We start from the raw sequence: 72,089 nt of genomic DNA on the forward strand, positions 1-72,089 counted from the left end.
AAGTTGACAAAGCCCTCCGTCCCCGTGAACTTAGTAGGCCCACAAGTCAGCCTGCCACTATACTGGGTCCCAACTAACAGGGGGAGTATTCATTTTTTTGTGCGTAATAAGGAGGCACTTCCTTGTGTGCGAAGATATAGCTGGTGGGTCCGAGCTGTCAGCGGCGTTAACATTTTTTTCTTGAAATACAGAGGCCCTTTCGGTGGGTCCCTGATGTCAGGTGGAGGAATCATTATTTTGCGCGTAATAAGGAGGCATTTCCTTGCGTGCGGCCGTGGACCCAGTTGTCGGCCTCTCCACGTACAGTCCACTTTAGACGCATGTCGGTCGTTGACCATGTTGACCAGGCCGCGCCGAGAGCACCAAGGCGGTGGACGACGGCGAGGCCTAGGAACGGAACGACACAGAGGCAGGGAAGACTCGGCAATTTTTTCCCACACGGAGGGGAGTATGATTGTACGAGGGTTTACTGGTTCGTCTGCCGTCGCCGGAGAATAACAGCAAGTGTGGGTGAGTAGAGGGATGGCTAGGCCAGCGATGGGAGTACGGTGGGGCGGTGAGGCCTGTGCGGCAGCAGAGCCGGCCGCGGGGAGGAGGGAGCAGGCAGTCCCGCCGGCGCTTGTTTGAGCGGCTGGAGCAGGAAGAGCAGATATTGAAGAAGCACGACAGCCGTTGGATGGACCTCGTACGGTCACTGGAGCTAGAATTGTTCATATTGACTAAGTTGACAAAGCCCTCCGTCCCCGTCAACTTAGTAGGCCCATAAGTCAGCCTCCCACCATGGTGGGTCCCAGCTAGCAGGGGGTGTATTCATTTTTCTGTGCGTAACAAGGAGGCACTTTCGGTGGGTCCGAGCTGACAGTGGGGGGAACGTTTTTTCACGAAATACGATGGTCTGTCCGGTGGGTCCCAGCAGACAGGGACAAATGTTTTTTTCACGAAATACGGTGGCCCGTCCGGTGGGTCCCAGCAGTCAGGGGGGAAACGTTTTTTTCGCGAAATACTGGTGGCCCGTCTGGTGGGTCCCTGCTGTCAGGTGGAGGAATAATTATTTTGCGCGTAATAAGGAGGCACTTCCTTGCGGCTGCCGTGGACCCAGCTGTCAGCCTCTCCATGTACAGTACTCTTCCGATGGAAGTCGGTCGTTGACCACATGGACCATGCCGCGCCGAGAGCACCACGGCGGTGGACGACGGCGAGGCCTAGGAAGGGAACAACACAGAGGCAGGGAAGACTCGGCAATTGTTTCCCACGCGGAGGGGAGTATGATTGTACGAGGGTTTACTGGTTCGTCTGCCCTCGCCGGAGAATAACAGCAAGTGTGGGTGAGTAGAGGGATGGATAGGCCAGCGATGGGAGTACGGTGGGGCGGTGAGGCCTGTGCGGCAGTAGAGGCGGCCGCGGGGAGGAGGGAGCAGGCAGTCCCGCCGGCGCTTGTTTGAGCGGCTGGAGCAGGAAGAGCAGAGATTGAAGAAGCACGACGGCCGTTGGATGGACCTCGTATGGTCACTGGAGCTAGAATCGTTCATATTGACTAAGTTGACAAAGCCCTCCGTCCCCGTCAACTTAGTAGGCCCACAAGTCAGCCTCCCACCATGGTAGGTCCCAGCTAGCAGGGGGTGTATTCATTTTTCTGTGCGTAACAAGGAGGCACTTCCGGTGGGTCCGAGCTGACAGCGGGGGGAACATTTTTTCACGAAATACGGTGGTCCGTCCGGTGGGTCCCAGCAGACAGGGACAAACGTTTTTTCGCGAAATACGGTGGCCTGTCCGGTGGGTCCCAACAGTCAGGGGGGAAATGTTTTTTTCACGAAATACTGGTGGCCCGTCTGGTGGGTCCCTGCTGTCAGGTGGAGGAATAATTATTTTGCGCGTAATAAGGAGGCACTTCCTTGCGGCTGTCGTGGACCCAGCTGTCAGCCTCTCCACGTACAGTACTCTTCCAATGAAGTCGGTCGTTGACCACACTGACCATGCCGCGCCGAGAGCACCACGGCGGTGGACGACGGCGAGGCCTAGGAAGGGGACGACGCGGAGCTGGGGAAGATGCGGCAGTGGATGCCCATGCGGAGAGGAGTACGAGGGTTCACTAGTTCGGCTGCGGTGTGAGGCTGCCGTTGCCGCAGAATAATAGGGGGAGTGGGTGAGTGGAGGGATGGCCTGGCCAGCGGTGGGAGTAGTATGGGGACGGTGAGGCCTCCGCGGCAGCACAACCATCCACGGGAGGCAGGGCGCTGCTTTGGGCGGCTGGGGCAAGAAGACCAGAGGTTGAAGAAGCACTACGGCCGTTGGATGGACATCGTTGACCACGCCGCGCCGAGAGCACCAGGGCGGTGAACGATGGCGAGGCCTACGAAGGGAACGACACGGAGCCGGGGAAGACACGGCAGTGGCTGCCCATGCAGTGGAGAGTATGAGGGTTGACTGGTTCGGCTGCCGTCGCCGGAAAATAACAGGAGGTGTGGGTGAGTAGAGGGATAGACAGGCCAGGGATGCGAGTATGATGGGGCCGTGAGGCCTACCCGGCAGCACTGCCAACCACGGGAGGCGGGAGCAGGCTGTTCCGACGGCGCTGGTTTGGGCGGCTGGGGCAGGAAGATCAGAGACTGAAGAAGCACGATTGCCGTTAGATTGACATCTAATGGTCTGACGCTGGTAGAGTCGATTGTTGACTAAGTTTCTTTTTTGAGAAACCTTGTGTACGCATGAACTTAGTAGGCCCACAAGTTAGCCTCCAAATCCATGCCAGACAACATAAAGCCCATTTGCTATTTTTTATAATTTGCAGCCCATTTGCTAATTCTTAAGTAATTTATTGCAGCCCATTTTCTGCCCAGGACCACGGTCAAAAAGTTCAACCTTATTTTGCATATTTCGATGGAGTCCGAACTGTTGTAATCCCGAAATGATAAACAATTTTTAAGAACTTATTTATTTGCCAAAAAAATCGTTTTGTTTTTATAAGCAAATAAGACGTGGGACAATTGAGTTGGTTTAAGGGAAAACCAGTGGTAAAATATCAGCGCTGGGTGGGGAAAAACAACAAAAATAAGGATGTAAATATGAAAAGGGAATTTTATGTGTTTTCAATATAATGATACATGTATATGAACTAGTAAAACTATAGGTAGAGATTAGAAAACGGATGTAGGACATGCGTTTCGAGAGGAAAATAGAACTGGGCTGTGTGTTTGATTCATGAAAAAACTGCCTGCGGATGTTGTAAGACAAAATATAACTAACGCTGGCGGGCTAGAGGCCAGTAGATACCTGCTGGATCTTTGTGCCCCGTTGTCGTCATGGGCTGGGACTGTTAAAAACAAAACCAAACCTGGGCAGTCTACAGCCCAGTTGAAACTTGCTCGACCAGAAAAAACAATATACGTGCTCAATAAACGAGAGAATTCTGCAAGTACAGACTGATAACTGGGATGCAGCGCGGATATTGTTTTTTATTGTGATAATAAGTGCATGCACTTGTTTCAAAAAAATGGAGAACTGGGAATTCGAACGGCGGGTGCTTATGCTACCTGTCGGTGTCAAAATCGGCGGATCTCGGGTAGGGGGTCCCGAACTGTGCGTCAAGGCCGGATGGTAACAGGAGACAAGGGACACGATGTTTTTACCCAGGTTCGGGCCCTCTCGATGGAGGTAATACCCTACTCCTGCTTGATTAATATTGATGATATGGGTAGTACAAGAGTAGATCTACCACGAGATCAAGGAGCCTAACCCTAGAAGCTAGCCTATGGTATGATTGTTGTGTATGGAGTTGATTGTGCTACGGACTACAACCCTCCGGTTTATATAGACATCGGATAGGGTTAGGGTTACACGGAGTCGGTTACAATGGTAGGAGATCTTGAATATCCGCATCACCAAGCTTGCCTTCCACGCCTAGGAAAGTCCCATCCGGACACGGGACGAAGTCTTCAATCTTGTATCTTCATAGTCCAGGAGTCCGACGAAGGTATAGTCCGGCTACCCGAACACCCCCTAATCCAGGACTCCCTCAGTAGCCCCTGAACTAGGCTTCAATGACGACGAGTCCGACACGCAGATTGTCTTCGGCATTGCAAGGCGGGTTCCTCCTCCAAGTCCTTCATAGAAGATTGTAAACACCAAGAATAGTGTCTGGCTCTGCAAAACAGGTTTCCACATATTGCCATAGAGAGAATAATATTAACACAAATCAAATCTGCTGACGTATTCCCAGTGCGTCATCACACTACGGCCAAGTCTTTTACTTGAATCGTTTTTACTTTTCCACCTCAGCACATTTTGCGAGGCGGTTTCCTTGGCACGTCTTGTCAAAGCAGAGATCGTGTGCCCTTTTTACAGGATTCTCATCAATACGGACGTGGGTAACCCAATCGTGCCCGTTAGCACGTTTCCTCGATTAAAGGCGAGTGCCAAACGGTTACGGGGAAGGCTCTTGGTATTCGACCTCTTATAAAGAGACCAAGGCCTTACTCCTTTTTTCAATCTCAAGCGAGTTCGCCCGTCGCCTCGAGTTCCAACACCCTAGGCTCCAGATTCCAGGCGCTTCGGACCTTCGACAATGTCCGGTTCTGACTTTCAAGGCCGATGGACGCCGACGGAGGAGGACGTACTAAAGTTGAGGGAGGCTAAGTTCCTAACCGGCGAAATTTCGCATAGGTTGCCTGCTCAAGGGCAGGTCATTCCCAGTCCCCAGCCCGGTGAGAGCGTGGTGTTCATGTCTCACTTCCTTCGGGGATTGGGCTTCCCAATGGATCCCTTTGTGAGGGGACTGTTGTTTTATTACGGGCTGGAATTCCATGATTTAGCTCCGGAGTCCATCCTCCATATCTCCTCATTTATTGTCGTGTGTGAAGCGTTCCTCCGTGTTACCCCTCACTTCAGATTATGGCTCAAGACCTTCAAAGTGGAGCCGAAGATGATCAAGGGACGGCACGCAGAGTGCGGAGGCGCTGTTATAAGCAAAAATGCTGATGCTCCATGGCCCGAGGGCTCTTTTCAAGAGGAGCTAGGCTTGTGGCAACGAGAGTGGTTTTATATCACCGCTCCCCGGGGCACCAAGTGGGTGGCGCCTCCTGCCTTTCGCTCGGGTCCCCCACCACGGCTAGCGTCATGGGTCAACAGAGGGTTGGATTGGGGTTTGCCCAAAGACGTGCCCTTGTTGCAGGGCCGCATTAAGGATCTCTTGGAAGGAGACCTCAGCCTGGTCAAGGTGACGCAGGTCATGCCGATTCGCCGAATATTGCCCGGCAAACGTCGCTCCCTTCGCCTGTGGGAGTTTAATCCAGAGGGACCACGAGCTCTCCGGAATTTTATGGGCGCAACACCCGCGGAGATGTATAAACTGTTCTTCGGATCACAAGAGATGTGTCCGGATTTAACCGAGGACGCAGGCCTAAGCTGCAATCGCCTGGATACTCAAGTAAGTAACCTTGTGCTCGGACCTTCTATCCGTATAATTGTCATAAACTTGCCCCTAAAAGAGCTGTCCTTTTAAACAGGAGTGGATAGCGAAGGCAAAGCTAATCAGGTGTCCGGCTCCCCTTCTCGAAACCAGGCCGGATCCCATGCTAGTCAAGATGCTGGAGATAATGCCTATGGAGGGAAGCAAGGGGGAGGACAAAGAAACTGTGGCCTCCTCGAAGGAGGCCGCTCCGAAGGGAGAAACCGACAATTCCTCTCCTAAGGGGAAGAAGAAAGCCACCTCTGACGACCCGGAGACCGTGGCCTCGAAGCGTGGGAGAAAGTCCTCGTCAGAGGGTCCGACGCCGGGGAGTTCCTCAGCCGAACTATGCCCTCAAAGGGATCAGCCCTCCAGCGAGCCGTAAGTAAAGAGAGGTTTTCCTTTTGAGGGATGAGAGAAATCCTTGATTTTATATCTGAGAAGATTAACCGAATTTTTACCTTGTAGCTCGGACCTCAGCCCTTCTCAGCAGAGCTCGTCTTCAGGGGATCTTCTTCCAGAGATGGTGGAGAGCGGGATGCCTCCCCCTGTTGTGCCGCCTAGCGAGGCGGGCGGCCCTGAGGTGTCGTCGCGGAGGGTTCCTCCGAATCCGGCAGGGGCGGAAGATAGCTATGTGGCCCCCCAAGGTTCTCCGCGTCTGGCTTTTGAAAGAGGTCATAGGACAAGTCCGGCACCGTCTGGTGCTCGGCCGGAGGAGCTAAAGATTCTGCTGGGGCGAGCTTCTATCTCAGAGGAGCACCGTGCATTGATGGGCACGGTGATTGAAAGGATTTCATCCGCAGAGAGCGGATTGCATCAGGCCGTCAAAAGTTTACTGACAGGTTTTGAGGTACGTTAGATAATGTACACTTTTGTCAGTTGCGCATAAGTAAGATGCGCCCTGTGTAGATAGTAGCCCCTGAGACTCTGCGTGTCGTCAAGAAATGACGGCACGCAGAGGATCATAATCCCAGGTCTAAGATGTCGCCTTTGAATGTAGGCGGCAGGGTGTCCGGAATCAAGCCGAACTGATGATTTTGCCGAACTAAAGCGGCAACTGGACGTGGCAGATGCTGACATCGCGCTTGTCAACAAGCAGCTTGATGAGGCTCAAGGTATGTAATTCCTCGGGCGGCATTAGGTAAGAAGAGCTTTATGCCAGTGTCTTACGATGTGTGTGCTTGACGCAGATGGTGCGGCCGCCGTGGAGAGTCTTAGGGCAGAACTTGCCCGAGTTAAAGAACAAGCCAGAAAAGTGATGCGGCTGCCAAGAAAGCCCTTGAAGAGCTGAGAGCCGAACAGGCTGCTCATTGCAGAAGCAAGGAGGAGATGGCCAAGATGGCCGAAAAGTTAATGAGCGCTGCAGACCGTTGTAGACTTCTTGAGAAAGAAGACCAGGCGAAACAGACGGACCTAGAGAAGGCCATTGCCGATGCCAAGGACGCGCGCTCTGCAATGAGAGCTGTGAAGGAGGAGCTGCGTCAGGCCGAACAGATTGCGGCTGGAAAGCCCTTTATGCTGCGAAGGAAATTTTGTGACCCAAAGTTTGCTCCGTTGGACCGGATGTGGAGTGTGGAGGATACCTATCTGGATTTGGCAGTGAGTGCTGCTGATGCGACCGAACACTTTCGGGATCAAAAAGATCGTGAAGTGGAAAAGCTTTTCTAGTCGCAGTTTCACAATCCAGAGCGTCCACTTGCAGTGGACGATCATTTGGCTCAATGGGCCGAACTGAATAGGTTGTCCGGACTCGCCATGAAGTACGTCATGGGTCATATATGGCCGGGGAGATCGGAACCGAAGAGTTATTTCAGCTTGGTGCAGCAATTCCTTGACGCGGTGCCGCATATTAATGCAATGAAGAGATCAGCATGCATAGAGGGCGCAAGGATGGCTCTTGCCCATGTCAAGACATACTGGGCAGAGATGGAGACCACCGTTGTTGCGTCCCAAGATTCGGACAAAAGCCGAGTACCCTCCGAGCACTATTTTCAGGAAGTCCTTGAAGGCGCTCGTGTAATAGAGACGCAGTGCTCGAAAGATGCTATGTTATGATAGCATATGTATTTATAAAGTAATATTTTGATAAACTATAGTGGCCTTTTTATACTTGTGCCTTCAAGTATTGGGAACACCTCCTGTGCGGCCGTTTTAAGATATATATATATATATATACAAAATCTAAAAGATGGCAGTCGTTGGCTTCAGCCCCCACGCACATAGTGCGGGGGTGCTCGCAGAAGACACATGTTCACACTTAACCCAACGTCTTGGTCCTACAAAGGAGGTGATAGCGTAGCGGGCCAGGCAACCGGACTATAATGCTTTAACACTTTCACTTAGCCATAGGAGCTTGACAGTGGGCTATTTAGGTAGCCCCTTGGTGGCGACTGCGCTCGCCCGAGTTCGGGGCGCGTGTGTGCCTGACCGGGAAGCGACCCTTCATTAAAGCGGAGGAATTCGATAGATTCCGATAGGTCATCGAGTGGCTGACCAGTCTCACGCTACATCATGACAGTCAGTTTTCGGCTTTCTCTACTGAGGTGCTCGCCCGGCCGAACCGGGGCACAATCACAGTAGTTCTCCTGGTGCTACCTTAGCCGATAGAGCGGAATGTAAGGTAGCCGAACTCAGGAGCCGGGCAACCCAACATTTGACGAAAGACATGATTCGGAGCTGATGCATATAATGCCAAAACTCGCGACGTCGAACACTCCCTAAGGTGTTCGGTCTTTATGAGTTGTAAGTGCAACTATCCCTAGGAGGTTTTGGTAATTCATAACAACATATAGCTCATTGAGCTAATGCTATTCCAAGATGATTATTTCAGGAAAGCTCAATGATTGGCATGGCATGTATGTGAAAGTGGAACCCTCAAAATGCTAAGGACAAAGGATTGGCTCAAGCTCAAAAGCTCAAGACTCTTCATTTTATATTTTAGTGATCCAAGATCACATCGAGTCTTTAGGAAAAGCCAATACTATCAAGGAGGGATGAGGTGTTGCTTAATGAGCCTCTTGCTTCATGTGCTTAGTGATATGCTCCAAAACCCTCAACTACTTTTCCATATCCACATATGACCTAAACCCTAAGCCAAACTCGGTCCTACCGATTCTTCCTATCCGGCGCCACCGAGTTTCACTTGTCATAAGCCACTGCCAAACCCTAGCAATTCGGTTCTACTGATAGGGATCTCGGTCTCACCGAGATGGGATTGCAAACTCTGTTTCCCTTTCGTAACTTTTCGGTCTCACCGAAAGAGCGAATCGGTCCCACCGAGATTGCAATGTAAATTCAGTGTTTCCCCTTTGTAACGTTTTGGTCTCACCGAAAGAGCAAATCGGTCCCACCGAGTTTGCCTGACCAACTCTCTGGTTAGCTAATTACCAAATTCGGTCTCACCGAGTTTGTGTAATCGGTCTCACCGAGATTACGTTATGCCCAAACCCTAACCATATCGGTCCTACCGAGTTGCATGTCAGTCCCACCGAAAATCTCTAACGGTCACTAGGTTTACATTTTCGGTCCGACCGAGTTTGTTGATTCGGTCCCACCGAGATTGGAAAACTGTGTGTAACGGTTGGATTTTGTGTGGAGGCTATATATACCCCTCCACCTCCTCTTCATTTGAAGAGAGAGCCATCAGAACACATACACCATTCCAACTCATATGTTCTGAGAGAGAACCACCTACTCATGTGTTGGGACCAAGATATTCCATTCCTACCATATGAATCTTGATCTCTAGCCTCTCCAAGTTTCTTTCCACTCAAATCTTCTTTCCACAAAATCCAAATCCTATGAGAGAGAGTTGAGTGTTGGGGAGACTATCATTTGAAGCACAAGAGCAAGGAGTTCATTACCTACACACCATTTGTTACTTCTTGGAGAGTGGTGTCTCCTAGATTGGCTAGGTGTCACTTGGGAGCCTCCGACAAGATTGTGGAGTTGAACCAAGGAGTTTGTAAGGGCAAGGAGATCGCCTACTTCGTGAAGATCTACCGCTAGTGAGGCAAGTCCTGTGTGGGCGATGGCCATGGTGGGATAGACAAGGTTGCTTCTTCGTGGACCCTTTGTGGGTGGTTGCTTCTTCGTGGACCCTTCGTGGGTGGAGCCCTGTGTGGACTCGCGCAACCGTTACCCTTTGTGGGTGGAGCCCTGTGTGGACTCGTGCAACCGTTACCCTTTGTGGGTGGAGCCCTGTGTGGACTCTCGCAACCGTTACCCTTTGTGGGTTGAAGTCTCCATCAACGTGGATGTAGGATAGCACCACCTATCCGAACCACGGGAAAAACATCCGTGTATCCAATTGCGTTTGAATTCTCCAAACCCTTCCCTTTACATTCTTGCAAGTTGCATGCTTTACTTTCCGCCGCCAATATACTCTTTGCATGCTTGCTTGAATTGTGTGATGATTGCTTGACTTGTCCTAAAATAGCTAAAATCTGCCAAGAACTAAAATTGGGAAAAGGTTAAGTTTTTATTTGGTCAAGTAGTCTAATCACCCCCCCTCTAGACATACTTTCAACCCTACAAGTGGTATCAGAGCTTTAGTCTCCATTTGCTTTGATCTCCATAGCTTTTGGTGGTCATAGCCTTGGTTTCACAACCTAGGAGAGTATGGCGTCTAGCGAGGGAAATTATCACCGTAGAGGTCCCTACTTTGATGGTACTAATTTTGCTAGTTGGAAGCATAAAATGAAAATGCATATTCTTGGACATAACCCCACCGTTTGGGCTATTGTGTGTGTTGGTTTGCAAGGTGACTTCTTTGATGGGAGAGAACCAAACCGTGAAGCCACCGCGGATGAGTTGAAGATGTTGCAATACAATGCCCAAGCTTGTGATATTCTCTTCAACGGATTGTGCCCCGAAGAATTCAACAAAATCAGCCGTCTTGAGAATGCAAAGGAAATTTGGGACACTTTGATTGATATGCATGAAGGTACCGACTCCGTCAAGGAATCCAAGTTGGATGTGCTTCAAAGCCAACTTGACAAGTTCAAGATGAAGGATGGTGAAGGTGTCGCTGAAATGTACTCTAGGCTTGCTCTCATCACAAATGAGATTGCCGGCTTAGGAAGTGAAGAGATGACCGATAGATTCATCATCAAGAAGATTCTAAGAGCCTTGGATGGAAAATATGATACCGTGTGCACATTGATCCAAATGATGCCCAATTACAAAGATCTCAAGCCAATGGAGGTGATTGGAAGAATTGTTGCTCATGAGATGTCACTTAAGGATAAAGAGGAACTTCACAACAAATCAAGTGGTGCCTATAAAGCCTCTTGTGAAGCCCCTACATCATCAAGTAAGAAACAAGACTTCAATGAAGAATTGAGCTTAATGGTGAAGAACTTCAACAAGTTCTACAAGAGTAGAAGCAAAGATAGAAGCTTCAAGTCAAGGTCCTACAATGACAAAAGATCTTCTAGTCGAGAGCGAAACTGCTATAGTTGTGGAAGACCCGGACACTATTCCAATGAGTGTACAGCTCCCTACAAGAGAAGAGAAGATTCTCCAAAAAGAAGAAGCAAAGAATCACCACCAAGAGAGAGAAGGAGTAGAGATGATCGTTATGAACGAAGATACTCATGGAGAAGCAAGGATTCGAAAAGAAAGGAAAAATCATCAAGGAGCTACACAAGACGAAGACATCAAGCTCATGTTGGTGAATGGGTATCCGGCTCTGACTCCGACAGCCACTCTGAGAGAAGTTATCACTCCGACTCCGAAGATACTCAAGATTAAGGTGTTGCCGGTCTAGCACTTGTGTCAACCAACTCCTACGACATATTTGACTCACCAAATGAAGGAATTGGAAGATGCTTCATGGCCAAAGGTCCTAAGGTAACACACCCCGAGTATGTTGATTTCAATAGTGATGAAGATGACTTGTTAGGTGATGATTTGCTTGTTGACAACTCTAGTGATGAATACTATGATGAAACGTCAATTAAACATGCTAACCAAGATAAAACGAATGACAATGATAAGGAGAAGATTGAGGCCCTAACTAAAGAACTAAACACTCTTAAGTTAGCCCATGAAACTATCTTCGAAGATCATCGAGAACTTTTAAGAGCTCATGAGAAATTACGCTTTGAAAAGCTCAATCTTGAGCAAGAGCATGAGTTCTTAAAAGCAATCAATGATGATCTCCGCAAGAAAAGTTCTTCTCACATTGCCAAGCGTTTACTCTTATCCACTTACATGCCTCAAGTCAAGTCTAGTAACAAGAACAAGAAAGATTCTTCCTCTAGTAGTAACAATGATCATGCTAAATCCAATATTGTTGCTTCTAGTAGTTCTCTTGATTCCACTAATGATTCTCTTAGCCAAGTTACACTTGAGCAAGAAAATAGCTTACTGAAGGGAATTATAGAGAAAGGAGTGTACAAAAGCCTTGCCGGGAGTAAGCAATTCGAGGAAATTGTGCGCAAGAAAGGAATGCACCGGAAGAATCAAGGTGTTGGTTTTGAACGAAAGTTCAATGCCAATGGAGTTGAGTGGGAAGAAGATCAATACCCCAAGACACAGTTTGTTCCTCAACAAGAGAAGTATGATACTTCTTTCAAGGGGACACAAGCTCAAGATGATCTTCCACCACAAGACTACAAGCAAAAAGGCAAGGGCAAGCTTCAAGAGGAAATTGACGCGTTTGAAGAAGCTCCTAAGACCTTAGTCAAGTGGATTCCCAAGACTACTTCAAGTTCCACTTCATCAAGTACGACTACAACTCCAAGGATTCCCATCAAGATGGTGTGGATCCAAAAGAAGAAGAACTATAGAGTTCTTGAGGGTGACTCCGCCAACATACTTCACTCTTATCATTTTGGCAAGAACAAGTGCAATCAACTTCCACATCTTGCACTAGTTCAAGGAGTCACAAACCCTCTTGTTGGTAAGACAAGGGACAAGGTAACCTAAAAGTTTTCATGGACATCATCTTGTGTGTGCATCACTCTATGTCTATGGATATCCTTGTTTGTTCCTTGTGGGACTAACCCATGTAGGTATTGAAAGTGCAATTCATTCAAATGGATAGCTCCAAGTGATCTACATCAACATTGAGCATCCACATCTTCAACATCTACATGAAGTCATCATCGACAAAACCCAAGGTTAGTTCATCCCTCTTAGGGGGGATATCACATCTAGGGGGAGCTTTACTCTAAGACTTGAGCTAAAGCAACTCTAAAGATGTGAACACAACAATGCTTTATGTAAAAGTGGTAAACCCACTTGAGCTTAAACGATGAGTATGACCTATGATCAAGTGTTCTCACTTGACTCCTAAGTCAATATACTCATATATAGATGACCTAGTCATCGCAAATTGCTTGATAGATGCTAGAATTGGTTGTGCATGCCTTGTCACATATTTCACTTGCCATCTTATTGTGTGAGCATGCTGGTTGCATATTTTACTCATTCGAGGACATCCACTTGTTGTTTTGATTGTTTGGTTTTATTTTCTTTTGCCAAGTGGATGGACAAGAATGCCTAAGAACCTCCTCTAGCTATCTATGCTTTTCTCGTCTCAAACTCTATTCATGCTGCATCACAAAATTTGATCAAGTCAGATTTGAACCACTCTGTGTGAGGAGCGCTCGGAGTCCCCGATTCGTCATAGACTTAAACTTCCAAAACCTCTTTATGATTCTCGGTCTGACCGATACCCCACCTTCGGTCCTACCGAGATCACTAAGTTGATCTAGGTTTTCGATCTCGGTGCAACCGATTTGAACCTTTCGGTCACATCGAGTTTCAGTAACTGCTTGCAGTTATGAATCTCGGTGCCACCGAGTTGTTCCACTCGGTCACACCGACAGAGTCGGGCTATATATAATCACGGGCAAAATTTGGAAATTCTCCGAACCGCTTCGCCTGCGCGATAGCCTGCTCTGCCAACATGGTCTTCGGATCGTCTCCTCGCCGCCAGCCGCCTCCAGTCGCTGGTCTCCGTCGCCGTCAACGGGAATTCTGCCCCGCCGTTGCCGTCGTAGCGAGTCTCCGCCGAACTAGGGTATGGACTCGATCTTTGTGCTATTCCCCAATCCGATTCTTAGCACATTGTGATCATCATGATTCCTGCCACGATTGAAACACTCCTATCCAGTCAATACGCTCGTAGATTAGGTTATTTCGAAAATTTTAGGGTTAGGTTTCCGCCGAAACCATCTCGGACCCACCGAGTTGAAAAACTCGGTCCCACCGATTTGGCTTATGCCATTGCACAAGTGAGACTCGGTCTGACCGAGAATTACTTATCGGTGTGACCGATTTTGGAATTCTGTGAAACCCTAGCAGTCTCGGTGCCACCGAACTGTGCGTCGGTCCAATCGAGTTCACTAGTTTAGGTTCCACAACTGCTTCGGTATCACCGAGTTTGAAAATCGGTAGATCCGAGATGATTTCAGTGGGAAACTAAAACTAAGTTTTTGGATCATTCTTTTGCAAAAATCTCTGCATTTTGTGATGCTCATCCATTCTACCTCATCAATAAACTATTCACAGGGTCAGTAGTCAGAGTTTGCAGCATGTCTGATCAGAGTGATAGCCAAAACATGTCAGAAGAGCAAGTGCAGATGAGTGAGGGAACTAGCCCCTCCAGCTCTTCAGATGATGGCAGCAGAAGTACCCCAAGCAATCTGCCAAAAGCTGCCACCAGACAGAGGAAGAAGAGAACTTCAGACTCCGAAGATGAAGATTATGTGGCAGAAGAAGAGGCCACATCAAAGAGAGTTGAGCCAGCTCAAGGCACAAAGCCAGGTCTAAAGATCAAAAGGCCAGCAGGCAGGCAGCCTATGTCAAAGGCTAGAGCTTCAACTGAAAAGCCTGCACCCAAAGAGCCAGTTACTGCAGAAGGCAAGAAGAGGAAGGAAAGGGTCAAGAAGACTGTAGCCAGAGTGCTTGGAAAGGCTTCCATCATGGAAGAGGAAGAGGAAGAAGAGGTAGCTGCACCAGCACCTAAGGCACCCAAGCTGATGGGTGATGCCATAAGATCAGGGGCTACTGCATCTAAGCCCAAAGCTGCCTCCAAGCCAAAACCAAAGAGGAATACAAGGAGCATTCCTGCAGCTGAGAAGAACAAGGCCCCAGTGCCTGAGACTATTGCTGAAGAAGAGGATAAAGAGCAAGTTCTTAGAAAGCTCAACCCAAGATCCCAGACCACAACGATGCTCATCCTGTGGCTGAGGACATGAAGCTCAGGAGAGATTCAGGGCTGAGGAAGTGGAGAGAAGCAGACCCGTATGCTTCAAGGAGAAGGACTGCTATGGATTACAAATTTCACACCAAGGAACAGCATGACTTCTATGAGATAGTGCTGCTAGATAAGAAGCCCATTGTTTGTGACATGAGATGGGTCGACTGGACCTACATGAAGGAAAATGAGGAACACTACCCTGGAGTGTATGACAGCTTTAGTGCTTGTGGAGTTGCTGACTTTGTTGGGCAGAAGCTCACAAAGTGGAACGAGGAGCTCATCATGAAATTCTACTCCACGGCACACTTTTATCCAGATGGGAGGATCACATGGATGTCTGAGGGTACAAGGTACCAATCAACTGTTGAGGAATGGGCGAAGTTGATCAATGCCCCAGAGGAGCAAGCAGATGACTTGGATATCTATGCCAAGAAGAAATGGATCATAACTCAATGTCCAACATGTACAAGGAAATTCCCAATGAAGCTCTTGACACTTTCAAATTTGGCTTAGTGCATTATCTTCTGTCAGGGCTGCCAACCATCAATTGGATATTGAGGCACACCTTATTGCCCAAGTCTGGAGATCACAAGATGATAAGAGGCCATGCAATCAACTTGCTACATGTATTTGATGTGCCACAGAAATTCAAGGTCATGAGCCTCATAGTAGAGACTATCAAGAGGACTGCAGCAGATCAGAAGAGGAGCTGTGGTTATGCCCCTCAAATTCAGGAGCTCATCAACTCTAAGATGGGCACGGGCATATATTTATTGGACAAGGAACACCTGCCCATCCGTCCAGATTTTGAGGACAATCAAGTTGTAATGACTGAGAATGAGCCATCGTCTGCCCAAGCACAAGCAAAGAAGGATAAGGCAAGGAAGGAGAAAGCTGCCAAGATGCCAACTCAAGAGGAGGCATCTGAGTATTTCTTGAAAACCAAACAAGAGCAGCTTGGTTACCTGATTGCATCCACCCTGCGGATTGAGCAAGGACTAGCCACCCTAACTCAAAACCAGGCAAGCTTAGAGAGGATCATGGAACAAAAATTCTATGACTTGGATGTCAAGGTGACAGAGATTCAGACTGCAATGGAGCAGCTTCAGGATGACATGCAGGAGAGGAGAGGCAGGACTACCACTGATGCCTTTGCCAGAGTGCCACGAGGTCCGAGGTTGTCTGCCGTGCCAGTTGCTGCCACCAGAGCCACCACCTCAGCACCAGCTACAGCCTCAGTTCCACCAGCTCCAGCATCTACTTCAGCTCCAACTCCAGCATCTACTTCAGCATCTACAGAAGCCTTCGTCCTTGGAGTGATCCAGACTCCACCACCACCAGAAGATCAAGCCTGAGCGTCGATCTAGCACTATGCATTTTCTAGGAACTTTTTGGTAACTTGTTGCCAAAGGGGGAGAAGATGTATAGATCATAGGCTTCGAGAGAGAGAGAGAGTTTTTTCTCTCTTGCTTTATTTGGTGGTTTTTCGAACTTGTTTGCTTTTGAGTGCTTGAGATACTATGTCATTGCTTGTGAGGCATTGATGATCATGTGTTTGATCATAAGCTACACTTAATGCTTGCTTAATGCTATTATCTTATCTATCTTATGTGATCATTCACTATTCTTGGTGATGAGTGCATGTATTTCATTCTTATCATTTTAAGCGCTCCACCAAGATGTATGTGACATGGAAGAGTAACCCATGACTCTAACTCCTTGTGCATTTGCAGTCCAAAGCAAATTTTATATATATGCACAAACTTAGGGGGAGCTCTTACTTATCACATACTTCTCAAAGCGACGATATATTTCATGCTTATTATCATTTGTCGAAGCTTTGATCTATATGTTGTCATCAATTACCAAAAAGGGGGAGATTGTAAGTGCAACTATCCCTAGGTGGTTTTGGTAATTCATAACAACATATAGCTCATTGAGCTAATGCTATTCCAAGATGATTATTTCAGGAAAGCTCAATGATTGGCATGGCATGGATGTGAAAGTGGAACCCTCAAAATGCTAAGGACAAAGGATTGGCTCAAGCTCAAAAGCTCAAGACTCTTCATTTTATATTTTAGTGATCCAAGATCACATTGAGTCTTTAGGAAAAGCCAATACTATCAAGGAGGGATGAGGTGTTGCTTAATGAGCCTCTTGCTTCATGTGCTTAGTGATATGCTCCAAAACCCTCAACTACTTTTCCATATCCACATATGACCTAAACCCTAAGCCAAACTCGGTCCTACCGTTTCTTCCTATCCGGCGCCACCGAGTTTCACTTGTCATAAGCCACTGCCAAACCCTAGCAATTCGGTTCTACCGATAGGGATCTCGGTCTCACCAAGATGGGATTGCAAACTCTCTGTTTCCCTTTCATAACTTTTCGGTCTCACCGAAAGAGCGAATCGGTCCCACCGAGATTGCAATGTAAATTCAGTGTTTCCCCTTTGTAACTTTTTGGTCTCATCGAAAGAGCAAATCGGTCCCACCGAGTTTGCCTGACAACTCTCTGGTTAGCTAATTACCAAATTCGGTCTCACCGAGTTTGAGTAATCGGTCTCACCGAGATTACGTTATGCCCAAACCCTAACCATGTCGGTCCTACCGAGTTGCATGTCAGTCCCACCGAAAATCTCTAACGGTCACTAGGTTTACATTTTCGGTCCGACCGAGTTTGTTGGTTCGGTCCCACCGAGATTGGAAAACTGTGTGTAACGGTTGGATTTTGTGTGGAGGCTATATATACCCCTCCACCTCCTCTTCATTTGAAGAGAGAGCCATCAGAACACATACACCATTCCAACTCATATGTTCTAAGAGAGAACCACCTACTCATGTGTTGAGACCAAGATATTCCATTCCTACCATATGAATCTTGATCTCTAGCCTCTCCAAGTTGCTTTCCACTCAAATCTTCTTTCCACAAAATCCAAATCCTATGAGAGAGAGTTGAGTGTTGGGGAGACTATCATTTGAAGCACAAGAGCAAGGAGTTCATTACCTACACACCATTTGTTACTTCTTGGAGAGTGGTGTCTCCTAGATTGGCTAGGTGTCACTTGGGAGCCTCCGACAAGATTGTGGAGTTGAACCAAGGAGTTTGTAAGGGCAAGGAGATCGCCTACTTCATGAAGATCTATCGCTAGTGAGGCAAGTCCTGTGTGGGCGATGGCCATGGTGGGATAGACAAGGTTGCTTCTTCGTGGACCCTTTGTGGGTGGTTGCTTCTTCGTGGACCCTTCGTGGGTGGAGCCCTGTGTGGACTCGCGCAACCGTTACCCTTTGTGGGTGGAGCCCTGTGTGGACTCGCGCAACCGTTACCCTTTGTGGGTGGAGCCCTGTGTGGACTCTCGCAACCGTTACCCTTTGTGGGTTGAAGTCTCCATCAATGTGGATGTAGGATAGCACCACCTATCCGAACCACGGGAAAAACATCCGTGTCTCCAATTGCGTTTGAATTCTCCAAACCCTTCCCTTTACATTCTTGCAAGTTGCATGCTTTACTTTCCGCTGCCAATATACTCTTTGCATGCTTGCTTGAATTGTGTGATGATTGCTTGACTTGTCCTAAAATAGCTAAAATCTGCCAAGAACTAAAATTGGGAAAAGGTTAAGTTTTTATTTGGTCAAGTAGTCTAATCACCCCCCCTCTAGACATACTTTCGATCCTACATGAGTGCGGGCGAAACAACACTCTTTATTAAAAAGAAAGCCCCTAGTGTCCAGGTACGTGCAGAAATTCTGACGTGGCCACATGCCAATACGCCAGCCTCCTCCTTGGTTATATCGGAAAAAACCAGGGGATGTGTAGCAACAAGAGACAGTAAAAAAGGTTTATGCAGGGTCTTAATCTAAAAAGAATCCTTTAGGATGGGTCCCTACTGCACGTCTGCGCCTGTGTCTTCGTTGTGCCGTATCCTGGACGGGCGCCGCACGATGTTCATCTGTAAAAGAGAGGAACTGAGTTGAAAACGGGTCGTGCCGAACAAAAGTTTAAAATGGACAAAGTATAAAGTAAATTATATAAGATTGAGCTTTATTGTCTCTGCATGTAGCCCCTAGTGCGGGGGTATATGGCCACTAAGCCTGCATTAATGATGATTTTGTACTGAACTCGTCTATCCGCGTTCGTGGTCTTTAATGACCTATTTCGAAGTTTTTTTTGGCCGGTGAGGCCATTTTACTGTGGGGCTGTCAAAGCGGCCGCACAGTCCTCCGCTTGGGGGAGGCGCACTTTAGTGCTTCCCCTTTAAAGAGATGATGCCTCGTGGACTGGGCATTTTAAGCGTGAGGGATGCATAATGCGGTATCGCATTAAAGCGAGCGAAAGCTTTGCGTCCCAGTAGTGCTTGATAGCAACATGAGAACGGGACGATATGGAAGGTCAGCTTTTCACAGCGGAAGTTATCGGCAGAGCCGAATATAACTTCGAGCCAGAGAAAACCCATACAATGGGTGTCCGGACCAGGTGTTACCCCTTGAAAGGAGGTTTTGCTGCGGCGGATTCTTGCTGGGTTTATCCCCATGTGATGGATTGTATCCTGATATATCAGGTTTAATCCACTGCCGCCGTCCATAAGGACATATGAAAACTGGAGTCCGCCAATTATTGGATCGAGTATCAAGGCAGTCCAGCCTGCATTCTTGATATTTCTAGAATAATCTAGTTGATCGAAGATGATTGGTTTTGACAACCAGTGGCGGGACCCTTTGGGGATAGGTCGTGTGGTGCGTGCCTTTATGGGTGCCGCACGTTTTGTTATGTGAAGTAAGTTCACCATTTTTACTTCTTGTGGGAAGTTCTTTTGTTTCCTGGTGCTCTGCTTTTGAGGTTTGTCCTCGTCTTCGCTTGGTGTGTCGAGCCCCTTGTGTTCGGCATTGAGTCTGCCGGATTGTTTGAAAACCCAACAATCTCTCTGGGTATGGTTAGCAGGCTTCCCGGGAGTACTGTGTATCTGACATATCCTGTCCAGGATTTTATTTAAGTTGGATGGATCATCCCTGTTATCCTGGAGGGATGGTTTTGTCTGATTTTGTTGTGAGCCTTTGAATCCGGCATTAACTGCCGTGCTCTTCGGACTTTTTTCCTTAGTCCGGCGACGGTCCTTGTTGCGTCGCGGTTTTCCGTTTCCATCCCTAGTTTCGGATGTACTTGGGTCGTTGGGGCTGCACCTTGCCAACCAGCTGCCCTCTCCTGCGCAAAAGCGGGTCATGAGGCTTGTTAGTGCGGCCATTGTTCTTGGCTTTTCTTGGTCAAGGTGTCTGGTGAGCCATTCGTCTCGGACGTTATGCCTGAAAGCTGCTAAGGCTTCGGCGTCCGGACAATCGACTATCTAATTCTTTTTAGTGAGGAATCTATTCCAGAACTGCCGAGCTGATTCTCCGGGTTGTTGAGTTATGTGACTAAGATCGTCTGCATCCGGAGGGCGGACATAGGTCCCTTGAAAATTTGCTCGGAAAGCATCCTCGAGCTCTTCCCAACTTCCAATTGTGTTTTCAGGAAGGCTTTTAAGCCAATGCCGGGCTGGCCCTTTAAGCTTAAGGGGTAAATATTTGATGGCGTGGAGATCATCTCCTCTGGCCATATGTATGTGGAGGATATAGTCCTTGATCCAGACTCCAGGGTCTGTTGTTCCATCATGTGCCTCTATGTTGACAGGTTTGAATCCCTCTGGAAATTCATAGTCCAGAACCTCATCGGTGAAACATAGGGGGTGTGCGGCGCCCCTGTATTTGGGTGTGCCGGATTCTGATGATGGCTTTATTGGATTGCTTACGAGAGCTTGCTTCCTTGGCCCATAAATGGACCTAACTGGGCCATGATGCGAATCCTGAGGTGGTTCGCATGCCGTTTTAAGTGCGGCGCCGCTTGCCGCTTTATGGGGTCGTCTATTCGACCGTGTGGCTTTCTTATTTTTTGAATGCGAGGGCTCTAGGGCCTCTTCGTCGAATTCAGGCAGTAGCTTTCTTTTCGGATAGCTTTTAGTGCGGCGACCGTCGCCGTATTTATCTGCGGTATTGATTACTTTGCTCCATCTAATCCCGAGTGCATCTTCCGCTGTTTTTAGCTTCCGCTTCTGCTTTTTCAGGCTGCGTGCAGTTGCAACGAGCCTCTTGTGTAGACTCTTCTTCTCTATGGGTTTATCCGGCATAAGGTCGTACGGAATTCCATTTTCGCCGGGGGAGGGATGTTCGGTTTCTCTATCCGTGTTACCCTGTTCGGACGGCTGCTCTGAGGCCTGCTCGTCGTCTACCAGCTCGTCCTGCTCTATGGCTGAGTTTTTATCGAGGCGGGGCTTGGGTCGGCGTTTACGCCGACGCTTTGATTGCTTTCCGGGGGCTCGATCTCCCGTTCCATCCCCTTTTTCCTCATTGTCGCTTCCTTAGGGGTATCCACCATGTACACATCGTGAGATGGGGTGGTTGTCCAATGCCCTATGGGCGTTGGTTCATCGGTATCTCCTGCATCGTCATCCATGCTGTCGATGTCCGCGGAGTCAAAGTTGAGCACGTCGTTTAAATTGTCGACAGTGGCTACAAAGTGGGTGGTGGGTGGGCTTTGAATTTCTTCATCGTTCGTATCCCATCCTTGTTGACCGTAATCCGGCCAGGGCTCTCCTGATAAAGAGAGAGACTTAAGAGAATTCAGGATGTCGCCAAAAGGCGAGTGCTGAAAAATGTCCGCGACGGTGAACTCCATTATCGGCGCCCAATCGGATTCGATTGGCAGGGGCGCGGGGGGTTCAGAGTCCGGAGAGGAGTCCGGATCCTCGGAGTTATGTGTCACGCAGAGTGCGGGGTTGGCGTTCGGCTTGATCGCCTTTGAGATCGCAGCCCCCGAGGTGACGTCCAACCGCTCATCCTCGACCGGCGCAATAGGCTCCGAGTTAAGGGTCAGAACCGGTGCGGGTGCGGCCTCCAAGACACTGTTCGGAGGCAGAGCTAGATCATGCCCCTCGAGATAGTGCGGCGCGCTTGGCTGTGGCTCGAGTCCGTCGAAGATCAAATCTCCACGGATGTCTGCCGTGCAGTTTAGGCTTCTAAACCTGACCTGATGGCCAGGGGCGTAGCTTTCGATCTGCTCCAGGTGGCCAAGCGAATTGGCCCGCAGAGCGAAGCCGCCGAAGACGAAGATTTGTCCGGGGAGAAAAGTCTCACCCTGGACCTCATCGTTGCTGATGATCAAAGGAGCCATCGGGCCTAAAGGCGACGACACAGAGGAACTCTCAATGAAAGCACCAATGTCGGTGTCAAAACCGGCGGATCTCGGGTAGGGGTCCCAAACTGTGCGTCAAGGCCGGATGGTAACAGGAGACAAGGGACACGATGTTTTTACCCAGGTTCGGGCCCTCTCGATGAGGTAATACCCTACTCCTGCTTGATTAATATTGATGATATGGGTAGTACAATAGTAGATCTACCACGAGATCAAGGAGGCTAAACCCTAGAAGCTAGCCTATGGTATGATTGTTGTGTATGGAGTTGATTGTGCTACGAACTACAACCTTCCGGTTTATATAGACACCGGATAGGGTTAGGGTTACACAGAGTCGGTTACAATGGTAGGAGATCTTGAATATCGGCATCGCCAAGCTTGCCTTCCACGCCAAGGAAAGTCCCATCCGGACACGGGACGAAGTCTTCAATCTTGTATCTTCATAGTCCAGGAGTCCGGCGAAGGTATAGTCCGGCTACCCGAACACCCCCTAATCCAGGACTCCCTCACTACCCATCAAATAAAAATCAGGTGCCTGAAAATTCATTTCGAAACAAACGATTCAGCTTTATATCCATGTCGACCCTCGGCATGATGGTTGGAAGCAAATGCAAGTTCATACCAAAAGATCATTAACAACAATACCAACTTGCGGACGACAAGGTAGTACAACTACCAATACCAAACTAACTTATAATCTTTTTACTCCTGGCCCTAGTGTTCGTCCGGTAGAAAATCTTGCAGAGGACTAGCTCCCGCTCCTTCTCTTGCTCCAGGTCCCCGAGGTGGTACTGGTGCATCACCCAGTTGGTCCTCTGCTGGTCGAAGTTCTTGTTGGTGTGCAGCACCAGAACCATTTTTGCTGCCCGTCTGCCGGCCGTTGACCATCACCGGCAAGGTATTGCCGGTCTTGTGCCACATCGCATGCATGCCGCACTCTGACTGTATCTTGCGATGCGTCCACGTGCCCCTTTTGAACGCCCTGGAATTGCGCTGGAAGAAATGCTTCCTTAGGCCACTCAGTGTGATACCTGCAGTATTGTGGAATACAGGTTTTAGTGTACCTAGTTGGCATTTTCATAACATCTTTGGCATGTTGCAGTCACTTGTTTCACTTTTTATTAACTGTCAAATTGTAATTGCTTCACCAGGTCTGCGTCCAAAAAGAAAAATAGAGCTATAAACAAAGGAGTATGTTTGTGCAAGTAGACGGCCGATCGGTGTCTTACCTGGAAGTTTCTCAGGTTGGGTGTAGCATATGCCGTCCTCGCTATCGATGGTTGGTATGAAAAAATCGATGAGAGACTGAAATCTCGCGCTGTCAGCACTCACTTCGGCCTCAAGGTGCTCGATCAGCTCCTGATCCGTGGGATCGAACTTGACGCCAGCCGGCAGCACCGGCCAATCCTTCTTCGACTTGCATCGGTAATTCCAGTTATATGGTACTCAATGTATGATCAATCGACTGTTTTAAGTGAATGATGAAAGATTTCAACAGATAAGTGGTACTCCAAATCTGAAGTCCAGAATACCCGAACACACCGCCGGGATTCTTGTGTCACCTCACGCGCAACATGTTGTCACGTCAATTCAATGTGTGGACATGATGAATAATTTGACCGACGTATACTAGTACTGCTACTGTACTACTTACTAGTCGTATTTAGTGTCACAATTTATACATAGGTTTAACTAACAAGTACGCACTTGAATCCTAACTGATATATCTATATATATATGGCTTCTGCACAGCATCTCCATCATCATTATCAGTATATACTACGCAAGTGAGTTAGGATGCACTTGATCCCAGGAAGGTATCTATCCCTCAAACCAGAGGAGTGCTTCAAACTAACAACAATACATAATATCCAATAAAAGAGGGTCGTGCTATAGCAGCAGAATACATGGCTCAGTCTAGATATCAGCACGAATCAAGTTGTGCATATTTGCTGTTGGCATGAACCACATCGCCGCATGTCGGGTTTGCAAAAGCCATCCATCGCATGGAAGCTTGATGCCTTTCACACACTGAAGATTATCTGGCAACAAGCTGCGTCGATGAATCTCTGGATATGGTGATTCATGAAACCCATGGTATGATGTGTAAACACAGCCCCCCACACGAATGGAAGTTGCATAGCACATTAATTATCATCGGTGATATGATCAATGATTGATTGGATGATCAGATAATTGAGCCCGAGGAACAAGGAGTGGTTGCCGAGGCTGTAAACCCGCCTCCAGTTGAATACGCCTGGCCCAACGGAGCTAGGATCTTTCTCGAACACGAAGCAGCCATAGCCATCAATGTCACGAACGCCCACGCATTGTACTGCATGTGGTTTGATGTAATGGTTTGGTAAATTTGGTACGTGCGAATGAACATCAAATGACCGCCGTCAGCTGAACGAGCGATAAACCACCACCCATCGGCTGGTATGATTCCAGGTCCTGGAATCATGAAGGCCAGCGCATTTGCGTCTGCTGCAACAATTCAAATTGGAGACCAAAGGGACAAAAATAAACAATCATGTTCAGAGTATGTGTGGAATTTAGATTATTATAATAGTGACACATATGATAGATAGAGAGTTACAATGCCTTGGTCATAATCATACCCCAAGTTAAAAAAAAATAAGCCAATGGCTTTCATTTTCAAACATCATGTAACAATGAGAGGAAAACAGCTATGACAGCGCATACTCATATTCTACCATAGCACTTACTATTACTGTTCTCATATCAACTCTAAGCAATAACATGCGTTGTTATAAAAATCTTGTAAACGAGAGTAACATATAGCAATCATGATGTTATGCTCATAATATGTATTCTAACAACCATTAGATGCCAATTGTTCTCATATCAACTCTAACAATAACATGCGTGGTCATAAAAATCTAGGAAATGAGAGGAACATATAGCAATGATGTGGTTATAGACATGCTATGCATTCTAAATTTGTAACAAATGAATAGGCTGTCGTATTCATAAGGTAAATATGAGATGAGATAGAACAATTACAGGACGATAGATTCCACCAGTATATGCAGCCAATCTATGCGTCGACCGCGTAACTGATGCCATCGTGCACTATAGCATCAGACAGAAATGTTGCCTCAACAGGATTGATGATGAGCCATAACCATGTATGGCGATCGGATTCCAGATAGACTAATCCCATGTTGAACAAGGCAATGAGCTTGTAATCCATGTAGTCTTCTGATGGTGTGGGCACTTTGCAGATTACAACTTTCTGCAAACAGAGGTCGAGCCAAAAGCTTGACGCGTCTCGTGCGTAGTAGGCAGGAGTGTCCGGCGGGCTGCGAGGCTCGATGGCGGCGGTATCCAATGATGAAAGGGTGATGAGGGAGTCCTGGATTAGGGGGTGTTCGAGTAGCCGGACTATACCTTCAGCCGGACTCCAGGACTATGAAGATACAAGATTGAAGACTTCGTCCCGTGTCCGGATGGGGCTTTCCTTGGCGTGGAAGGAAAGCTTGGCGATGCGGATATTCAAGATCTCCTACCATTGTAACCGACTCTGTGTAACCCTAACCCTATCCGGTGTCTATATAAACCGGAGGGTTCTAGTCCGTAGGACAACTCCATCATACAACAATCATACCATAGGCTAGCTTCTAGGGTTTAGCCTCCTTGATCTCGTGGTAGATCTACTCTTGTACTACCCATATCATCAATATTAATCAAGCAGGAGTAGGGTTTACCTCCATCGAGAGGGTCCGAACCTGGGTAAAAACATCGTGTCCCTTGTCTCCTGTTACCATCCGGCCTAGACGCACAGTTCGGGACCCCCTACCCGAGATCTGCCGGTTTTGACACGGACATTGGTGCTTTCATTGAGAGTTCCTCTGTGTCGTCACTTTTAGGCCCGATGGATTCTTTGATCATCAACAATGATGCGGTCCAGGGTGAGACTTTTCTCCCCGGACAGATCTTCGTCTTCGGCGGCTTCGCACTGCGGGCAATTCGCTTGGCCACCTGGAGCAGATCGAAAGCTACGCCCCTGGCCATCAGGTCAGGTTTGGAAGCCTAAACTACACGGCAGACATCCGCGGAGATTTGATCTTCGACGGATTCGAGCCACAGCCAAGCGCGCCGCACTGTCTCGTGGGGTATGATCTAGCTCTGCCGCCGAACAGTGCCCTAGAGGCCGCAAACGCACCGGCTCTGATCCTTAATTCGGAGCCAGCTGCGCCAATCGAGGATGAGCGGTTGGACGTCACCTCGGGGGCTGCGATCTCAAAGACGATCGAGCCGAACGCCAGCCCCGCACTCTGCATGACCCGTGACTCCGAGGATCCGGACTCCTCTCCGGGCTCCGAACCCCCCGTGCCCCTGCCGATCGAATCCGATTGGGCGCCGATAATGGAGTTCACCGCCGCAGACATCTTTCAGCACTCGCCCTTCGGCGACATCCTGAATTCTCTAAAGTCTCTCTCTTTATCAGGAGAGCCCTGGACAGACTACGGTCAGTGAGGATGGGATACGGATGATGAAGAAATTCAAAGCCCAACCACCACCCACTTTGTAGCCACTGTCGACGATTTAACCGACATGCTTGACTTCGGCTCCGAAGACATCGACGATATGGACGACGATGCAGGAGACGAATAGGAACTAGCACCTGTAGGGCGCTGGAAGGTCAACTCGTCATATGACATATACATGGTGGATACTCCAAAAGATGGAGATGGCGATGGAACAGCGGGGGATGACACCTCCAAGAAACAGCCAAAGCGCCGGCGTCAGCGGTGCCGCTCTAAATCCCGCCAAAGCAAAAATGGTGATTCCGGCACGAGAGATAATACTACCCTGGATAGCGCCGAAGAACACCCCCTCCAGCAAGATTCGGCACAGGAAGATGGAGAAGCCAGCCCTCACGAGAGAGCGTCAGACCAAGAGGTTGAGGATGATAACTATATGCCTCCCTCCGAAGACGAGGCAAGCCTCGACGATGACGAATTGGTCGTACCATCAGACCCGGCCGAACAAGAGCGTTTTAAACGCAGGCTTTTAGCCACGGCAAGCAGCCTCAAGAAAAAGCAGCAACAGCTTAGAGCTGATCAAGACTTGCTAGCTGACAGATGGACTGAAGTCCTTGCGTCCGAAGAGTATGAACTCGAACGCCCCTCCAAGAGTTACCCAAAGCGCAGGCCGCTACCCCGATCAGAGGAGGAATCACCTACATCACCAATCACCAGCGCATGACATGGCCGACCGTCCACCTCGCGGCCGCAACAGAGAGGCCTCTCGGCCCTCCACCCAAGCCATGCCCCGACGCCGTTCAACTAAGGCATGGGAAAATGCGCCAGACCTGCGAGACATACTGGAGGATAAGGCAAGACAAACAAGATCGATCTACGGATCACGTAGGCGCCCAATGGCACGTGACGGCAATCTTCATTCCGGATACAACAAATCTGGCCTGGCCGAACACAACAGACATAGCTCCTCCGAGCTGCATCGTGATATAGCCCAGTATAGAGGCGCCGCACACCCACTATGCTTCATAGATGAAGTAATGGATCATAAAATCCCAGAGGGTTTCAAACCCGTAAACATCGAATCATACGATGACACAACAGATCCAGCGGTATGGATCGAGGATTATCTCCTTCATATCCACATGGCCCGCAGTGATGATCTACACGCCATCAAATACCTCCCGCTCAAACTTAAGGGACCGGCCCGGCATTGGCTTAACAGCTTGCCAGCAGACTCAATCGGTTCTTGGGAGGACCTGGAAGCCGCATTCCTCGACAACTTCCAGGGCACTTATGTGCAACCACCGGATGCCGATGACTTAAGCCACATAATTCAGCAGCCAGAAGAATCGGCCAAGCAATTCTGGACACAGTTCCTAACAAAGAAAAACCAGATAGTCGACTGTCCGGACGCAGAGGCCCTAGCAGCTTTCAAGCATAATATCCGCGATGAGTGGCTTGCCCGGCACCTGGGACAGGAAAAGCCGAAATCCATGGCAGCCCTCACGACACTCATGACCCGCTTTTGCGGGAGAAGACAACTGGCTAGCTCGCAGTAACAACTTAGCAAAGAACCCTGGTAATTCGGATACCAAGGACAAAAGTGGCAGGACACGTCGGAATAAGCAAAAGCGCCGCGTTAGCAGCGACAGCAACGAAGACACGGCAGTCAATGCCGGATTCAGAGGCTATAAATCCGGTCAGCGGAAAAAGCCATTCAAAAAGAATACCCAGGGCCCGTCCAGTTTGGACCGAATACTCGGCCGCTTGTGCCAGATACATGGCACCCCCGAAAGGCCAGCCAATCACACCAACAGGGATTGTTGGGTGTTCAAGCAGGCAGGCAAGCTAAGAGCCGAAAATAAAGACAAGGGGCTGCATAGCGATGACGAGGAGGAGCCCAGTCCGCCGAACAACAATGGACAGAAGGGTTTTCCCCCACAAGTGCGGACGGTGAACATGATATACGCAACCCACATTCCCAAGAGAGAGCGGAAGCGTGCGCTACGGGACGTATACGCGATGGAGCCAGTCGCCCCAAAGTTCAACCCATGGTCCTCCTGCCCGATCACTTTTGGTCGAAGGGACCACCCCACTAGTATCCGTCACGGCGGCTTCGCCGCATTGGTTCTCGACCCAATCATCGACAGATTTCATCTCACAAGAGTCCTCATGGACGGCGGAAGTAGCCTGAACCTGCTTTACCAGGATATAGTGCGGAAAATGGGCATAGATCCCTCGAGGATTAAGCCCACAAAGACGACCTTTAAAGGCGTTATACCAGGTGTAGAGGCCAACTGTACAGGCTCAGTAACACTTGAAGTGGTCTTCGGATCTCCGGACAATTTCCGAAGCGAAGAGTTAATCTTCGATATAGTCCCGTTTCGCAGTGGCTATCACGCCCTGCTCGGGCGAACCGCATTTGCAAAATTCAATGCGGTGCCGCACTACGGATACCTCAAGCTCAAGATGCCAGGCCCTCGAGGAGTAATTACGGTCAACGGAAACACCGAATGCTCCCTCCGAACAGAGGAGCACACGGCGGCTCTCGCAGCGGAGGTTCAAAGCAGCCTTCTTAGGCAATTCTCCGATCCGGTCGGTAAAAAGCCAGACACTGCCAAGCGCGCCCAGAGTAACCTACAACAAGACCGCCTGGCATGTTCTGAGCAGGCGTAGCAATGCGGCCCCAACCCCATCCCTCGCGACATAGCGAAACCAGTGCCTCGCGTACATAACTACGCTCTTGAAATACCATGGGCGCAGGGGAAGGGGCACAATAACGGCAAGCCCAAAATACGGCTTAAAACATACTAGGGGCTGCCGAATTCCTTTTTTTCTTCTTACTTTCAGGACTCCATACTTCGGACGACCTGTTCGGCAATTCGGCTGCCGCACAAACGATGCAAGATCCAGGGAGGCAGACAAGCCATGCCGCATTATGGAACTCCCAGGTGGTCTTTGTTACGAGCAGTATACCTGTTTTGAATACAATTCTGCGGCCCGCCCCTGGCCAGGACATGTTAAATAGTCCAATATCTTTTGCTTATCGCACTACTTGTATCGTTTGGCTTTGATAGCAGCCTTTCTATAAACAATGCATAGCTTTTTGTCTATCTTTTGCATTATCCTCTTTTCATATATATGTTTATTAAATGACATGCTGCACCCGTACACCATGGTACGGCAAACACACCAGGGGCTTCAGTACCCCTCAATATGGTGTGAGAAGCCCGTACACTTTCACAAGTGCGGCACCACGAACTTATAGCACTATATGCATCGGCTCCGAATCATGATTTGGGTCAATAGTTAGGTTTGCCCGGCTCCTATGTTTTGGTGCCTTACGTTCCGCTATATCGGCTAAGGTAGCACTAGGAGAACCACTGCGATTGTGCCCTGGTTGAGCTGGGTTAAGCACCTTAGTGGAGAAAGCTAAAACTGACTGTCATGATGAGGCGAGAGACCGGTCGCTGTTCGAGAGGTTTTTCGAGTCCCTAAAGACTTATGCCGCTTCGAGCGAGGAGCCGGCTTTGTCCGGCCAAGGCGTGGATAGCGCCCCAAACTCGGTCTTTCGAACTAGGGGCTTCGCTGAAATTTAAAATTATAGAGTTCTATGGCTAAGTGAGAGTGTTCAAGCATTATAGTGCGATTGCCTGGTTCGTTGTGCTGAGCGCCTCCCTCGAAGGACCCAACTATGGGAAAAAGAGCGCTCAGGTTTATCCCGAACACCCCAGCACTAGTGGCATGGGGGCAGAAGCCGACGACTGGCCATCTCTCAATTTTTTGATAAACGGCCGCACAGAAAGTAATATTTTAAATTCAACAAGCATTGCTTAGTGCATATGAACAAGTTTTCAGCGCACATGATAAACACGAGCGAGTTCATTCAAAAATTACATCCTTGGTACATTCATCCGCCACAAGGCGGGCACCCGCAAGAACATCCTTATAGTAGTTCTCGGGCTTGCGATGCTCCTTCCACGACGGCGGCCCGTCCCTCACAAGCTTCTCACCGTCCAGCTTACCCCAGTGCACCTTTGCACGGGCAAGGGCCCTACGGGCACCTTCGATGCAGACAGAGCGCTTGATGACCTCGAGCCTTGGACAGGCCTCCAACAGCTGCCGCACCAACCCGAAGTAGCTCCCAGGCAGGGCCTCTCCGGGCCACAGCCGAACTATGAAGCCCTTCATGGCCTGTTCGGCCGCCTTGTGGAGCTCGACCAGCTGTTTCAGCTAGTCGCTCAAGGGCACAGGGTGTCCGGCCTCAGCATACTGAGACCAGAACACCTTCTCCATCGAGCCACCCTCTTCGGCTCGGTAGAATGCGGCGGCGTCGGATACGCTGCGGGGAAGATCTGCGAATGCCCCTGGAGAGCTCCGGATTCGGGTAAGTAACAAGTAGTTTACTTTTATATTTCTGCTTTTCATAAAGAATGCCTTACCCGCTGCTATCTTTTTCATCTCCTCCAACTCCTGGAGGGCCTTTTGGGCTTCGGCCTTGGCAGACTTGGCAGTCTCAAGGGCCGCCGCGAGCTCGGACGCTTGTGTCTTTGACTCAAGCTCCAAACTCTGATGTTTTTTCATGAGAGCCTGAAGCTCTTGCTGCACCTCACCGACCTGGGCCTCAAGTTTCTCTCGCTCGGTGCGCTCCGCGGCCGCTTTCTTTTCGGCCTCGGACAGCGCCTGCTTGAGGGTCGCCACCTCAGTCGTGGCCCCTACAATAAGCAGTACAATCCTGTTATTTTTTGCAATCACGTCTTTTTATAGGCACTTTTTCTGTAAGGTATTTCTTACCTTCTTTCTCCTCGAGCTGCCGCTTGGCAAGGCCGAGCTCTTTCTCGGTCCGCTCAAGGCCCTGTTTCAGGGCACCCACCTCCGCAGTCAGTGCGGCGGTGGATAGCAGCGAAGCCTGCATACGCATATTGACTCTTTTTTGTTAGACTCCTGCGAATTTTAATAGATCCTCTATTTGGCTTTTCTTTCCGAACGCCAAACAGAGCATCATGGGCTACTGTCTATGCGGTAATATTTTTACTTACCTCGAAGCCTGTTAGAAGGCTAGCGCAAGCTTCAGTCAGTCCGCTCTTGGCGGACTGAACCTTCTGGATCACCGTACTCATAATAGTACGGTGCTCCTCGTAGATGGAGGTGCCTTCAAGCACCTCCAGCAGATTGTGCGGCACCTCCGGTTGGACGGAGGCCGCCGGCTCAGAAGGCTTGCTCCTCTTGGAAGGAGTTCGCCTACCGCGGTCCGGAACTGTTGAAGATTCCGGCGCAGTGTCCGGATCAAAGCCGGACTTGGAGCCCTGGGGGGTCTTGTCCCCTTTACTCCTAGAGTCCGGGAGGTCGCCTTGCGGCTCCTCCAGGACCACCTCCTCCTGCCCCGGAGCTTGTCGCGACGCCACTTCGGCGTCATCCGCAATGCGGGGGGAGACAGCGGGCAGAACCGAGTTCACGTCCGATGAATCCAGGGAGCCGCTCGACGACTCGTCGAGTCCGGTCCGGGGCGGGCTGCATAATTATGTTCGACATTAGGGAAAGCTGTGCAACAAAGGAACATCATGAGTTACTCTGATATGCGAACTTACGATTTCGCCGGACGCTTGGCCCTGTCTAGCCACTCCTCTTCGTCCTCTTCGGCGTCAGGGGAGTAGTCCGGCGGAGGGGTCTTCCTCTTCCTAGACACTTCGGCCTCCCCCGTTGGGGCGGCCTTCCTATTCTTTCCTCCCCCCGCTGGAGGGGGAGAGGTTTCTTCTTCATCCTCCTCGTTTTCACGGGAGGAGAGCGTCTCGGACTCGTCGGATGACGAGTCCGACACCACCATATTACGGGCACTCTTTCGAGTCCCCGTGGCCTTCTTCTTCTTGGCCTTCTTCTCCGGCACCACATAAGGCGCCGGAACCAGCAGCTTCACTAGGAGAGCAGGGGCTGGGTCTTCGAGCAAGGGAGCCGGACAGTTGATCGGTCCGGACTTCGCCTGCCAAGCCTGGCAAAGGTAAGGGAGTTTAGATCCCGCATAGAGTCAAACTATGAACAAGCTTAACATCCTGTAAAAGGTGAAAATAACTTACCTCGCTAGCATGACGCTGCGAGTTGTATCCGCCGTCCTCGGAAGCGGATGCGGGAGCCTCGATGCCTTTGGTTAGCACCTTCCAGACGTCTTCGTATGTCGTGTCGAAGAGCCTGTTAAGGGTTCGGTGCTGCGCCAGGTCGAACTCCCACAGATTGAAGTCCCGTTGTTGACACGGGAGGATCCGGCGGACGAGCATAACCTGGACTACATTAACAAGCTTGATTGGCTTGTTCACCAGGGACTGGATGCATGACTGTAGTCCGGTCACCTCTTTTTCGTCACCCCATGACAGGCCCGTCTCTTTCTAGGACATAAGCCGCGTGGGGGGTCCAGATCGGAACTCGGGGGCTGCGATCCATTTCGGATCGCGTGGCTCGGTGATATAAAACCACCCGGATTGCCACCCCTTCAGGGTCTCCACAAAGGAGCCCTCGAGCCATAGGACGTTGGCCATCTTGCCCGCCATGGCGCCTCCGCACTCCGCCTGGCTGCCGCGCACCACCTTGGGCTTGACGTTGAAGGTCTTGAGCCAGAGGCCGAACTGGGGGCGGACGCGGAGGAAAGCCTCGCACATGACGATAAACACCGAGATGTTGAGGATGAAGTTCGGGGCCAGATCGTGGAAATCCAGGCCGTAGTAGAACATGAGCCCCCGGACAAATGGGTGGAGTGGAAAACCCAGTCCGCGGAGGAAGTGGGGAAGGAACACTACCCTCTCATGGGGCCTTGGGGTGGGGAGAAGCTGCCCCTCCTCGGGAAGCCGGTGCGTGATGTCTTTGGACAAGTATCCGGCCTTCCTTAGCTTTTTGACATGGCCCTCTGTCGCGACCGGTTTTCTGGGTATTAATTTCCAGAAAATGGCCGTTGTGCTCACCAGCCCCAGGATTACTGTTAGCTGATGAGGCACCAACTTGATACAGAAATTCCAAGCAAAAATACAAAATGTGTAGTACAAGACCATTGTGGCCTATGAGTACATCAAATGGTTTCTAGTGGTTGAGGGCGGAAGCGGTTTGTGGATCACCACGGTCTATGGGACTCCATTTCCCACAGGAACAGCTGACCAGGTTAACTCCTATCTTCGCGAGGCTGCTATCACCGTTGCTTAGGTCCCGAGGCTGTCATCACCACGCTCCTCTCCAAGCAAGCAATCTGGCCAAGACAATAGCCAGGGACAAGCCAGTGAGTACTTTGAATGTACTCGAAAACATTAAGAACACAGGTATAATATAATTGATCAACATACACTGAAATATTCTATGATCACATCGTCAGTCATAAATAAAATCTTGATGCATGCAAGCAGGTTATTTATATGCAACCGGAATATGCAATGACAGAATAGAAATAAAATGCACCGATCGGATGTCTGAAGCGATGTCTCGAAAGGATAGTAAAAGTGAGCATGCCTCAGTCGGGCGTCTTAGCGACACCACGTAAGGGGCTTATAAAGTAAATAGAATAACAAGCATGCCACAGTCAGGCGTCTGAGCGACACCACATAAAGGGCTTATGAAGTAAATAAAATAACAAGCATGCCACAGTCGGGCGTCTAAGCGACACCGCATAAAGGGCTTATGAAGTAAATAAAATAACAAGCATGCCACAGTCGGGCGTCTGGGCGACACCACATAAAGGGCTTGTAAGTAAATGAAATATCGAACCTGCCACAGTCGGGCATCTGAGCGACGCCACGTAAAGGGCTTATATATATATATAAACATAATCATAGTGAATATCCAGGGGGTGGTACCGTCCCAGGGATATTCATTATTTCAAACAATGCAAACGGTTAGTCCATAATGATAATAATTATAACCATCATATATCACAAGTCATAATCAATATTCGGGTTTAGTACTTTCTTCTCCGAAGACCGACACTAAGACCGACACTTGACCCATCCCAGACTGTAGTCCTTAACCATGGACACGGCTATTCGAATAGGTTTAATATCTCTGCAGAGAGTGTACTCTTTACCCACGAGTAATGGATTCCTTTAGTCCATCGGACTAATTCCGTCTACGGTCTTTTAATTGAAACACACCTGACTTGCACACACCAGCTTAACTTTACTCGTGTCTGGAAGCACCCATGACACCTGTTAAGTAAAACTCTAAGTGGGGAGGCTACAACCTCGCGTAGCATGGGATCAAATTTCTATCGCGCGCTCTAAGGGGTGCCCCCCTCTCGGTCCCAACCGGATACACCCATGCCCCCGGACCAAGTGGCATGCCTACCGGCTACAACCGGTATCTTCCACCATGGCCTCTCTGTACGGTGTGTGCCAAGACAAGGGTTAACAACTTACTGAACCATACCCCACCTATGGTAGGGACCAGTGGCAGTACGAAACAAGTATGGGGGTTACCGGAACAAGACTCGATCTATGGCCGACTCAGGAGGCTTATGAGTTCCCTGCATGACATGTATATCAAATATATTTCAACCGACGAAATCACCACCCATTATACCTTACTATGCCATACCGGACATAACCGTCCCAACGGGGACCGGCGACAAGCTCACTCCTACCCAAGGCAGAGGCTTTCCCGGATTCCTTTCCGGCATGCATGCAAGGCACATGAGGATGCTTACCATCACAAGTATATTCATTTCCAATAGCGAGGAAATCACTAATATGCATTCATGCAAATGATCACATCATCACATAAAATAAGGAGTTCTCCGAAATAAGGTGGTGTTATAATCGTGTCAACCAACACATCAAAAATATTATGCCAGGGTTCAAGATGCTTGCCTTCAAGGTGTGGAGGGGTGGGGGTGCTCTCCAAAACTTTTGAAAGTTTTCTTCCTCTCTCCAAAATCCTATTTTCAATAAATTTGAATTAACAAACAATTTCAAAACAGCACAAAAGAAGTGGTTTGAATTTTTTTCAAATAAATATGATAAAAAACTAGACAAAAATTTAAAGAGGACAGAAAAAGAATCAATCAAAAATCATTTTCTGTTTAAAAGTTATAAGAGTTTTAATCTAGGGACTCATCTGTAATGAAACAGAAAGTTCCCAGGGGCTAACTTATAAAAACAGAAAACGATTCGATTGAAAATACGCCGAACCAGAGGGGTGACGTACTTTAGCAGAAGACGCCTTTAGAAAACAGTTCGTTTAAAAGAACTGAGAGGCTGACGGGCGGGTCCCACCCGTCAGGTTTGAAGTTTCAAACGGGGGACGGAGCTCGTCGGCGCCCGAGAGCCGCGGTGGTCGCCGGCGGCGATCCACGATGAGGCAGGGAGATCGGAGAGTACCTCCATGCTCAGGGCACCATTCCGCATCTGTGGGACGTGGTCGTGGTCGCCGGCGAGTACCACGTCGGCGGCGGCCCTTGCTCCGGCGGACGGCGGTTCGGGCAGTCGTGGATCTCGCCGGAGGGAGCAAAGAAAATGTTGCCGGAGCCCGAGGCGGACGGAGGTGGCCGGAGTCGAAGAAGAAAGGCCCCTCGAGGCTCTCCCAGTGGCTAGGCGGGGTCTAGTGAGGTGGTGGAGTTATGCGGGGGCGAGAGCAAGCTCGGGGGTGCTATTTATAGCCGGCCCGAGGCGGTTGCCGTGAACAGATAAGTCCGGCGGGTGATTACGGCGGCGCTGTGGCGGGATGGTCGGCTTAGGAGCTTGAGCATCGCCTAGGTGGAGCAGTGGTGCCATTACAGGGTCCAACTCAGCACGGGAGGGAGGGTTACGGCCTGCCCTCGACGGAACGACAGCACGGCCGTTGGCGGCAGAGAACGCGCTCTGCGCGTGCCAGGCCACGGCGACGGTGCTGCATGCGTGCGCTGGCAAGGAGATGGCCACACGGAGCTACATGGAGGATTGGGCAGCGCCGAACGGCGTTGAGCCGCCGTTCTGCTCCCTGTCGGCCGTTACGGTGGTTCGGCCGCCGCAAGACACGCCGGCGCAGGCGGGCCAGGGTGCCACCGACGCCAGGAAGGCGCCAAGCGCGCGTGTGGAGCTCCGGACAAGCAGGTCAGGCGGTGAGCAACGTGCCAAGGGCACTGTGGACAGGTGACCGATCACTGACGAAGAAACGACACTGCATCTCTGAACTTTCTGAATTTTTCTGAAAATGCAAAGTAACAGTGCTGGCCAGGTGTTCGACAAAATGATTCTAGCCTCTAGGGATTTTTCCTTGAGCTGATTTTTGGTGGAGTGGTCTCTCATTGCAACTAGAGGTTGTCTGAATTTTGGTGGAATTTTTGGGGAAGTGTAGATATGAATTTCACTAAATTTGGCAAATCTGGTCCAAACATGCAGAGGCTGAAATTTGAAAAATTTGAAAAGAAGAAGAGTGGATCTTGATGGTTCTAGGTTGTGGGTGCTAAGGACTATCCAGAGGAGTTGGTTTGAGATCAAAACTCAAAGGAAATTAGGTACTTGCTTTGCAAATCACCTAGGCTTAAAATAATTGACAGAATTGTTTTGGGGAATAGAATAAATGAAATAAAATCCAAAAATGGGTTGGACTTGTTGGAACAGAATGAAAATGAGGTTGATTCACTCAAAAACTTCAAATAACATCATTGGGTTTTTGCATAAAGTTGAATCATAAGCTACTACCAACATCCCATAATTTTGGTGGAGGCTAGAAAGAAATATTTAAATGGGTTGTAGTGCAAAATTGCACTCTAGACCAGAGAAGAAAAATTGATGCAGAGCTCAAAATATTACATGAATAAAAGATATTTTTGTATAAAAGTGATTTAAAGACATCACATGACATCTCCAAATTTTGGTTGGAATTTTAAGTGAATTTATCAAATGGTTGTAGTTCAATTATGGCCATATAACCTTGCAAAACCATTTCTAAGGAAAATAAAAATCAAGCAAATTAATTATGTAATTAGTTCTACTAATAAAAGAAGAGTTTTTCTTGAGAGGTTAAACAAGTCCAATAACATATTTGAAAAGTTTTCACTTTGCGGGAAAAACTCCATAATAACAAGAGAGAAAAAGGTTCAAAAATAAAAAGGGAGCCCAGAAAATAAAAGTTTTAATTTCCTGGGAAAATTTTTAATTAATAAAACAAGGTCAAAATTTTTGGGGTGTTACAACACTACCCCCCTTAAGAAAAAATCTCGTCCTCGAGATTTGATAAGGGTTGTTTTTTGAAAATATCTTTCCTGTTAGTTGGAAACAAAAAGCTTACTCATAGCACAAACTTGTGTGGCCGGGGTTGGTTTTTGGTACGCTCGAAGTAAAATGCAACCGTTCACCGACGTACACAAGCATGAAAAAAAATCGAGGCGCTCAAGCAAACATCATTCAATCATGGCGACACACAAATATAGGGCGTGGCCGTACTAAGGCTCGGTACTAATCAAGTAAATTAGTCTACCTCGTTCATATCCAAGCGGGCGTGCCTTGCGGATGTCGAGGCTTCTCCACGGGTCTCACCGTCGGAATTAGCTGGAGTGGGTTGAGGCTAGCATGCCCTTTTATAGAAAAGGGGATGGAGTCTTCCTTCGCACGCTTGCGAAAAGACTATTCAGGATTCGGTCACTGGCGCATGAGCGACATGTTAGGCTAATAGGTTGGGCACCGACTGCCAAAAAGTGTCGGGTCACTGTGTGGCTATCCTGCATGAGAAGCTTGGTTGGGGTTTGGTTATGGCCTGGTGGGTTGGTTTACCTAGGTTTTTCGACCCGGCTAAGATAGGATTAGCCAATGGTCAGCCTGGCTCTGATACCAAGTCTGTCGCGACCGGTTTTCCGGGTATTAATTTCCAGAAAATGGCCGTTGTGTTCACCAGCCCCAGGATTACTGTTAGTTGATGAGGCACCAACTTGATACAGAAATTCCAAGAAAAAATACAAAATGTGTAGTACAAGACCATTGTGGCCTATGAGTACATCAAATGGTTTCTAGTGGTTGAGGGCGGAAGCCGTTTGTGGATCACCACGGTCTATGGGACTCCATTTCCCACAGGAACAGCTAACCAGGTTAACTCCTATCTTCGCGAGGCTGCTATCACCGTTGCTTAGGTCCCGAGGCTGTCATCGCCATGCTCCTCTCCAAGCAAGCAATCTGGCCAAGACAATAGCCAGGGACAAGCCAGTGAGTACTTTGAATGTACTCGCAAACATTAAGAACACAGGTATAATATAATTGATCAACATACACTGAAATATTCTATGATCACATCGTCAGTCATAAATAAAATCTTGATGCATGCAAGCAGGTTATTTATATGCAACCGGAATATGCAATGACAGAATAGAAATAAAATGCACCGATCGGATGTCTGAAGCGACGTCTCGAAAGGATAGTAAAAGTGAGCATGCCTCAGTCGGGCGTCTTAGCGACACCACGTAAGGGGCTTATAAAGTAAATAAAATAACAAGCATGCCACAGTTGGGCGTCTGAGCGACACCACATAAAGGGCTTATAAAGTAAATAAAATAACAAGCATGCCACAGTCGGGCGTCTGAGCGACACCGCATAAAGGGCTTATGAAGTAAATAAAATAACAAGCATGCCACAGTCGGGCGTCTGGGCGACACCACATAAAGGGCTTGTAAGTAAATGAAATATCGAACCTGCCACAGTCGGGCGTCTGAGCGACGCCACGTAAAGGGCTTATATATATATATAAACATAATCATAGTGAATATCCAGGGGGTGGTACCGTCCCAGGGATATTCATTATTTCAAACAATGCAAACGGTTAGTCCATAATGATAATAATTATAACCATCATATATCACAAGTCATAATCAATATTCGGGTTTAGTAGTTTCTTCTCCGAAGACCGACACTAAGACCGACACTTGACCCATCCCAGACTGTAGTCCTTAACCATGGACACGGCTATTCGAATAGGTTTAATATCTCTGCAGAGAGTGTACTCTTTACCCACGAGTAATGGATTCCTTTAGTCCATCAGACTAATTCTGTCTACGGTCTTTTAATTGAAACACACCTAACTTGCACACACCAGCTTAACTTTACTCGTGTCTGGAATCACCCATGACACCTGTTAAGCAAAACTCTAAGTGGGGACGCTACAACCTCGCGTAGCATGGGATCAAATTTCTATCGCGCGCTCTAAGGGGTGCCCCCCTCTCGGTCCCAACCGGATAGACCCATGCCCCCGGAGCAGGTAGCATGCCTACCGGCTACAACAGGTATCTTCCACCATGGCCTCTCTGTACGGTGTGTGCCAAGACAAGGGTTAACAACTTACTGAACCATACCCCACCTACGGTAGGGACCAGTGGCAGTACGAAACAAGTATGGGGGTTACCGGAACAAGACTCAATCTATGGCCGACTCAGGAGGCTTATGAGTTCCCTGCATGACATGTATATCAAATATATTTCAACCGACGAAATCACCACCCATTATACCTTACTATGCCATACCAGACATAACCGTCCCGACGGGAACCGGCGACAAGCTCACTCCTACCCAAGGCAGAGGCTTTCCCGGATTCCTTTCCGGCATGCATGCAAGGCACATGAGGATGCTTACCATCACAAGTATATTCATTTCCAACAGCGAGGAAATCACTAATATGCATTCATGCAAATGATCGCATCATCACATAAAATAACGAGTTCTCCGAAATAAGGTGGTGTTATAATCGTGTCAACCAACACATCAAAAATATTATGCCAGAGTTCAAGATGCTTGCCTTCAAGGTGTGGAGGGGTGGGGGTGCTCTCCAAAACTTTTGAAAGTTTTCTTCCTCTCTCCAAAATCCTATTTTCAATAAATTTGAATTAACACACAATTTCAAAACAGCACAAAAAACGTCGTTTGAATTTTTTTCAAATAAATATGATAAAAAACTAGACAAAAATTTAAAGAGGACAGAAAAAGAATCAATCAAAAATCATTTTCTGTTTAAAAGTTATAAGAGTTTTAATCTAGGGACTCATCTGTAATGAAACAGAAAGTTCCTAGGGGCTAACTTATAAAAACAGAAAAATGATTCGATTGAAAATACGCCGGCCCAGAGGGGTGACGTACTTTAGGAGAAGACGCCTTCAGAAAACGGTTCGTTTAAAAAGAAATGAGAGGCTGACGGGCGGGTCCCACCCGTCAGGTTTGAATTTTCAAACGAGGGACGAAACTCGTCGGCGCCCGAGAGCCACGGTGGTCGCCGGCGGCGATCCACGGCGAGGCAGGGAGATCGGAGAGTACCTCCGTGTTCAGGGCGCCATTCCGCGTCTATGGGAGGTGGTCGTGGTCGCCGGCGAGTACCACGTCGGCGGCGGCCCTTGCTCCGGCGGACGGCGGTTCGGGCAGTCGTGGATCTCGCTGGAGGGAGCAAAGAGAATGTTGCCGGAGCCCGAGGCGGACGGAGGTGGCCGAAGTCGAAGAAGAAAGGCCCCTCGAGGCTCTCCCAGTGGCTAGGCGGGGTCTAGTGAGGTGGTGGAGTTGTGCGGGGGCGAGAGCAAGCTCGGGGGTGCTATTTATAGCCGGCCCGAGGCGGTTGCCGTGAACGGATATGTCCGGCGGGTGATTACGGCGGTGCTGTGGCGGGACGGTCGGCTTAGGAGCTTGAGCATCGCCTAGGTGGAGCAGTGGTGCCATTACAGGGTCCAACTCAGCACGGGAGGGAGGGTTACGGCCTGCCCTCGACGGAACGACAACACGACCCGTTGGCGGCAGAGAACGCGCTCTGCGCGTGCCAGGCCACGGCGACTATGCTGCATGCGTGCGCTGGCAAGGAGATGGCCACGCGGAGCTACCAGGAGGATTGGGCGGCGCCGAACGGCGTTGAGCCGCCGTTCTGCTCCCTGTCGGCCGTTATGGTGGTTCGGCCGCCGCAAGACACGCCGGCGCAGGCGGGCCAGGGTGCCACCGACGCCAGGAAGGCGCCAAGCCCGCGTGTGGAGCTCCGGACAAGCAGGCCAGGCAGCGAGCAATGTGCCAAGGGCACTGTGGACAGGTGACCGATCACTGACGAAGAAACGACACCGCATCTCTGAACTTTCTGAATTTTTCTGAAAATGCAAAGTAACAGTGCTGGCCAGGTGTTCGACAGAATGATTCTGGCCTCTAGGGATTTTTCCTTGAGCTGATTTTTGGTGGAGTGGTCTCTCATTGCAACTAGAGGTTGTCTGAATTTTGGTGGAATTTTTGGGGAAGTGTAGATATGAATTTCACCAAATTTGGCAAATCTGGTCCAAACTTGCAGAGGCTGAAATTTGAAAAATTTGAAAAGAAGAAGAGTGGATCTTGATGGTTCTAGGTTGTGGGTGCTCAGGACTATCCAGAGGAGTTGGTTTGAGATCAAAACTCAAAGGAAATTAGGTACTTGCTTTGCAAATCACCTAGGCTTAAAATAATTGACAGAATTGTTTTGGGGAATAGAATAAATGAAATAAAATCCAAAAATGGGTTGGACTTGTTGGAACAGAATGAAAATGAGGTTCATTCACTCAAAAACTTCAAATAACATCATTGGGTTTTTGCATAAAGTTGAATCATAAGCTACTACCAACATCCCATAATTTTGGTGGAGGCTAGAAAGAAATATTTAAATGGGTTGTAGTGCAAAATTGCACTCTAGACCAGAGAAGAAAAATTGATGCAGAGCTCAAAATATTACATGAATAAAAGATATTTTTGTATAAAAGTGATTTAAAGACATCACATGACATCTCCAAATTTTGGTTGGAATTTTAAGTGAATTTATCAAATGGTTGTAGTTCAATTATGGCCATATAACCTTGCAAAACCATTTCTAAGGAAAATAAAAATCAAGCAAATTAATTATGTAATTAGTTCTACTAATAAAAGAAGAGTTTTTCTTGAGAGGTTAAACAAGTCCAATAACATATTTGAAAAGTTTTCACTTTGCGGGAAAAACTCCATAATAACAAGAGAGAAAAAGGTTCAAAAATAAAAAGGGAGCCCAGAAAATAAAAGTTTTAATTTCCTGGCAAAAATTTTAATTAATAAAACAAGGTCAAATTTTTTGGGGTGTTACACCCTCCGTGACGGAGGAGATCATGCACTTGCCTCCCGCTCCGGACATTGCTGGAGAAGGTTGAGGTGGGAAGTGCGTGCTTGGGCGCTGGTGCTCGAGTGCGCAGGAGATGGATAGGCAAAGGAGGAAGAAGGCGTAGTTTAAAAGGTGGATCCTTATCCCCTTATATGGGCGGATGCGGTTGTGCGTCCCCACCAGCCTAGTAAAACTCGCTTGCCTTCCAGGCGCCGTGATAAATGGCGCGGTTGGGTTACCCACGTCCGTATTGATGAGAATCCCGTAAAAGGGGGGACACGATCTCTGCTTTGACAAGACGTGCCAAGGAAACCGCCTCGCAAAATGCGCTGAGGTGGAAAAGTAAAAACGATTCGAGTAAAAGACTTGGCCGTAGTGTGATGACACACTGCGGAATACGCCAGCAGATTTGATTTGTGTTAATATTATTCTCTCTCTGGCACTATGTGGAAACTTATTTTGCAGAGCTGGACACTATCCTTGGTGTTTAAAATCTTCTTGAAGAAATTGGAGGAGGAACCCGCCTTGCAATGCCGAAGACAATCTGCGCGCCGGACTCATCGTCATTGAAGCCTGGTTTAGGGGCTACTGAGGGAGTCCTGGATTAGGGGGTGTTCGGGTAGCCGGACTATACCTTCAGCCGGACTCCAGGACTATGAAGATACAAGATTGAAGACTTCGTCCTGTGTCCGGATGGGACTTTCCCTGGCGTGGAAGGCAAGCTTGGCGATGCGGATATTCAAGATCTCCTACCATTGTAACCGACTCTGTGTAACCCTAACCCTATCCGGTGTCTATATAAACCGGAGGGTTCTAGTCCATAGGATAACTCTATCATACAACAATCATACCATAGGCTAGCTTCTAGGGTTTAGCCTCCTTGATCTCGTGGTAGATCTACTCTTGTACTACCCATATCATCAATATTAATCAAGCAGGAGTAGGGTTTTACCTCCATCGAGAGGGCCTGAACCTGGGTAAAAACATCGTGTCCCTTGTCTCCTATTACCATCCGGCCTAGACGCACAGTTCGGGACCCCCTACCCGAGATCCGCCGGTTTTGACACCGACAGGTGATCTCTCGCTAGGTGTAGATATCCATGAGACGCCACGGACTACCAGTGTGGTGGATGAGGACGATCCAGTTGGCCTTCATGCCCGCCCAGTAGTGGCCGTGCATGAAGGACAGGTGGACGGGTAGTGGTAGCATGTCGAGGGGCACCACGACAACCTCCATAGGATCGTCAAGTCGGTGTCTGGGCCACCTACGAGGATCGGGCATCAGCAAGCAGGGTGTCTTGAAAAGAGCCGGCAGGTTGCAGATGAGTAGACGATACAAAGACATCGAGCATGCGGCTAGATGGACGGTGCTGAGTAGGTCCATACGACTACAGATCTGCTCCAAGAGAACATCGGGGAGGGAATTCCAATGCGGCTCTGCATGTCAGTCGGTTCTGCCATTGGGGTTTTCGGTGCCTGTGAGCCAGCGGGGAAGTGGATTTGGGTGGGCGAGCGAAGAAGCTTCTCCTCGTTTGACCGAGCAGTGAGCGGGGGGATATGGTACGCGCGAGCTACCAACGAAGATGGCCCGGGTGGGCGAGCAGTGAGCGGGGGTAAATGGTGTGCGGCCGACGATGGGGAAGAGAGGAGGAAGAAGAAGAGAGGAGGAAGAAGAAGAGAGGAGGAAGAAGAGTGGAAGACGGGGAAGAAAGTGCATTCAATCTGAATTCTACTTGTACTACTACCAGGATATACCGTCCTTCGAAGTGTAAATAGTTACACCGATGACATGTGGGTCTACCACAACAGGGCCCATATGTCAGTTAATGGAGAACAGAGGTGCGTAGGCGTATTTGCGGAAGCGTGCTCTAATGGAAAACATGATGGAAGTACTAGGTAAGGCTTATTTAGTAACACCAACACGCTGGTTCAGCTTATTAATTACGTGTCCCATCTGCTGCAACGTGTATTGTCACTTCACTTCGAAGACTAGTTGAATAGTTCTCTCTGACCGAGAGGGGGAATAATGGATCGCGAGGACTTCCTTTCTACAATATCCCTATGCCTATACGCTCACTTCACTCATTTTGCTCCGTACCTAGTCACTTGTTGAAATCTGTAGAAAGACAAATACTCCGTATTTGGGAACAGAGGGAGGCTTTTACTTCGTACTATTTGGGAACAGAGGGAGTATCACCATATGGAGGGAACAAAGGAAGCTTGAAATATGAACATGTCAATGGGAGGGAGTAAGCCCCATGCATGCATGCATGCAACATGCAACACTCACACATACACATGGACGCACGCAACACTCATGCACCCATGCGACACACAGCACACGAGCAACACACACGCTCACACTCAAGTGCTCAACCTACTCCCTACATCCGTGAAAGACTGTACATTTAGAGATTTACACATTGACCAGGGCATAATTAACGCCCAAAAGTAGCAGACTTATGTGTGCATGCGACCATTGAGATAAGAAGATTAAATGAAGGCCGTTGCATGCTGTAATTAAGGATGGACATGTAGCCTATACCTACAGCACAAGTTGGTGCATTAGTCAATCAATATCGATTTAGATTAAAGGCTAAATGCATTGTAAGTGTAGATGTACATCATGTACTACACTCTTTGTTTTATAGCCGATGTACACTCTTTGTTGGAAGACCGAGGGAGGACACGTGCATGCACTCACATACACAGCCAGGGCGGTTTGCGCGCAAGGGTTGGACTCGTGTCGCGCCTGCGTAAAGTTTTGTTTAACTGATTTCTTTGCTCTGCCAACTGACAGGTGGGACCCAGAAACCAGGTGACAATTTAACCAGTCAACAAAGTGCCACGTCGACTATGTGGCCGGTCAGTAGGGTGCAATACGGTGCTCTACGATGAGCTAGTGATCGTATAATCGCCGCAAAACTATATATAGTGACCGTAAAGAGCGTATTGTTACATACGTTGACCGCCAGTGTATTTTTCTCGTTTCAAATTAATCCATATTAATCGGAAAGGACGCAGTATGGACTACTACTACTAGTACTAGTACTGCTTTGATGTGTCCCGTCAACTCGCCGAACAAGGAGAAGCTTGCTTACTACGCCTCTCCCTCGCCCACGTGCGCGGTGGTTCGCAGGACGAGGAGAGGGTTTTGACTACAGCGCCCTCTCCATCTCCCTCGCCCTCGCGGTGGACGTGCAACAGTTCAATCGGTGTCAGATTGCCAAAAGCATATTGTACTGTAGTATCATCATTGCTGGACCTTCCGAAGAGGCAAAGAGCCAAGTGCAAGGTTCACACGAGTACGAACTGTTGAACCTCCCGAAGAGGCAAAGAGCCAAGCACAAGGTTTTATAGGAGTTGTCGTCCTAGTAGGAGTGTACTACAACTATAGCGAACGATGCTACTGTATGATGCTACCGTTCACAATTACCGTACTCCACTTACACGTTATAGGTGGGCTACATGTCCTCCTCTACGTTCCAGTCCCAGGTGTTCTTCATGGATGGCACGATCCATAGCGGAGGGCAATGGGAATCATTGTCGCAACTTTCTAGTCCGGTTCCACACGATGGAGACTCATCCAAGCTGAAGCGGCATAAATCAGGGATAGCGTGTCCGAGCATGTCGTTCATCCGGTGGTGCGCACTGAAGACACAACCATGCTTCATGAACGGCAGGCCTTCCATGTCATGCACGGAAGGTGGCATCCGCTTCACCATGTGGTAGCTGTCCCGGATGAAAAGCGAGTAATCTCCAAGAGTGTTCCTCGGCACCCACGTAGCATCACGGGGGTCAAACTCGGCGCCGTTCATCTGGTACACGCAACATCCCAGATCTGGACACATGGTGACGTACATAGTCAAGGTCCATGCATAATAATGTTGTGCTCAAATATGGCGGTCAGTAATACTATGCAGCAAATAGTACTACTCCGGTATAGAGGAAGTAAAATAACCGGGGCTTATTATATATAGCCACTCTTGGCTACATGGATGAGATAGTAAGACATGGAAAAACAAAAATGGTGGCAGCTAGTGGGTTCAAGTCTTCAAGGGCCTAGCTAGCTATACGCGTCCTCCAAGGTAAAAAGTATTCCTACTAGTACTACAAAGTATACTACTAGTACAACAATGAAAGAGAAGGCGAGAGGGTTAAAAAATGGAATACCTGGGTAGATGGTGATGGTCCGATCGTGGTAGATTGTGTGACCATGTTGCACATCAGTGGTACCATGGGTAACGACTGCTAAGGTAGTTGATCCCAATATGCCAAAGTCAGCTACAAGGTTCCAGGTTAGACCGAATCGCAGATGCAAATGCACATCCAAGATCAGCGATCTTATTTTGATCGGGGTATGACTGGTCCCTGCAAAATAATGGAGTACTGTTAGGGATGCAAATGATGGTTTGTGCATTCCGTTTGTAATCTCTCGTACCGTAGGATGGCAACCAGATGAAACAAGTCCCCTGGCTTGTCACCGCGAAGATGCGGCCTAGATGGTGCACGTCGTCTTCGAACGTGTAGGGGTACAAATCTGCCGCCGCCAACATGCGCCATCCTCTGCTGTTACTGCCTCTTGCATTGATGGCAATCCTTATGTCAAACACCGCGATGAGATAGTAATCTTCGTAGCCGCGTCGCTTTGTCGGAGGGTCCGCAATTGCCATCTTCTTCAATCTCATGTAGGCATCATCATACGTATTCTTGCCCAGCCAGTCCGGAAGGACGATCCCAATGGTGGAGAAGGGGTCTACCGGAACGGCCGAACTGCTGTGGATGTTGTGCAAAATCATGGTGGTATCCGGCTGGAGGTATGCAAGCCAATCTTCGTTGGCACCGACCCATACCTATATATAAGACGGTGGGCAGCGGAGAAATTACAGGATGGAAATGGAATAACTAAGTACTACATGATCAAACTCCATTACTGACCTGCTCATCGACAAAATCCGACTACCTCTCAACATCGGCAACTCTAGCGGAGTCAACGTGCAACCATGGCCAGGGAGCGGTGGACTGTTCGAAGGATTGTCCCATAGAAGAACCTTCTCCTCGAGGACGCATGGAAGACCAACAAGCATGGCCTTTTCCCAAGCCTATTTAAGCAGCATCTTGAAAAAGTTGGTGCAGGAAGCACCGAGTCTTGTGGCGGTGAGGGTGTCGAAGTAGCGTGCGATTTCTCCCAGAGGATCGTCGTCCAAGGTCTCCCAGCCCCGACGAGGAGGAGAACCGCCTGGCGAATTCATGGGAGCAGCGACGAACTGCCTTCTCTTCGGGGGGAGGGGAACTGGCGAGGAGGAAATAAGAGCGTAGTAACCGCAGGGCCTCATCCCTTCCAACTGTAGATCGTTCCTCAGCGAAGGGGTGAGGCTATTATTTACTACTAGCACTAGCATTATGGAACGTTATGGGATTGCATTATACTGTAAATAATAGCACTAGTAAGAAATTTTTGGCACTAGGTAGTGGTTTTTGGCGTGGATTAAGAAATTTTGGGTATGTTTTTGCCATTTTTTGTACATGCCAACTAGTGTCAAAAAACATCTTACATTATGTGACGGAGGAGTACGTACTCGTACTGCAGCAGTACTAGTACTACTTTTCTCAACTAGTAGTGCGATGTACTGTACTTCTAGTCTAGTCTAGTATAGTGCACCAGTTTTGAACTCTTGAATCTCAGGGCCAAGGAGCTACAGTTGGAAGTGGAGGGTACTACTGTTCTCTAGAATCATCGCTGTACTATCAATGCAGGGGAAGTACACCTGCGTAGTGGCCTAGTGGGTACTCTCGGTGCTCTATTCAGCTGCTCCACTCACGTAGCTGGCCTACTCAGCCGCTCCTCTCACGCACACACTAGCAGCCTGTTTATCAGCGATGGTTACTGCGGGGGCAGAACATTTGAGTTATTTGATACAACGAGACTAGGCTTTTCGCTTCCATTTGTGGAGGTGTAATGGATCTCGTCGAACTTTGTTAGTAGTTCCTTCTTTATGAATGAGATGAAGCAAAGCTTTTGCCTCCGTTTAAAAAAACACGTCAAGAGGAATTTCTTTTATAGTAGAGTCAATAACGGAGTGAAGTCCATGCGTGCAACGCCACAAGCTACATAGTAGTAGTAGAGCACTTTACGTACAGAGCCATATTGCATAGTTCCCAATGCCCCGCCAGGCTTTTCCGGCTCCTCGGGCTTAATTGGGAGGTGCTAGTTTAAATATGCTACTAGCTGATGAGGAAGCTGCAAGCGAGGTGCGGCTAGGGCGAGCACGCGAGCCACGGGATGCTGGGAAGGAAAACCCGTTCACGTGGCTAGGCTGTCCAGTGCACCCAGATTGTGGGGCCGCACGTCCGTTTGACTTCAAAACTCAAACTACCTGTGTAAAATATTGGCTCACAGCGAAGTGTAGTAGTACTATTAAAAAAAAGGCCGCCGTGCGTTCGGCCGGGATCGAACCCACAAAACGAGGTATACACTCCCGCGACCACTAGTAGTACTCGTTGGAGTACAACACAACCTAGAATCGCCTTTTGTCGCTAGTAGTACGTACATTGTTCCTTACAAGAAACCCCTAAGAGCATGGTTAATAGTATAGCCAGCTGCTGGCTATAAGCCAGTGCCATGTCATCTACAGCCCATCTTATAGCCAACATGTACAATAATAGATCAAAAGAGTGTACTACTTTTTTATTATGTGGCCCACTTCTCATTCTCACAAAGTGCCTAGGAGCATGTGCTAGAGCTGGCTCTTCACGAAGAGCCCGCTTACCTTCTCTCTCTTCTTCTCCTTCCTCCAACTAAGCAAAAATATACTAGTTTATTTCTTATAGCCCGCTGACTCAGCTCTATTGTACTTGCTCTAATAATGCAAGAAACCACTAAAGTGCCAAGAAACTACTACCACTTGCATACGTGGCAAACTTAAGATAAGACTACCTTATCAACCATTGTACATGCTCTTACCAACAAAAATCCTCGAGTGACCTCCTACCTCCGGCCCGTCCACCTAGTCATCCTCGGCCATGGGACGCAGCTACCGCCGCCGGCAGAAGGCAAGGTGAAAACCGTCGGCGGTGCGGAGCCCATGTTGCGACAGCCCGGATGCTAGCTTCGTCCGGCGCTCGTGGCCGCTAGCTAGCCAAGATAGCTCCGTCCAACCGCTTGTCTGCAAGGTTTGCTAGCTAGATTGGCACGGCAGCGCGGCGGCTTGCTCGCGCGCGCCGCACTGAGGCCAGCCATCTGGCTCGAGCGAAGGCCAGCGCGGCGGCTTGCTCGCTCGTGTGTCACGCTCGGGCCAGCCTGCTAACCCGTGCGGAGGCGAGCGCGGCGTCCGGCCCGTCCGGCGGAGCGGTGGCCAACTCGCTCATCACCGGCGCCACCGACGAACACGCATCAGTACTGTTAGAAGTAATGTTCAAGAAAAATAATGATTTGAGGGGGAATAACATGATATAAGGTCAGATGTGGGTCCCTCGTGTCAACGGTCAAACAAAATGTGTTGGTTTAAGCTGCCTCATCAGCATGAACGTGTGGGACAACCCTGTCATAAATGGGTTTAAACGAACCTAATCGGTAGGAGTACTTGGTAGTTTTTTGGCGTGGATTAAGAAATTTTGGGTATGTTTTTGCTATTTTTTGTACAATAGATTCTTCCTGGGGCTGGCTGAAAGTGGTAGTTTTTTGTTAAATACTCTACATATTGTAAGTAGGAGTGAAAGTTAAGCTTTGGAAGCCAATAAGCAAGGCTAGTTACATAGTGCATATGTGTACATGATTGAAAGTAAATATCAACCAGAGTGACTAATATCTTGATGGAAAACTCAAAACTATGGAATACTAGGAAAAAAATGCATGGTTGGAAATACTAGCAATGTTCATGTCCGTTGCAACGAATCATAATTAGAATAACACTTATTCACAAACTTGGTACAAAACACTCTAATTTTGATATACATATGTCACTAGAGATATATTATGTTTCAATTAGAATATATTCCTTGGGCTGTTTTGGTGAGGTCAGGGAGGGATGTGGTTGGTTTTAAGATACTAATTATGGGTTTTTTTGCAAATTGGTAGACAAGTGGGATGTTGGTGAGAAAAGGCAACAACTTACCTCACAATCGTTAGATGTAGATCTAATGGTCAGAAACGATGGATGGCAGACACACCAGCATCACCAACTTAGTCTTGTGTAGGAGTACTAGCAAGATCCGTGCATTGCACGGAACATCAAGATGCATTTTTTTTATAAAACACTTGTTGTGATTGACCCTTGCGGGAGTAATCCCATATGTAAAAACTAATGATATCTCGAGAAATATGAGATAAGGTGAAGAGGAGTGGGGTGTAGTGGTGGTTGGTGGTCGGACTGAGCGGAGGCATGGGGATTGACAACGCCGGCAGCGGCCACCAGGCCAGTTTGTTCCAGAGGCTTCCTTTCTTAATTGCTCAACAATGAGGTTTGTTGGAGATAAGGATGAACGAGGGAAGGCCTTGTCTGCAAATGTGGAGAGGGGTGCGGGTATCTTTTAGTTTAATTTCCATCCGTCAGATATAGATCGGACGGTCTATATTGCAAGATGGCACACGTACCATCATCACCAACTCGGTTTTTTATAAGAGAAGAAATATAAGTATGGAGATACAAACGTATTATCGATACTTGCATCCGTAAACTAGCATCTACATTCTATTCAACGCCTTGGCATGTGGGGCCTTAGCACAATGACTTCTCGACTGTGTAAAACAAAGATTTTCCCATCGCCGACAAGGAGGGGGTGACGGCGGCGCACTTTTTGGCCTGCTCTAGTCCTAGTAGTCATACTAGGTGGTCTAAGCACGTGTAGATTTATTCTTTTTCACGTCTAGTGTTCGCTGTACTACCACGACTATTGATGAATAGATGGTAAGTTATTCACGGGGAAACCCTTGTTGAGCGTGTTTGCGAGAGAGAGAGAGAGAGACAGTGTGCGTGTGCGATATGTTAGAGACTGAGGCAATGATAACAGATTCTTTGTGTCTATGTGTGTGGAGGATAGAGAGATACATGTACATGGGGCTTTGTGTTGTGTAATGTGGAGACACATATACATAATTAGAGAGTGAGTGTGTGAGATACACATGCGGACATGAGGAGAGATGAGGATCCAGATAAATGGGTGTTTGTGCGTGTCTGTGTGTGTTCGTGCACACGTTTGTGTGTGAGAGGGAGAGAGTGTATGTGGAGTAGAGAGACACTGATGATGTAAACCTAGTATAAGGGAAGGGGGAATGGTGTGACATGTGTAGTAGCGAGATAGCACGGGTGCGGGCGGGGGGATCAGACTATTTGGAAGAGATATCGAGTGTGTGTGTGGGATAGGGGTATGAGAGCGAGAGAAAGAGAGAGCTAGCAACGGAGAGAGAGAGAGAGAGAGAGAGGAAGAGAGGGGGCGAGAGGGGTCGTTTGTGTCCATAAATGGCGTATATATAGGGAGACAATGTTGATGTTGTCCGAAATTGGCCTATGAACGGAGACGCAAGGGAAGCAAGCCATCGTGTGTGTGATAGGGACTTCACGAGAGATCTAGAATAGATGGTGTAGAGAACAATGTGCGGAATCAAGAACGATTATACATTAGGGAGCTATGCAAAGAGTCACGACATATATGTATACAAGGAAGGAGCTGGGGCGGGTCCGCATGTGGGAGAGATAGAAAGAGGAGAGTGGTGCACAAGGAGACAAAGTGTGCTTGTTTGCAGTGGGGGTGGTGTGTGAGGTGAGTGCTAGAGAACCACATAACTAGGGAGATAGACATTGGGGGTGACGTTTTGTGTGTATGGGAAATATACACTCTACATAGTGTGTGTGCTTGGGGTAAGAGAGATAGCGGGAGACCTAGAGAGTGAGGGAAGAGATGTGTGCATGCCCGAGAGACCAAGTGATAGAGACCTATGTTGGGGTCCAGACTTTACAAGAGAGAGGGGTGTTAATGTGCTCGTGTGTTGGTGTTTGGGGGAGAGAACGACTTCTCTATGTGTGTGTGTGTGTGGTGGTGGTGGGGAGGGGGTTGACTTCAGATAAAGAGTGAGGTGTCTATATTTGAGGGACTTTAGCGTAATTGAGATATTGTGCACTCATGGTTGATCAATTTGTTTCACAGTTTGTACTATGAGATAACGATACTTTTGAACATGCATGATATACCTTGATGTACCAGAATTACAAACCTAAGATTGGAATTTTGGAATTCGACTCCATCATTAGCTTTTGTAATTCATTTAAACAGAGGTACATTTTTTAAGCCGGGATTTCGTGATTTCAAATTCATATATCAAACCTAGAGATATACACATACGGGCATGTTCAAACTTTATAATCATCCACTTTATTCATACACATACACATTTTTGCTTTTGTCATCATATTTAGGATAAACACATTTGGAATTTCATTTGAATTGGACCGTATGAAGGTATTTGCTTGTAGTAGCTCAATGATCCATATTTGAATTGAATGGACAATCTAAGTTTCGAGTTGGAGACATTGATTTTCAAAACTTGCACATTTTTTCGCGTGCAAAACAAACAAATTGTCGGCCATGATATCATAGTCGGCTGTACGAGAGCAGAATACTTATAATTTTAGGCGCCAAAAGCTTTCAAACTTCCCGCTCACATTGAAATATCACGTGCCCGAAAGTTTAGCCCTGCGATATTCCTGTTTTACCCCTGCCACATGAACGGAAAAGGGCTGCTTTGGTAACTCCATTGTTTTCCCCTCTTTGCCCCCAACATTCTTCCCGAGAGCCCCTCCCCTTCCCCTCCCCGACCCCCCAACCACGGAAAGCCACCGAATCTAGTCCTCCACCACAGCGGTGGACCTCACACCCCACCGGATCTACCTTCCGCACCTTGGAACCCCCAACTGCCAACTCACCACTTCACCGGAGCCGCTTCAGTGACTGGCTTGTCCACCGCTCTAGGTCTCCTTGACCGCCATCATGGTCCACCGCACCGGATCTGCTTAACCGGCGCCCTCGTCCACCATAGTGTAGGCCCTTCACTGAGTCCCTTGTCCGCCCCTTCTCTGGCCCTTCATACAAGCCCTCGTCCGCCGCAACAGACCCGCCTCACCGAAAGCACTGTACAACGCGCCCGCCGAAGCCTTCGTCCACTGCACCGGACCCGCTCCACGGACGCCATATTCAACTCCACCGGCCCTGCTTTACCGACGCGGCAGCCTCATCAGGTTATTTCGATTTGTACTCCTTGGTTTTTCTCTTTATCGTGCAACTGTTCACTTACCACATATGAGCTTTCTTGTATGTCGACAGGCGCCGCAACCGTAGCACCGGAGCCGCTTTAGCGACAGCAACAGCCGGCCCAAACTCAACTGCAACACGAGCACCATCGACGATCCTTAGCTATCAAGTATGACAATGATACCCATACGCCGCCGAGAATCAGGTACTATTATCCAACGGTCGGCGCCTACGTTCACTTTCCTAGCATAAGCACCGCACCTTTGAATTTCTTCACGGTATCATTCAGTTTTTCATGAGACGCGTTATTCTGCTTGCACCTTTAGGGCCATACTTCTGGCAGTGAACATGTTACATGTGCTAAATTATATACCAGTGCACATATAGTTAATATGCTTTAGTTTTGTTCTGATGCCACCTACTGGTTCCATCAGACTGCTTAATGTTCTCTATGCTTAATTACACATCAGCAAACTAGCATGTGGTTCTGCTGCTTTTTGTTCGTTTTACCCTACATTTTCTGATGCTATCTATTATATCATTGCTCCGAGCCTCTTTTCATTACTTGTTTGTGTGTTCTTGATCTTCCCAAGTTGCATGACTAATTTGATGCTTCTATTAATTATGGAGCTGCCAACCCCATCAAGCAAAATATTTGTTCTTTTGGGGCTGGCACCTCGAACAAGCATAAAAATAGAGGGAAGCAGATATATTGTCGTGTATGCACACACCCTTCTTTCATTAGTTTGGATGAACCATTGATGATCAATTCGGACCAGTGCATGCGATTAAAATTAATTTTACCTAAATAGATGGTGCAGAATAAACTACAACAACTAGATTTGCAACCACACAGTGGCGGATCTAGGATTTTGAACCAGGGTGGTCCAACCTAATAATTTTTTTACAACTGCGAATGTAATAATTAATTTACCAATAGCACAAGATAAATTGATCGTTTTTTCTCAAATAAGTCTCAATTTTGCATAAAAGAATCCTGCATACCTTGAAAAGTTCAAAGATTACCTGCATGCGTTCATTCTTCCACATTTGATATATGTATGCAATCATGTGATCATGATTGACATTCTGTTCTTCAATGTGACAATGACATTTATTGATTCAAAAAATGAGAACAATGTATCAATTTTTTGACCTAGACTGAAACAATTTGGTAGTAATTAGTAAAATTCTTGGAAATTACAGCTCAAGATGCCACATAGATTTATTTATTTTTGCCCCAAACTGAAATAGTTCAGTAGTAACTAGTAACATTCCTAGACAGAATTCAGCAGTACTGCATTACAATTCATAAAGGAGCATAGCAAGCCTAAATCCATAATGAGCAGTACTGGCAGGTGGAAGCACGCCTAGCAATGAGTAAGAGTAAACGAAAATTGAGGAACGAGCAGAAATCTCATCAAAGGTACCTCAAATCATGCTGGGAGGGTGACGGCTGGCCTACTGCAGCTGCAGAACGCCGGCTGCCGAGCGCCGAGCACCGACTGCCGAGTGTGGACTAGGCTGGGCGCGGTCGGGCATAGTGGCCGCGAGGCATGGATCCAAGCGGCAAGTCAGGGCAACGAGATTGGCTGGAGCATAGAGCAGCTGCGAGGGGATTTGGGGACGGGGAGCCAGTGCGCGGGCTACCACGGTCCACGGGCCACGGCTGTGCGAACGAGTCGAGGTTGTGGTTGTTGGGCTTTTCGTTTCTTTCCTTCTGGCCCATCCCCTGATCTCTTATGGACTATGATATATATGGGTCATACCTTGTAGATCCGCCACTGCAACCACGGGATGCTGACGATATCTTCAATGAACATTGCAACAGCAGCTAGGCTTCACAGCAACATATGGTAAGCCAGTGTGTTTTAGTACATGTGAAATGTAATGCGAGTGGGCTGCTTTCTTGGCTTGTGCCCTCAACGTGTAATCCTACCGAATTACAAATAGTTCAGTTGTCTGCTTTGCTGTATTGCTTGATTCAAATGCTTATTTGTTGTTACGCTATACTTGAGTTGGCCAATATGTCAGCAGTGCCTGCTGTACTATCGTAAAGAAATGCATGCCTATTTCATTTGAGTCCTTAACTTTCTTCTCAACTTCATCACAAGACTGTCTTCATAGTTTATATGAAGCCACACTGTTAAGTGCTTTCTCAGATTATTTCAACTGCTTAGATGCCTTGGCAACTTAAATATAGCGGTTGTACACTCCCTTTCAACTAGGGATGTCAACTGGGTCCCGTTTAATCCCGATTAAAGTCCACTAGTGGTATGATAGTTCAAAAGAGTTTTTGTTTTTTGAGGAAAATGAACTAGGGAGGTAGCAAAAACTAACTAGATGGGACTGGCGGATGTCGTTTATTTTCCACTTACATCCCTAGTTTCATCTTACCATTTTAATTTATTTTCAGCTGATGCTGCTTCGAACCATTTAAATATAGTTTGTCATGCTCGGCAATAATTCGTCCGTCGTTTACCATGTAAGCTTACTGCCTGGATCATACGATAACTATCTCTTACTGATGTACAGCGGAAATCTTTCAGGATGCTGTTCACACTAGGACACAATGTACAACCCCAGAATCTATTTGTGGAAGCAGTGCGCCATCCATGTTACCAGATGGTAGCAATTCAGAGGCAACACCGCCGGAGAGCAGTCTGAGCACATATATTATAGTGCTTGAGGCTCTACCAGAGGCAGAAAGAGATGGTGTGGCTGCCATGAATGATGTAATCTTTATCTTGAGGCTGGAAATTACGGAATTAGCGGCACGCATTATGCAAGCAACCCAAGAATTGGAGAAAGTAAGAATGTTGCATTTGAAGACGGAGGAGGTCCTGCTGTTTCTGCTATCTGAAGCCCAAGGTAATCCCGGTTCTTCTTTAGATACCAGTTGAAATTTTCATTAGATTATTGTACTTGCATGTTGTGTCATGTCTCTGAATGGATTATGTTGCAAGACCCCCTATGTTGTCCATGTGTTGTAATGATCCAAATTTTTTAGGCGAGGTAATCCTCAGTACTTGTATGATTCACATAAGGTGAACTATTTTTCGTGTGAGCATATTGTATTGGATGAAATAACTGTTTGACTCAGAGTGTATCCAACCTACTGAATTCGAAGATCACGACATTTCTAAATCATAATCATATATAAAGGTGGAATAGATCTTTGTTGTGGTTTCGAAGAAATAAATAACAAAACGTATAATTATCTGTGGATATTCGTAATCGAATACCAATTGGATTTGAATTTAGTTTGCCAGGTCCTAGGGCAAACGTGAATGCTAATTCTCCCAAGTTTTGAACGAAGCGGATGAACACCCACTATAATTTGTGGGCTGCCCAAAGCAAGTGTTTGCGAGATGGAAATTACTGTCTACCCCTAACACTTGACATCCTTATCGACCGGATTTACACTGCTGTCGATAGGGGTAGACTAGTAACTTCAATTAGACGTGACACGACGACCTCTGAGCCCATTCAGACACGGTGGGCGCCAAACGTGGGCAGCAAAACACATTTGATTCAAGCTCGTCTGAAAGACATGTGTCTCTTCCTCCATTTCCCCATCCATACACGGTGGGCGGCAAAACAAACTCTCCTCGTCCGAAATCGATGTAGGCTAATATTTTAAATAGGGGCAGATGTGTAACTTCCATCAGACGTGACACAACTGCCCTACCTGTCAGCCCCGTTCATACACCGTGGGCGCCAACCGTGGGTGGCAAAACACCCTCTCCTCACCCGAAATAGTTACCGGCAAATATTTGGGAGATGCGAGATTACCGTCCTATCCCCAACCGACATGATGTCCGAAATTTTAAACGGGGGATAAGCTCGTAACTTTCCCCCATTTTAGAGAAGCGCATCCCAAAGTTTGAGATCCCCCTCCCCTCCATTTCCCCATTCATACACCGTCGGCGGCACGACAACCTCCGCGCTGCGGCCAGCCTCCTCCGTCCGCCACCCCATCCTCCACCTTGCCGGAGCCGCTACCCCTACCCCGTCGTCCACTGCAAGAGATGGACGTCTCTCATCCACGGCGCTGGACCAAGATCCTTTCATCGCCTCCTCTTGCTTCATCGGCGCCGGCGTCCACCTTGTTGTTGCCTCTCCTACGATCGCCTCGTCCACAGCAACAGGATATATCCCCCGACCCGGCCGTCTGCCGTCTAAAGTCTTCTTCCCCACCGCCGACAGCCATCGCATCCGCAACACCCTCAACGTATCAGCATAGGCCTACACGGCATCGCAAGAGAGGTGGTACTCTTCCATATGTGCTTAAGTTATTGATCTCACCCAGAAAATAGATCGTAATTTGTTTACTGTACTTTTCTTGTCCGTACCAAATCGTAGTGGCTAGTTGAAAACAAACATTGGTTGCGAAGTAGCTTTGTCCGGTTTGCACCTTCAGATCCGCCATGGCACGGGCACTATACTCGTAAAGCTTATGGTTTCCCCCCTTTATATTCACTACCATCATCGTAGGTGCTTCGTGTCGTGCTAGCACTGCTCCTCAAGACCTCAACCCAAAGTTTACGTGTTGAAATACGAATCTGATATGATGCTCATATCACTAAAACAGAGAACATTTAATTGGTCACCTAATGTTCCTATATTCGTTTCGAAAAGCATGTGCGCCACCCACTGGTCCAGCTAGTTCCACTTTCCTGATTTTTCTCTTGATGCTTAGGGTTTTCCCCTTTTATCTACTCTACTATGATCTGCGTAGGTGCTTTCTGTCGTACTAGCATTACTCCACCCTTCAAGCTAAACAACACAACACTCAGAATTCGAAAGCTTAGTTGTTCAAATATGATTGTGATATGATACTGATATTAGTTAACTGACACATTTAATTGGTTAGCTAAAGGTCCCACTTGAGTTTCCAAATACATGTCGCGACATATAGAGAGACAGCATAATTGCATTTCTTTGTCACTTGTTGACCATACTTTCTTGTCCATACCAAATCTTAGTTGTTATCTCAAAGCAAACATTAGTTGCTAACTACCCTTTGCACGGTTTGCAGCTTCAAATCTGCCATCCCACTGCCACGGTCAACACTATACTCATCATGCTTATGTTTTCCCCATTTTATGATGACCACAATCCGCCTACGTGGTTCGTGTCGTAATAGCACTGCTCCACCCATCGAGCTAAACAAGCTTAGTTGTACACATTCATATCTGATATTGTTGCTGATATTAGTAAAACTGAGAGATGTTTAATTGGTTAGCTAAATGTTCCTACTTTAGTTTCAAAATGCATGTGAGCCACATATGGAGAGACCGTAAAGAATAATATTTCTTTGTGCGCTCTGGTTCATCATGGGTGGCCAACCGACATTGTATTGAAAGACTTGTAATATCTTCAATCTGCTTGCTCTTCTGCTCTTCTTTAAGATGATACTCTTCTCTTGCGGTCGACTGGTCAGGTCGAGTTGTTCTCCCTTAGTATATTTTGAATCTGTCAGGTCAGGTCAACTTGTTCTTCTTTACTATATGTTGAAGCTATCATCTGCGAAGTGTCATACTTCTGGAGCTCTCATATTTTGAGTAGTAGGCCACATTATATTAATGCACACAACAAATTACAGCATGCATGGCATCTTTTAAAAGAATTGCAGAGATAGCACAAAGGGGTTTGCAGGGAGGCAATATTGGATTAGAATCACTTCTGCATTACAAAGAAAATCTCACTTGTTTTTATGTTTTCATGCATGTCAGATATTGAACATTATCAAAATGAATACGAGAATGGGCGCACGAGAGGAATATTGCGGAACGATCCACTAGCTAACAAACTTGGAATGGTGGAGGATGGCCTATCTTATTCACCCATCAAGGTGCTTGCTCTAACTTTTCAAAGTTGTATTGGTCGCACATATTTTGCATCTGACCTCTTGCATTACTTCTACTTTGTTACACCATCTGCTTAGTTTAAGCATCATATATGAGTATATGCCATACCTATCCATTTTCTGTACCTATTCCATGTGTCGTCACACTATGTTTTTCCAGTCAAATGTTGTTCTTTCGTAATAGATGTCCAAAAGGAAGAGGGTGAGTGTAGATCCTCAAGGAGTACAAACTAGGTATTTGGAAAAGGTAGTGATACCTGTTAAATCAGATAGATCAGCAGCCACAGAAAACACAGGCCCAACTGTACCACACTTTACCCCTACTCCAGTGGCCAAACCCCTATTAGAACTGCTGGGAGCCCAGCGTCAGGTACTGTCTATATCAATTCAAAATTTGAACTCCTAAATTTCTGCGTGTGCCTTACCTTCTCTCTTGTATGAAAACTAATTTTAGATGAATCTCCTTGCTCAAAGGATCATACGATCTCAAAACAATAATGGGCTCTGCATTGCTCTTGTCAGTACCTCTCTCCCTTTTGCCTTGTAACGCTGTACTTAATTAATTGCTATTTGATTATGTATCACCAGTCTGCACCTGAGCTTCATTATCCTTTGTTTCTTCCAATATTATTTGATCTATATCTACTCTTTACAAAATATAGAATAATGGCAACGCTTATAAAGAATTTTCTTTGGGGAATATATTTAATTATCATTCCATCAACATGGAGAATGGCTTTGTCCAGCCTGTGTTAACATGTAATGTAAGTTCATCCTTCTCAAGCCTTCAAACTTTGTTCTAGTATAGATTTGGATAGGCATCATTTCCTCCACTGCTGTTTGCTTTGCTGTTTACATCTGATTGGATGTTTGGAACAACTACCAGTGTCAAATTGTAGTTGTAAAAACATGTTCCTTATGCAGAACAGATCCATTTATTTGCTTATATAATTGTGAAACCTGTTACGTGTCTCCTTGTTTCTCTTTCAGACTCGTATCTCTTACGTCAGGCAGAACTTTAGGGAAGATAGTGAGCCAAACCATCTTGAGGACAGCGAGATGACGCCAAGGTCTTGTCTTGATGAAGACAGTGAGTTGAAGCTACTCACCAGCAGGTGTGAGACAACCTCTGTGCAGTCGCTGCCTCAATCAGTTCGACTTCTTCAGTCTCAACTTAAAGCGGAAAGGCTTGCTTCAGCTCAGCTCCGACTTGAAGTCAAAGATGCAATGAAGATGTCAGAGGACTGCCGTGCGCACCATCATGCCTTAAATCTAGTGTTGATGCATCTATCGTTGACACAACTGAGGTCTACTCAGCTTCTTTAGTTGTTTGGGGGGCCCAACTTGGCCAGGCCTAGTGCCTTCTGAAGTGCTCTTAGTTTTGTATATTCTTTTGTCGGTGCGTTTATTTGCACTGGTGGCGAACTTTGATGCCCAGTGGATGTAATATGTGTGATAGCCGTGATAGCCTAGCGTAAGTTGCTTGCTTATTTATTTCCTTGTTGTCTTGTTTATTTGTTTGCTTGTAGTCATTGCAGTTCTTTTTCCGCGGTTTGCTAGTGGCTGCAATAACCTATTTTTTAAAACTAGGCCATAATAACCATGGGCTAATAGTTACTGTAGTGACACTGGGCCTCCTACGGGCCATAGAAACAGTGGGCCTTCTACGAGCCGTAGAAACAGTGGGCCTTCTATGGGCCGTAGAAACAATGGGCCTTCTATGGGCCATAGAAACTATGGGCCTTCTATGGGTCGTATCATCAATGGGCCTTATACGCGCAGTATGATCTGTTGACCAAACATGGGCCAATAACATGCCGCATTATGGCCGTAAACGGGCTAGAGTTGGAATCGTCCGTTCATGGGCCGACTATAATGGGCCATCGTTAATAGGCCGTATTTGATGACGCTATGAAAACGGCCCAACGTATTAATGGACCACCAACGGGCCGACTGTAACCACGGGCTGAATTTGGCTCATAAGCAGAAAATGACAGTAACGGTCCGTAAGTAAACGAATGCTAGAAATGAGCCCAAGAATAAATGGGCTCTGAGAAGGCCGAAAGATAACATGGGCTGGAAACGGCCGAACGGAATAACGGGCCATTAATGGGTATAAAGTGATACACTATTCATTACGGGCCAGTTTCACCACGGGCCGTTAATGGGTGTAAAGTGATACACTGTTCATTACAGGCCAGTTTCACCACGGGCCGTTAATAGGCCAAGAGTTACATAGGGCCTCATATGGGCCGAAAGACGTCATGGGCCATACATGGGCCAGAAGTGAAAACGGGCTGGAATCATATTGGGTGGCCTAGATGACGCTACTGGGCCTAATTCGGATAGGGTGTAACAGGCCTTGGGTTAGCGGGCTGTACATGGGCCGACGCACCACCTTTTGACCAAGTCAAACGGGTCGGCCTTTTCACAGGAATGGGCCTCTGTTGGGCTGTGCCACGTGTTGACGTATCATATGCGCCTTCTGTCCAATGAGTGGATGACATCTGTCCCAATGATGAGCCGACACGTGTTTCCTCCAGCCAATGATGATTTTACACGTGGAAAATCCCCATTGGTCGGGGCTGTTAACGGGTTATCGGATCCAAAACCTGACCCGATAGCTTAACGGCGTTCCGTTATGGTGGATGCCACGTGTCGGTCACCCTTGACGAAAGCACTTCTGTGACACGGGATTTATCGTCATGGAAGTGGACACTTCCGTGATGATAATTTTGGTAATGTCATGGAACACTTCTACGACAGCACAAGTATGACTATCTTGATTCTGTCATAAAATCGTCATGGATGTACATGCATGACAGAAAATGCGACCTACTGTGACAAACACATATCATCATGGAAGTGTATTTTTTTGTAGTGTTTGGTTTATGTAATGCACCTGCTACCTTTGAAAGATGTATGACTGCTATATTCTCTGACTTTTGTGAAAAGATTGTTGAGGTTTTCATGGATGATTTCTCCTTGTATGGAACCTGTTTTTGATGATTGCTTAAGCAACCTTGATTGAGTTTTGCAGAGATGTGAAGAAACTAATCTTGTCTTGAATTGGGAGAAGTGCCACTTTATGGTTAATGAAGGTATTGTCTTGGGGCATAAAAAATCTGAAAGAGGTATCGAAATTGATAAAGCTAAAGTTGATGCTATTGAAAAGATGTCGTGTCCCAAGGACATTAAAGGTATAAGAAGTTTCCTTCGTCATGCCGGTTTTTATAGGAGGTTCATTAAAGACTTCTCAAAAATTTCTAGGCCTCTGACTAATCTCTTACAAAAAGATGTTCCTTTTGTCTTTGATGATGATTGTGTAGAAGCATTTGAAATACTTAAGAAAGCCTTGATTTTTGCACCTATTTTTCAGCCACCTGATTGGAGTTTACCCTTTGAAATTTTGTGTGATGCTAGTGACTATGCTGTAGGTGCTGTTCTAGGACAAAGAGTTGATAAGAAATTAAATGTTATCCAATGCTAGTAAAACTCTGGACAATGCCCAGAGAAATTATGCTACTACTGAAAAAGAATTTTTAGAAGTTGTAGTAGCTTGTGATAAGTTCAGACCTTATATTGTTGATTCCAAAGTAACTGTTCACATTGATCATGCTGCTATTAAATATCTTATGGAAAAGAAAGATGCTAAACCTAGACTTATTAGATGGGTTCTCTTGCTACAAGAATTTGATTTGCATATTATAGATAGAAAGGGAGCTGAGAACCCCGCTGCAGAAAACTTGTCTAGGTTAGAGAATTTTCTTGATGACCCACTACCTATTGATCATAGCTTTCCCGATGAACAATTAGCTGTCATAAATGCTTCTCGAACTGCTCCATGGTATGCTGATTATGCTAACTACATTGTTGTTAAATTTATACCACCTACTTTCACATACCAGCAAAAGAAAAAGTTTTTCTATGATTTAAGACATTACTTCTGGGATGACCCACACCTTTATAAAGAAGGAGTAGATGGTGTTATTAGACGTTGTGTACCTGAGCATGAACAGGAACATATCCTACGCAAGTGTCACTCCGAAAATTATGGAGGACACCATGCTGGAGATAGAACTGCACATAAGGTATTGCAATCCGGTTTTTATTGGCCTACTCTCTTCAAAGATGCCCGTAAGTTTGTCTTGTCTTGTGATGAATGTCAAAGAATTGGTAATATTAGTAGACTTCAAGAAATGCCTATGAACTATTCACTTGTTATTGAACCATTTGATGTTTGGGGCTTTGATTATATGGGTCCGTTTCCTTCCTCTAATGGGTATACACATATTTTAGTTGCTGTTGATTACGTTACTAAGTGGGTAGAAGCTATTCCAACTAGTAGTGTTGATCATAAAACCTCTATTAAGATGCTTAAAGAAGTTATTTTTCTGAGGTCTGGAGTCCCTAGATACTTAATGACTGATGGTGGTTCACATTTTATCCATGGTGCTTTTCATAAAATGCTTGCTAAGTATGATGTTAATCATAGAATTGCATCTCCTTATCACCCACAGTCTAGTGGTCAAGTAGAACTGGGTAATAGAGAAATTAAATTAATTTTGCAAAAGACTGTTAATAGATCTAGGAAGAATTGGTCCAAGAAACTTGATGATGCATTATGGGCCTATAGAACTACATATAAAAATCCTATGGGGATGTCTCTGTATAAAATGGTTTATGGAAAAGCATGTCACTTATCTCTCGAACTAGAACATAAGGCATATTGGGCCATTAAAGAGCTCAATTATGATTTCAAACTTGCCGGTGAGAAGAGACTATTTGACATTAGCTCACTTGATGAGTGGAGAACCCAGGCCTATGAGAATGCCAAACTGTTTAAAGAAAAAGTTAAAAGATGGCATTACAAAAGGATACGAAAGCATGAGTTTAACGTAGGTGATTATGTTTTGTTATACAGCTCTCATTTAAGATTTTTTACAGGAAAACTTCTCTCTAAATGGGAAGGTCCTTACGTTATCGAGGAGGTCTAACATCCCGGGGCCATAAAAATCAACAACTTCGAAGGCACAAATCTAAAGGTGGTGAACGGTCAAAGAATCAAACATTAAATCTCAGGTAATCCCATAAATATTGAAACTAATGTTATTGAAACCGTAACCCCAGAGGAATACATAAGGGACACTTTCCAGAACATTTCAGACTCCGAAAAGGAATAGGTATGTGGTACGTTAAGTAAACCGACTCGAAAATAGTTCTAATAGCAATTTTTCTCCGTTTTGGAATATTTAAGAAAATAGGAAAATAAGAAGAAGTCCGGGAAGGACACGAGGCATCCACGAGGGTGGAGGGCGCGCCCTACCCCACTAGGCGCCCCCTACCTCGTGGGCACCTCGTGTGCCCTCCGGACCCCGTTTTCTTGCACGATACTTCTTTTAGTCAGTAAAAATTCATTATATAATCTCCCGAAGGTTTTGACCACCGTACCTCACAAATATCCTCTGTTTTCGTTCCGAGCTGTTTTTTGCTAGAGTTTTCAAGGTCAGGCATCATGTCGTCCCCCTCCTCCAACAACACGGGCGACGATGCTTGGCTAATGAAGATAGGGGTGAAGCGGGAAGAAATACGAGAAACCAAGGAAGATGACAAGATCAAGGAGGTCGCGAAGGAGCAAGTCCCGACAGTATAAGAAGAAGGCTTCTCTCAACCTTACTACAATCATCTTACCCAACTGAGATTCAAGCTTTCAAGATGATTGAGATAGCTCGCATACAAAATAAGTATCTCACACATGAAAATCTTTTGGTGCAAGAGCATATCACCGCACTCAAGGGTATTATCCACAAGTTGGAGGATCTCCTACGCTCGATGTGCTACACCCCGTCATCAACAACTCCATCATCACCACCTCTGAAGAAAGAGACATAATCACATGGGAATGGGCACTCCCCTTGGCAACTACCAAGCTTGGGGGAAGTGCTCTAGTATCGTATCACCATCATACTCCTATCTTTACCGTTTTTCTTAGTTCAACCCTTTTGGTAATGTCTTGATCTAGTAGAATAAAGTTTTTAGTATGATCTAGTTTTGAGTTTTGCTTTATGATTCCACTATGTAATCGAGTCTGTGAGCTATATATAATAAAGATTAGTTTTGAGTCGAGGGCTTTGTTATCTTGCTATGATCTTGAGGGAATAAAAGAAAAAAAGAACAAAAAGAAATAAAGTGATCATATTTATCTTATGAAAAGTAATGACTTCACATATAAAGAGTATGAAGAATAAAAGATGTTAAGAGTTGACAAACATAGTTTCGGTCATCATTGCAATTGATAGGAAGTAATAAAGAAAGAGAGGTTTTCACATTTAAATATACTATCTTGGACATCTTTTATGATTGTGAGCACTCACTACAATATGACATGCTAAAAAGTTGATGTTGGACAAGGAAGGCAACGTAATGTGTTATGTTTTCTTATATCCGAAATAAAGTATATTGTCATGGATCATCCAACATGTTGAGCTTGCCTTTCCCCCTCATGCTAGCCAAATTCTTTGCACCAAGTAGACATACTACCTGTGCTTCCAAATATACTTAAACCCAGTTTTGCCATGAGAGTCCACCATATCTACCTATGGATTGAGTAAGATCCTTCAAGTAAGTTGTCATTGTTGCAAGAAATAAAAATTGCTCTTTAAATAGATTTATTAATATGGAGAAAATAAGCTTTATACGATCTTGTGATATGGAAGAAATAAAAGCGACGGACTGCATAATAAAGGTCCCTATCACAAGTGGCAATATAAAGTGACGTTCTTTTGCATTAAGATTTTGTGCATCCAACCATAAAAGCACATGACAACCTCTGCTTCCCTCTGCGAAGGTCCTATCTTTTATTTTGCCTTAGACCTTATACAAGAGTCATGGTGATATTCACCTTTCCCTTTTACACTTTATCCTTTGGCAAGAACTATGTGTTGGAAAGATCTTGATATATATATATATATCTAACTGGATGTGGGTTTTCATAAAGCATTATTGTTGACATTACCTTTGAGGTAAAAGGTTGGGAGGCAAAACTATAAGCCCCTATCTTTCTCTATGTCCGATTAAAACTTCATACCCATAGGTATTCCGTGAGTGTTAGCAATTGTGAAAGACTAAATGATAGGTGAGTATGTGGACTTGCTGAAAAGCTCTTATATTGACTCTTTTCGATGTTATGATAAATTGCAATTGCTTCAATGACTGAGATTATAGTTTGTTAGTTTTCAATGAAGTTTCTGATTTATACTTTACATTGTGAATAGATTGTTACTTCAACATAAGAAATCATATGACAATATATATATATATATATATATATATATATATATATATGCTGCTGTTTTAAGAATGATCATGATGCCCTCATGTCCGTATTTTATTTTTATTGACACCTCTATCTCTAAACATGTGGACATATTTTTCGATATCGGCTTCCGCTTGAGGACAAGCGAGGTCTAAGCTTGGGGGAGTTGATACGTCCATTTTGCATCATGCTTTTCTATCGATATTTATTGCATTATGGGCTGTTATTACACATTATGTCAGAATACTTATGCCTTTTCTCTCTTATTTTACAAGGTTTACATGAAGAGGGAGAATGCCGGTAGCTGGAATTCTGGACTGGAAAAGGAGCAAATATTAGAGACCTATTCTGCATGACTTCAAAAGTTTGAAACTCCATGAAAGTCAGTTTTGGAATATATTAAAAATATTGGGCGAAGAAAGCACCAGAGGGGGGCCAAACCATGTCCACGAGGGTGGAGGGCGCGCCCCCTGCCTTGTGGGCCACCTAGAAGCCCCCCGATGCCCATCTTCTGGTATAAGATGTCTTTTGCCCTGGCAAAAATCAAAAGGAAGCTTTCGGGACGAAGCGCCACTGTCTCGCGGTGGAACCTAGGCAGAGCCAATCTAGGGCTCCAGCAGAGCTGTTCTGCCAGGAAAACATCCCTCCGGGAGGGGGAAATCGTCACCATCGATCCTCTCATCGGAAGGGGGTCAATCTCCATCAACATCTTCACCAGCACCATCTCCTCTCAAACCCTAGTTCATCTCTTGTATCCGATCTTTGTCTCAAAACCTCACATTGGTACCTGTGGGTTGCTAGTAGTGTTGATTACTCCTTGTAGTTGATGCTAGTTGGTTTATTCGGTGGAAGATCATATGTTCAGATCCTTTATGCATATTAATACCCCTATGATTATGAACATGAATATGATTTGTGAGTAGTTACGTTTGAAGGAAATATGCCCTAGAGGCAATAATAAAGTTGTTATTTTATATTTCCTTATTCATGATAAATGTTTATTATTCATGCTAGAATTGTATTGATCGGAAACTTAAATACATGTGTGAATACATAAAGAAATACTGTGTCCCTAGTGAGCCTCTACTAGACTAGCTCGTTGATCAAAGATGGTTAAGGTTTCCTAACCATGGACATGTGTTGTCATTTGATAACGGGTTCACATCATTAGGAGAATGATGTGATGGACAAGACCCATCCGTTAGCTTAGCATAATGATCGCTCAGTTTTATTGCTATTGCTTTCTACATGACTTATACATGTTCCTCAGACTATGAGATTATGACTCCCTAATACCGGAGGAACACCTTGTGTGCTATCAAATGTCACAACGTAACTGGGTGATTATAAAGATGCTCTACAGGTGTCTCCGATGGTGTTTGTTGAGTTGGCATAGATCGAGATTAGGATTTGTCATTCCGTGTATCGGAGAGGTATCTCTGGGCCCTCTCGGTAATGCACATCACTATAAGCCTTGCAAGCAATGTGACTAATGAGTTAGTTGTGGGATGATGCATTACGGAATGAGTAAAGGGACTTGCCGGTAACGAGATTGAACTAGGTATTGAGATAATGACGATCGAATCTTGGGCAAGTAACATACCGATGACAAAGGGAACAACGTATGTTGTTATGCGGTTTGACCGATAAAGATCTTCGTTGAATATGTAGGAACCAATATGAGCATCCAGGTTCCGCTATTGGTTATTGACCGGAGATGAGTCTCGGTCATGTCTACATAGTTCTCGAACCTGTAGGGTCCGCATGCTTAACGTTCTGTGACGATTTGTATTATGAGTTATGTGATTTGATGACCGAAGTTTGTTCAGAGTCCCAGATGAGATCGGGGACATGAAGAGGAGTCTCGAAATGGTCGAGACATAAAGATCGATATATTGGAAGGCTATATTCGGACATCGGAAAGGTTCCGAGTGATTCGGGTATTTTTCTGAGTACCGGAGAGTTACGGGAATTCGTATTGGGCCTTAATGGGCCATACGGGAAAGGAGAGAAAGGCCTCAAGGGTGGCCGCACCCCTTCCCCATGGACTAGTCTAAATTGGACTAGGGAAAGGGGGCGCCCCTTCCTTCCTTCTCCTTCTCCCTTCCCTTTTTCCTATTCCATGTGGGAGGTGGAATCCTACTAGGACTAGGGAGTCCTAGTAGGACTCCACACTTTTGGTGCGCCCTATGAGGGCCGGCCTCCTCCTCCCTTCATCCTTTATATACGTGGCCAGGGGGCACCCCATAGACACACAAGTTGATCATTGATCTCTTAGCTGTGTGCGGTGCCCCCCTCCACCATAATCCACCTCAGTCATATCGTTGCAGTGCTTAGGTGAAGCCCTGCGCCGGTAGCTTCATCATCAACGTCATCACGCCGTCGTGCTGACGAAGCTCTCTCTCGACACTCTACTGGATCGTGAGTTTGTGGGATGTCACCGAGCCGAACGTGTGCAGATCGCGGAGGTGCCGTACTTTCGGTGCCAGGATCGGTCGATCGTGAAGACGTACAACTATATCAACCACGTGGTCGTAACGCTTCCGCTTACGGTCTATGAGGGTACATAGACAACACTCTCCCCTCTCGTTGCTATGCATCACCATGATCTTGCGTGTGCGTAGGAATTTTTTTGAAATTACTACATTCCTCAACAATGTTTGTTCCTGAGGACATGGGAGAAGTCTTGTTATAAGTAGTCATGTGAATTTGGTATTCGTTCGATATTTTGATGAGATGTATGTTGTATTTTCTCTAGTGGTGTTATGTGAACGTTGACTAAATGACACTTCACCATTATTTGGGCCTAGGGAAGGCATTGGTAAGTAATAAGTAGATGATGGGTTGCTAGAGTGACAGAAGCTTAAACCCTAGTTTATGCGTTGCTTCATAAGGGGCTGATTTGGATCCACATGTTTCATGCTATGGTTAGGTTTACCTTAATTCTTCTTTCGTAGTTGCGGATGCTTGCGAGAGGGGTTAATCATAAGTGGGATGCTTGTACAAGGAAGGGCAGTACCCAAGCACCGGTCCACCCACATATCAAATTATCAAAGTAAGGAACGCGAATCATATGGGCATGATGAAAACTAGCTTGACGATAATTCCCATGTGTCCTCGGGAGCGCTTTCCTTTATATAAGAGTTTGTCCAGGCTTGTCCTTTGCTACAAAAAGGATTGGGTCACCTTGCTGCAGCTTCTTTACTTTTGTTACTTGTTACCCGTTACGAATTACCTTATCACAAAACTATCTGTTACCGTTAAATTCAGTGCTTGTAGAGAATACCTTACTGAAAACCACTTGTCATTTCCTTCTACTCCTCGTTGGGTTCGACACTGTTACTTATTGAATGGACTATGATAGACCCCCTATACTTGTGGGTCATCAATTCATAATCAAGTGATTCCAAAAGACCATCTACATGGAGTTTCTTGATGAACTTTACACCAATATGACCTAAATAGCAGTGCCACAAGTATGTTGCACTATCATTATCAACTTTGCATTTTTTGGCATCAATATTATGAATATGTGTATCACTATGATCGAGATTCAATAAACCATTCACATTGGTTGTATGACCATAGAAGGTTTTATTCATGTAAATAGAACAACAATTATTCTTTGACTTAAATGAATAACCGTATTGCAACAAACATGAGCAAATCATATTCATGCTCAACGCAAAAACCAAATAACATTTATTTAGGTTCAACACTAATCCCGAAGGTAGAGGGAGTGTGCGATGGTGATCATATCAACCTTGGAATCACTTCCAACACACATCGTCACCTCGCCCTTAACTAGTCTTTGTTTATTCTGCAAATCCTGTTTCGAGTTACTAATCTTAGGAACTGAACCGGTATCAAATACCAAGGGGCTACTATGAATACTAGTAAGGTACACATCAATAACATGTATATGAAATATACCTTTGTTCACTTTGCCATCCTTCTTATCTGCCAAGTATTTGGGGCAGTTTCGCTTTTAGTGACCATTTCCTTTGCAGTAGAGGCACTCAGTTTCAGGCTTGGGTCCAGCTTTGGGCTTCTTCGTGGGAGTGGCAACTTGCTTGCCATTCTTCTTGAAGTTCCCTTTCTTTCCCTTGCCCTTTTTCTTGAAACTCGTGGTCTTGTTAACCATCAACGCTTGATGCTCTTTCTTGATTTCTACCATCGCTGATTTCAGCATCGCGAAGAGCTTGAGAATCATTTTCGTCATCCCTTGCATATTATAGTTCATCATGAAGTTCTAGTAGCTTGGTGATAGTGACTAGATAACTTTGTCAATCAATATCTTATCTAGAAGATTAACTCCCACTTGATTCAAGCGATTGTAGTACCCAGACATTCTGAGCACATGCTCACTGGTTGAGCTATTCTCCTCCATCTTGTTGGCGAAGTACTTGTCAGAGGTCTCATACCTCTCAACACGGGCATGAGTCTGAAATACAAATTTTAGCTCTTGGAACATCTCACATGCTCCGTGACGTTCAAAACTTTTTTGAAGTCCCGGTCTAAGACTTAAAGAATGGTGCACTGAACTATCAAGTAGTCATCATACCGAGCTTGTCAAACATTCATAACGTCTACATCTGCTCCTGGAATAGGTCTGTCACCTAGCGATGCGTCAAGGACATATTCTTCTGTGCAGCGGTGAGGATAATCCTCAGATCACGGACCTAGTCCGCATCATTGCTACCATCATCTTTGAACTTAGTTTTCTCTAGGAACATATCAAAAATATGTGACACCCCAAAATTTTTGGCCTTATTTTATTAATTAAAATTTTGCCAGGAAATTTAAACTTTTATTTTCTGGTTTTTCTTTTGGTTTCAGGGCCTTTCTTTACCCTATTATTATGGAGTTTTTACCTCAAATGAAAAACTTTCCAAATATGTTATTGGACTTGTTTGCCCTTTCAAGAAAAACATTTCTATGATCAATGGAATTTAATTGCATAATTAATTCTCTCTGAGCTTTATTCATTAAATTGATTTTTCATTTGTTTGGAGCCTTTTTAAACTACAACCACTTGATAAATTTATTTAAAATTTTGACCAAAATTTGGAGATGTCATGTGATGCTTTTAAATCACTTTTATGCAAAAATATATTTCATTCATTTAATATTTTGAGCTCTACACCAATTTTTCAAATCTGGTCCAGTGGGCAATTTTGCACTACAAGCCATTTAAATATTTCTTTCTAGCCTCCACCAAAATTAT

This window comes from Triticum dicoccoides, chromosome 3A, assembly GCF_002162155.2.
Source record: "Triticum dicoccoides isolate Atlit2015 ecotype Zavitan chromosome 3A, WEW_v2.0, whole genome shotgun sequence".
NCBI lineage: Eukaryota > Viridiplantae > Streptophyta > Magnoliopsida > Poales > Poaceae > Triticum > Triticum dicoccoides.